This window comes from Panicum hallii, chromosome 6, assembly GCF_002211085.1.
Source record: "Panicum hallii strain FIL2 chromosome 6, PHallii_v3.1, whole genome shotgun sequence".
Lineage (NCBI taxonomy): Eukaryota > Viridiplantae > Streptophyta > Magnoliopsida > Poales > Poaceae > Panicum > Panicum hallii.
In genome coordinates, this window is record NC_038047.1 from 7122666 (window position 1) to 7194352 (window position 71687).

The window sequence follows — 71687 nt, forward strand, 5'->3', positions numbered from 1 at the left end:
AGCCTTTCTACAAGCCTAGAGGAAAACAAGTGGACCACCACCTCTAGCTACACCCTTGCTCATCACTATCTTACCATGGTTAGACAAGTGTCCTATATGTATGCATTTTTCTATCTGACATGGCAACTTACATGACGTTTGCCGCATCTAACACATTAAGCTCATTCCTTAGCCTAACAAAAGTACTCTTGTCTAAAGGTTTTGTGAAAATATCCGCCAATTGCTCCTCAGATCTCACACCCTGAAGGGAAATGTCCCCCTTGGCTTCGTGATCACGCAAGAAGTGATGGCGAATATCAATGTGCTTTGTGCGAGAGTGCTGAACCGGATTCTTGGCAATTTTTACGGCACTTTCATTGTCACAAAGGAGTGGTATCCTATCTAGTTTCACACCAAAGTCCAAAAGGGTTTGCTTTATATATAGAATTTGGGCACAACATGCACCGGCCGCTATATATTCTGCTTCCGCGGTGGACAAAGCCACGGAATTTTGCTTCTTACTTGACCAAGAAACTAGAGAACGCCCAAGCAAGTGGCAACCCCCAGAGGTACTCTTGCGATCCACACGGCTTCCGGCAAAATCCGAATCCGAGTATCCCAAGAGATCTAAGCTAGCTCCTTTGGGGTACCACAAGCCTATGCTAGGGGTGTGCTTGAGATATCGAAGGATCCTATTCACAGCCGAAAGGTGTGATTCCTTTGGGTTAGCTTGAAAGCGGGCACACAAGCACACACTAAACATTATATCGGGCCTAGATGCGGTAAGGTAAAGCAAAGACCCTATCATAGAACGATAGAGGGATTGATCAACCGGTTTACCGTCCACATCCAAGTCGAGATGCCCATTAGTTGCCATGGGTGTTTTGATTGGCTTGCACTCATCCATCTTGAACTTCTTCAAGATATCTTTAGTATACTTTTCTTGATAGATGAATGTCTCTTCCTTCATTTGTTTCACTTGAAAACCAAGGAAGAAGGTCAATTCGCCAATCATGGACATCTTGAATTCCTTAGACATCATGGTAGCAAACTCATGGCTTAGTAAATCATTAGTTGAGCCAAAGATAATATCGTCAACATAAATTTGACAAATGAAAAGATCCCCGTTGACGTCTTTTGTGAACAAAGTGGTGTCCACCCTCCCGATCTTGAAGCCTTGCATGATTAGGAAGTCACGAAGCCTCTCATACCAAGCCCTTGGAGCTTGTTTGAGCCCATAGAGTGCCTTATGCAACCTATAAACATGGTTAGGATTCCTCGGATCTTCAAACCCGGGAGGTTGCTCAACATAAACAAGTTCGTTAATAAAGCCATTTAAGAATGCACATTTCACATCCATTTGATATAATTTAATGTTATGATGTGAAGAGTAAGCAAGAAGGATGCGGATAGCTTCAAGTCTTGCGACCGGAGCAAAAGTTTCACCAAAATCCAAACCTTCGACTTGAGAAAACCCTTTTGCCACAAGTCTTGCTTTGTTACGTACCACCATCCCATGTTCATCTTGCTTGTTTCGAAAGACCCACTTTGTGCCGATGATGTTCTTGTCTTTCGGAGGAGCTTCGAGGACCCAAACTTCATTGCGGGTGAAATTGTTCAATTCTTCTTGCATGGCCATCACCCAATCCGAATCCTCAAGCGCTTCCTCTATGCTAGTGGGTTCAATACAAGAAACAAACGAGTGATGTTCGCAAAATGAAGCATGCTTAGAGCGAGTTCTTACTCCTTTGAAAGGACTACCAATGATTTGACCAATTGGATGATCCTTGGAGATGCGACCATGCTTCACTAGCGGTATTTGCGTGGATACTTGTTGGGGTGGATCATGGGTGACTTGTGCTTGTGGTGGAATATTTTGCTCTTCTTGTTCTTGGACTTGGGGTGTTGGCGTTGACACATTTTCTTGAGGTAGTGGATCAACTTTCTCTTGATCTTCATCCACTTGGGGTGCCGTAGAGGTGCTTGGTGTAGATGAGGAAGGTCCTCCCCCTTGATCATTGCCTTCATACACCTCTTCCGGCTTGATATCCCCAATGGACATATTCTTCAAAGCTTCATCAATCTCTTCATCACCTACATTTTCATAGCCAACAACTTCCTCTTGGGAGCCATTAGATTCATCAAACTCCACATCACATGTTTCTTCAACTAACCCGGAGGTTTGATTGAATACTCTATATGCTTTGGAGTTTGATGCATAACCAAGAAAGAAACCTTCATCACATCTACTCTCAAACTTACCGAGCCTTTTCTTCTTATAGATGAAGCATTTGCAACCAAAGACTTGAAAGTATGATATATTTGGTTTCCTTCCGGTGATGAGCTCATATGGAGTTTTCTCGAGGAATTGGTGAGGATACACTCGGTTTGATGCATGACACGCCGTGTTGATTGCTTCCGCCCAAAACTTCTCGGACGTGCCATAATCATCCAACATTGCTCTTGCAAGGGTGATGAGTGTCTTGTTCTTTCTTTCCACCACTCCATTTTGTTGAGGCGTGTAGGTGGCGGAAAACTCATGCTTAACTCCTTCTTCATCGCACCATTCTTCAATCTTTATATTCTTGAACTCGGTGCCGTTGTCACTCCGGATCTTCACAATTGGGGAGTTGTACTCCCTTTGAGCTTTTCTTGCAAATGTCTTGAAGATCTCCGGAGTTTCACTCTTATCGCCTAGAAACATGACCCAAGTGTAGCGTGAAAAATCATCAACGATTACTAGGCAATAGAGGTTACCACCAATGCTCTTGTATGAAGTTGGACCAAAGAGATCCATGTGTAGTAGCTTGAGCGGCTTGGAGGTAGACAACATCGTCTTGATGGGATGATGTGTTGCAACTTGCTTCCCGGCTTGACATGCTTTGCATAACTTGTTCTTGTCAAAAGTGACGTCCTTCACGCCGGTGATTATCCCTCTCTTATGGGCTTTCTTGAGGTTGCTCATGCCAATATGGGCAATTCTTCTATGCCAAAGCCACCCAAGAGACGACTTGGTGAAGAGGCATGTCATGGTGCTTGTTTGCTTTGAAGAGAAATCAACTAAATAGATGCTGCCATGCATAAACCCCGTGAATACCAATGACTTGTCTTTTTCATGAGTTACTACAACACCATTCTTGTCAAAGGCACACGTCAGTCCAAGATCACATAATTGAGCAATAGAAATAAGATTAAAACTAAGTGCTTCTACAAACAAAACATTTGAAATGGATAAATCTTTTGAAATTGCAATTCTACCCAAACCTAAGACTTTCCCCCTTGAGTTACCACCATAAGTGACATGTTCATGATCGCCGGGGTCTTCAAGAGAGGTGAACATGCTATCATTGCCGGTCATGTGTTGAGAGCAACTGCTATCAAGTACCCAATGTTTTCCACCGGCTTTGTAGTTCACCTACACACATGAGAATTCATTTTTGAGTTTTAGGAACCCAAACAAGCTTTGGGCCTTGCACATGTGTGACAAGTGCTTTTGGGACCGAAAGTTGCTTGGGGAGCTTCTTCTTCGACTCCTTAGCAATTTTGCCAATGAACTTGGCCTTCACCTTGCCCTTCACTTTACTCAAGAGAAAATGGTTATTTTGGAACATTGATGAGTAATTCTTGGGTAAGTTAGGAAGAGAACGTTATGGTAAAGTGCACTCCCTAGTGTGGTGCCCGATGACTTGGCAATGTTGGCAATATGAACCAACTTCCTTGATGAAACTTATCTTGATCTTCGGGGAAGGAGTTGTAGCCATGTTTGGCTCCGGAAATGAATCAAGACCTCTCTTGCTATAGTCACGGGCATTGTTGAAGAGAATCTCCTTGTGGATGTATTCTCCTCTTGAGAGTCTCTCCACACTACTCTTGAGGCTTGCCACTTGATCCATCAATTCCTTTTCCCTAGAAGGAGCAAGCTTGGGCACAATATTAGTGGCATTTGCATCAATGAGTAGGTCATCACACGAAGTAGAAGTATTGACCTTATCAAAGGTTTCATGAGCAAATATCTCAAGGCTTGGGTCAATAGCTTCATAGGCAAATTCAAGTTTTTGATACTTGTGAGCCAACTCCCTATGCTCTTGTTTGAGCCTTTTGTGGCTCTCTTCAACTTGCTTAGCAAGTACAAGTGACTCATTGTGCTTTTTGAGCAAGTCATTGTACTTACCAAGTAAGTCGGAGTGGGCAAGCTCTAGCTTGGCATGAGTGCTCTCAAGAATTTTAACTTTGCCCTTTTCCCTCTTGATGACGGATGTATACTCATTGATGAGGTTAGTGAATTCATTAGGATCAAACTCTTCATCACTATCATCTTCACTATCTACCTCACATACCTTGGTGTTACCTTTTGCCATGAGGCACATAGGAGGCGGAGGTAGAGGTGGTTCTTCATTGGTGAGGGCGATGGTGACAATGTCTCCTTCATCACTTGAATCTTCACTTGAATTATATCGGTCACCCACTCTTGTTTTTCCACCAAGAAACTTTTCTTGGTGTGCCCTTTCTTCTTTGGGAAGAGCTTGGTCTTCTTGTCATGGGTCTTCTTCTTCTCAAATCTCTTGTTTTTGTTCTTCCTTTCCTCTTCTTCATCATCGCTTGAATCATGACGATGCTTGCTCTTGTTATCCTTGTTTCTTTTATCCGGCTTGGGACAATTTGGACGGATGTGACCTTTTTTTCCACAATTGTAGCAAATATTATTCTTGACATCCATTGGGCGGAACATTCCCTTTTTGGAGTCAAAGTTGAAACCCTTCTTATTGATCTTTTCATTTAAGCGTGTGAACTTTCTCATCATGAGAGCAAGTTCTCCATCATCTTCAACGTCGGATGAGCTTTCATGATGATCATCTTCTTCATTGCTTGAGCTTGAATCTTGCTTGATCATCTTGAGTTTGCGGGATTTGTTTGTCTTGGTCTTTAGAGCAATTGATTTGCTTGAAGTTGACTCTTCGGACATACCAAGAATGCTCATTTCATGAGCGCTAATTTCCCCCACAAGTTCTCCCACTTCCATTGCATCAAGATCCTCCTTTTGAAGCATAGCATTGATGATGTTATACTTGGGCTTCGGGAGGAGCATGAGAATCTTGCGATTTATGGAGGCACTGTCAATTTTGGATATTTCAAGTGCATTAATGTCCTTGACAATGACATTCAAGCGAGAATACATATCATTGCAATTTTCATGAGCTAGCATTTTAAAGGAATCATACTTAGCTCTAAACAAGTGATATTTTTGCTCACGAACTTTAGTGGAACCTCTAAACAAGTGATATTTTTGCTCACGAACTTTAGTGGAACCTTCATGAATTTCAATGAGCTCCTTCCAAATATCACTTGCTAAGTCCATGCCATTAACTCTAGCAAAGACTTCCTCACTAATAGCTTCGAAAATTGCATTTCTAGCCTTGACATTCCATTTTAATTGTTCGGTGGTGGGAGCTCCGGTGAACCCGATCTTAGTTGCCGACCACACTTCGGGGGCAATCGCATCAAGGTATGCGGCCATGCGAACTTTCCAATAAGCAAAATTCTTGCCCTCGAAGTGAGGCGGCGAACCACCCATCTTGGCCATAGCTCTAGGCGGTGAAGCCTAATGATCCAAATGAGCAACGTGGCTCTGATACCAATTGAAAGGATCGATGGACCAAGAGGGGGGGTGAATTGGGCTTTTTTCAATTTCTAAAACAAGGTAAAGCAAGCTTAACCTATGCAAAGCTAGAAAGGCACCAATTCACCAACCGGGTAACAAATCTACCAACACAAGCTAGGAGAGATAAAAAGAGAGGTAAAGCCTAGCAAGGTAGAGCAAAGTAATGATTCCTAAGTCAAGCACATGAATCAATTGCATGAAAGAAAATGCTTGAATAAAGAAAGTGGACAAGAGACAACCGGATTTTTCTTCCGTGGTATCGATGTGTTGGCACACACCCCTAATCCACGTTGTGACACTCACAAAGAGTCTTGTCACCTCCCAAGTCACCAAGACGAGGGTGCTCACTAAGAGTCTCCGTTCACCATCCCGGTGTGGTGGAGATCCAGCCACGTACAAACTTCTTCTCCGGGCTCCCACAATCCTTGGCAAGCTCCGCGAGAAACACCTCGATCACCAAGATCGCCTAGGTGATGCCAATCACCAAGAGTAACAAGCTAAGGCCTTTACTTGAGCAAGAACCGATCACCTAGAACGGATGCACACAAGCTTCTCTCTCCTCAAGTCCTTAATCTTGTTTCTTGAATGATTGAATGAACAAGTATATGAAATGATGAAGCTCAAGGTGGCTCTTGACTATAGTATGAGTGTTTGAATGTTGCCTGGTGTCAAGAGTAGCAAAATGACCCATTGGAGGGGTATATATAGGCAGCTCACACGAATAGAGCCGTTGAAGAAAAAGCTGCCAGAAAACTGCGTAGCGCCGGTTAATCTGACGTACCTCCAATAGTCAGCGTCGGTTTAACCGGTGAATGTAAGCTGCCCCTTTTGAAAAGTAGCCGTTACAACTTGGGCAGATTAACCGACGTATCATCGGTTTAACCGGTGAGTGTAGTTGTCCACTGATCAACTAAAAAACCAAGTCTCTGGACAACTGCACCGACGTTAAATTCAAACAACGTCGGTTTAACCGGTGTATTGACTTGTCTAGACTCTGCTGACTCCGTTTAACCGACGTATAGAAAAGTGAGAGCATCGGTTGAACCGGTGTTAAGGATATTTTCTGATTTTGCCTTTTCTGATTTGAGTCTTGAATGAAATCCAAATATTCTTGAGATATAAGTTGAGAACCACTTATTTGAGCTTCTAGAAACCTGAGTGACCATTGTGTGCATCCATTTTCAAATGACCATGTCCATGCTCAAGTTACTTAGCCTTAACCCCTCTTAATAGTGTGATCACTACAAGACTATAAATCCTATACTAACCTAAGTGTCCTTCTCAACCTTATGACACTTAGGACTAGAAAGATCCTTAGTCTTGACATATAATTGAGTTGAATGCCGAGATCGCCTTTTTGAATAACGAAAATTAGGGGCCTCTTTTGACTTATGACCAAATGAGCGATAATGATCTATTAAGCTGCACAAACTCATTAGTCACAATAATGGTTGTCATTAATCACCGAAACATACCTTGAGGGCCTAGATGCTTACAGCGGGGAATGGACCCTCAGCGGAATCCAAGTGAAGTATCTGCTTCTCATAATGGGGCTCAGGTGGTGGTGGGCTTGTAGCGGCGGCTGGCTCTGGATCATCATCTGGGTCATCATCACCACCATCTGGTGCACCGGAGTCATCATCACCATCTTCATCCTCATCTCCATCTGCATCACCTGAATCAGCATCATCTCCTCCGGTAGGGCCTTCATTGCTGCCACTTGAGACCTCAGGATGGTCCTCTGGCAGCTCCATGTGCTCCTCCTCAGTGTCGGTGTCCACCCATCCCCCATTAGGATGGTTGTAGTAGTAGTTGTCCTCTGGGTCAGACACCGCCTGTGGGTGATGGATCGGATGCGGTGGTCCACGGGTGCTCTTACGGGCAGTCTGCTTGTTTCTGGCCATCTGTAACAAAAGTGAGGGCAGCGCAATATAGAGGACATTTAGAAATTGCTATGGGTGACCTTAAAGCAAGATTGCATTTTTGTAAAACATCAACACACTTGGGAGACAAGCATGAGTTCAAGGACAAAAAGGTAGTGATATAATCAAGAAATAATCAGTTTTCTAAAGCAAGCAGGCAGAAGCTTGGTTACTAAGCAAGATAAGACTTAAAATTCGACCATTACTAACTAGACTAACGTTCTACAGTCAACACAGCTCTGATACCACCTCTGTCAGATCCAGCTTAGAAAAGATAACCGAATGCATCCTATATGTGTGCCAGGATCAAGTTCCGCACATACAGTAGACGTCATAAGGAATATCCGAAGCAATGCATTAACGAAATAGAGTAAAATAGTGCTTTATTACATGACCGACAATCTTAATCTTAAATGAATAAATAACGTCGATAAATAGCATCGGACTTCAACTCACAGGCAGTTGACTGGGAGACATACGCCTAGTATTCTTCAATATCTTCGGGAAACATCGGGCAACTATCTTATTCTAAGCAGCATTGTTTTTAATAAAGCAAGTGTGAGTACACTTATGGTTGGTACTCAGCAAGTGGAGTAAATTATATGACATGTAAGGCTATGATCAAGGAAAAGCTGACATGGTTTGACTGCGATAAGTATTTTTAGTTAGTCAAGTTTTAATTAGGTAAGCATTAGCTAAGTGTAAGTATATGCCAGCACTTAAATAAACTATCTGGGATGAATCAATCCATAACACAGAGATAAATAAACAAGAACCAGCAATTTAGATCATCTTTAAGTTTAATTATCATGTGAGGGTCCAAGCCGCTCTTAACTGTGAGCACGGCTGATATATCAGTTTTCACTCTGCAGAGGTTGTACACTTTACCCACAACTCATGTTTCCCTTGATGCCCGGGTTTGCAAGGCCCTTAAACACTTCCAAGGTGAGTGGCAGGGATTCACTACGAGGCCTTTACAAAGATCCCCTAACTTATGACAATCCACTAAGGTTTCAAGCCAAAGCGGTCATAACTCTCCCTAATGAGGAAACGCCTTTGCCAACGACCACATATAGCCATATGCCTCAAGAGGACCGAGCTATACCCCGACAATGCAACCCCTCTTATCCTTTCGGTAAGATCATCACAAGCTAAAGTTTCTAATTAATTAGCCAAGACCAAAGCCATATAGTATTGTGGTAGTACTATTTTCCTGGGTGGTTCTCCATGTTCCAATTGATTCAATAATCTTATTTATCACCAAATAATATTCCAGAATAGGTAAAACATTATCATGATATCCAGGTTATCCAACCAAAATCTATGTAGAAGCAATTAGCGTAGCTACAACATAAATATAAATACCCAGGTTTAATCAAGAAAGTTCAATTGAAACTAGGCATGTCCTTAACTTGGGATCCATCATATTCTAGACACATGCATGCATATAAAGTAAAGGTGCAATTGTAATATTAATAGGACTGAAACATGATCAAGGACCACTTGCCTTCATTAGCAAACTGCTGCTGCTCAGGAAATTCTTCAAAGTTTGTCTCTTGCGGACCCTCAAACTGCGTATCGTCTATCGTCGTACACAAGCACATACAAGCAAACAAGTGCAAATAATAAGAAACAGTACACCAATAATTATAAACAGAACAAAATAATATAATAAAACTACTGCTCATGCTGTAAGGATCGCGTGAGCGCAAGAATCGATAAAAACGGAGTTAAAACGGAGAAATTAGGGCTAAAACAGGATTCCAGGGGCTTATTTATGAAGGGTTTGAAACTAGAAGGTTCTAACAGAAGAAACTGAGGGTTAGATCGTAATTAAACCTTAGACCTCGGGGCTAGATTGAAAAACAGAAGGGTTAAGGACGGCGGGTTCTATTTTAGGAAAAGACAGGGGCCTAAATAGAAGAAAAAGGACCTAATCACGATTACTTTTGAACTGCAGTGGACTGCGGGTTGATTTCCAGGAAACTTAAGGGCTAAACCGCAAAAAGGCCACGGGTTGACCGGTATCAGATCTATTTGACTCGGGTTGGATTGGATCTGGGCCGTTGGATCTTGATCCGACGGAGGGGACGTGGAGGACGGCTCAGGCGGCGGCGGGGAAACGCCGGCGGCGGCTTGGACGGCGGCACGCGGCGGCACTTCGCCGGAGAAATGCGATAACGCGTTCCCGGCCACGGTTTTGGCTTGGATCTGGATCGGAAGATAGCCCGCGCGTTGGGGAACCCAATTGAGGGAATAAGAAGGTGAGGCGGCGGCCGTGGACGACGGCCGGCGGTGAGGGGCGGCGGGAAACCTTCGGTGAGGCTGTGCGGCTCAGGGAAGGCGAGAGAGAGAGAGAGAGGCGGCGCGCCAGCACCCTTACCCTACTGCGGTGCTCCTGAGGGGGTTGTTCGACGGCGGAGAGCAGCGACGCGGTGGCGCGGCGAGCGCCGGAGCTCGGCAATGGCGGCGGCGGAGCGAGCGCTCGGATGCTAGGGTTTAGGGGGCGCGAGGCGGCTGCGGATTGAGGGGAAGACCCCTATGGTACGGCGGTACTTATAGGGGGGTCGCGGGGCGCATTGGCGTGCGGGCCCGAGACGGAGAGCGGCGAGGCGGCGCGGGGGCGAGCCGGACTCGGGTTCGAGTCCGGGTCTGGTGGGTGGGGGGGAGGACGAAAGACCCGACAGGCGGGGCCCACGCACCAGAGAGAGAACGGGGGAGGAGGCGGTGAAGCGGGCCGCGTGGAGGAAGTGGGCTGGTGCGACGGCTGACAGGCTACGCGCGGGAGGGAAGAGAGAGAGAAGAATGGGCCGCGCGAAGGACTGGGCTGCGCAGTGGAGGAGGAAATGAGAAGGGGAGAAAGGGGAAGGGAAGATGGGCCGGCCCAAGGGAGAAGGAGAGGGAGGAGAGAAGGGAAAAAAGATTGCAAATTCAAATGCTTTTGAACTTTGAATTTGAAATTTAAATCCAAATGAACCACAACCAATGAAACAATGCAAAGGGCATGAAATGCACATATCCTATATTCCCTTATATTTCTTTTTATATATAAATAAAAATACTTTTAATTCACGATAACCATTCTAAATGCAATAGAATTTGAATTAAATCTTGTGAATTCTAAATAACAACTAACCAAGTTTATTTTAAACTTCTAGTTGGAAATTTAGGGTGTTACAAAATGTCACTACGGCATGGGACTACGTCGGAGGACGGCGCTTGTAGCAACAGCACCATGGGATGACTAGGCTTGCAGCGGACTATGGTGGGTGGCTTAGCTTTGCTGGGCTACTCCGGTATGGTACAGCGTTGGAAGACGGCGCAAGCGACTTCTTCGGCTACTGCCTCGGCAACGAAGGCTATATGCGCGGGTGGAGCAACGAGGCGAAGTCGGCCACCTGCGGCGGTTTGCTTGTTCGATGGGGAACTTGGGATACAGAGCAGCTTTGCCCTTCATTCTGATGGCGACAATAGGAACGGATCCGTGACTTGGAGTACTGTGGTGGACGTGGTGAAGCCCCGGCGCGTTTGTGATGTCGTGGTGGCGACTGCGAGGCAGCCTGCTAGAGGTCCGGATCTGGTGGTTTCACTTCTTCAGGTGGAGTGTGGTGTTACAATGGCGCTACGACGAAGGATTCCGTATGGCAGTGGCCTTCTTGGTGCGGTGCGATCTGTTTCCCTCGGGTCAGTGTCGGCGCAAGGTCATGCCGGGAGGTTTTGGCGACTATATGAGAGTGAGTTTGTGGGTGGGCGCCGTGTTAGGGCTTTCGGTCCAGCTGCCGGGTCGAGTGGAGTTGTTTTACCTGCGTTGATATCTCAATCCAACCGGACGAGTTTAAGTTGTTTTTCTTTTCTTTTCTTTTTTCCTGCCTATGGTCTTCCAGGACCATATTCTTGTATTTTTCTACTTTATTAATAAAAATCCGCACCATCTTGTGCGGTTCCATAAAAAAAAATGTGCTGCTTATCTTTTGTTTGCTAATCTCATCCATAGCTGATGGTACCGTTACCGCAATCCCATACTGCCCACCTCCAACTGCCGATCCATCCCACCCTCAACTATCCTGGTCCCATTGCTGACCTTTCTTATTGGCGGTCCTTTATCATTCTTGCACCAGCGTTTTATGTTAGTTACCATACAAGAAGAAAATAATTCAGTTTTCTTTAATGTGACCTATTTTGGTACAACTAAGTATATATGATGGTTAGCTTATTTGAGTTATATGCTACCTCTAGAAAAAATTGTTCGACCTTAAGCTATGTGAGAGTTAGTTTTCAATTCATTTTTCTTCTGCTCTTGTGTCATTGCAAGATAGATAATTTCATATGCTCAAGTCATCATTTTTCTCTCCTATCTTATCTCCAAATCTTTTCTGATTCTCTCCAAATCCAACAATTAGATGGCATGTTTAATGCTAGGATATGGCTAATTTACGGCCGGCCATAAATTAGACCGACTATGGGCCCACAGCTCCATTTTACAAAGATATGTGCATGCAGTGGGTGTGTGCAAGCACGTGAGGGGCAAGGAGAGAAGAAAAAAAGATGAATGATGTAAGCGCATGCATGCATATAATTTTAAAATAAAAAGATCGTAGTTTCAAAATCGAACATCGAAATCAAAATCCGATTACACAGTTGTGTTTGTTTCAATAAAAGCTTTATAACAAGACTCACACCACTATATTTCAATGATTTATTTTTTAGAGAAAATACCTTTTAGTGTATTCTATTTGCTTATGATGTTTGCAAAAATTGCTTCTGCTTTATGGAATATTGCTTCACATGCCTAACTTCAGTTAAGTGGATATTGGTGTTAAAAATGTGAAGATAGATTATTTGATATCATTAGAGGATGAGGGTAAACAATTTTGTTGGGTAGATGATCGAATGTATATTGCATGATTAGTAATAGGCAATTTTAGCAGATCAGTTGCGCATTTTAACTAATTTATTTTGGTATGTTTCCATCATACATAAAGCAATTTGTGTATTTTTAAAAAATATTATCGAAACATATACAAACGGGGTCTTGTTTCAAAGATCTCTTCAAAAGAGATATAATTATGCAATCGAAATTTGAATTTGATGAATGGTTTAAGAATTATAACTTTTTAAATTTTGAAATTGCTTGCATGCATGTGCCAATGCGGAGGGAGAAGGGTGGATAATAAATTTAGGCTGCCCTGCAACAAGATCGACGCACGGCTTGCCGTAATAAAATCATTACCTTAATGTTATTAGACTTTCTCTTAGAAAAATATTAGCATCTTAACAAATTCGTGACTCTAACCCCTTTGTAGCACTGTCAAAAAACTCAAAAAGGAACTAATAAATTGAATTTGTCTTGCTCTCCCAACACACGGGCAACGCAAAGAAGATCTCTGCTTGAAACTGGACGACAACATCAGCAATCTTGAAAAAGAAGAAGAGGAAAATACGTACACGTACGTATGGCTGCCGCTGTCTACATCATGAAACCGCCATTGCTGAGCTGCTGACTTCGAGGTCGTCGGAGCATACGAAGCCGCTGTTGTCCAGCCACAGCACGCGTTGAAGTCGTTGCTGGCGAGCTGTACGTCCTACCAAGGTAGGGTATATGACATAACCGCGAACAGCATGCTATTTTGGACTCTGTCTGGATGTGTCTCTGCAATCGTCGGCGTGTATAGCCATCACCCTGCGCAGAGTTAGGGGGCCATGCCCGTACGTGTGCCGTGTGCGGGCAGCGTAGCAGTCCACGGCGCCATAGTTGTCACTCGTCAGTTGTGCCTTTTCTTTTGTTCGAGGAAAAGAAGAACATGGCAACTGTTCCAGCTGAGGCAAAGAGAATTCACTATCCAAAGAAACAAGTCCATTCAGGAACAAATGCAGCACCCGCTTGGCACAAGACAGCTCTCCTCTCGAGTACTATAAGCAAAGATCATATCTCTGCCTCTTCTCCCCTGTTAATTCAATTATAGGTTATCAATCACATTAGTACTCGAGGAAATCAATTTTCAATTGTTTGAACAAGAAGGATACATCGCTGCTAATTCCTCGGGTCTTCAAAATTCAAAGTACGATAAGGTATCTTGCCTAATGGTGGGCCTGTTCTTTCCAACCAAAAAAATCAAGCTCATGGGCTTTGTTCATCGCAATTGAGCTAACCGAAATTCTGATTGAGCTAAAGCAATTTGTCTTAATAGCAACTGTTTCGTCCGTCCCATCTTTTCTCAACATAATTGGCAACTTCCCCTGCATAATTTACCTGTGAATGATGGCTCCATCCGGTTAGAGGTATTTGCTTGTGCTTTGCTTAAGGGGGGTGTCTTGCCATGTTTTAAGGAAGCTCGGGAGTTCCTGTCACTGTCACCATCTGTTGTCCTGGGGCCTGTTATCCATAGAAAAGTTGGAAATCTTCTTAGTAAGATGAAGACTGGTAAAAAATTAATCGACAGCCGGGCAGCATTATGAGAAGCGTGGAATGGGTATCCATATTTTCTTTTTCCTGAGATCAAAGCGTGTTTTCAGGATAAGTTTCACAGCCAGTTTGGAGCATTATGGAATCAAATGCACCGGGAAATTCGTCTTGAGTGTCAGAATCTTTTTCCCAAAGCAGTGCAGGAAGGTTAAAATGGTTATTTGTTTCAAGCATATTGTAGTGCAATTGCTTGACATTCTTCTTATGGTGGAGATGGCTTGGATGAGGTACGTATGCAAATGTTATCAAATATTCAGCAAGACTAAATCTGAAAGTATAGTAAGGTAGGATAAATGCTGCCAGTAAACATATAGGTTCTAGCTGTAGCTTAGATGTTAATGTAAAATTAATCTCAATTTGTTTCACTGTCGTTTTAATGTTGTTTGTTGGGTCACTGCCCATATCTTTTCTTATTTGCCATGCAGAATTCCAGATTGTGCCAATATGATTTTTTTTCAATAAATTATTCTCTGATGCAGTATGCACCGGAGCTGAAAACAGTTGTGCCAAAATCCTGGAAGTCTGGGATAGTGGTTCATAGCATGCCTGTTCTGCATCCTTACATGCAGGCACGAGATTGATCACTGATATACAGTGCAGAACCATTGAGAGCATGCAATATTTATGGCGCGCGAATGACTTTGTAACATTTGTTGGCTGCTTAGTGTATCTCATATTTATTTTACGGCCTAAATGATTTTATTTGAGATGTACCACTTTTGATATTGCAATCATTAGGCGTAAGCGTTGCACATTTCTCTGTCTGTTGCAAATATGAATGTCATTATTAATTTACAATGTAACTTTTTTGCTGTCTACTGTTAGATGAAATAGAAATGGCTAATTTTTTTAAAAAATTGTAAGACTTTTGATATTGCAATTATAAGGCGTAAGCAGGCACCTTTCTCCATCTGTTGCAGATATGGATGTCATTATTAATTTACATGAAACCTTTTATCTACTGTTAGACAAAATAGAAATGGCCTAAATGTTTTCATTTGAAATGTATGACTTTTGATATTGTAATAATTAGGCGTAAGAATCGCACCTTTTTTGTCTGTTGTAGATATGAATGCCATTATTAATTTACATGCAACCTTTTGTTATCTACTGTTAGATGAAATAGAAATAAACTATGGCAGAACCGCTTGAATTATTCCGGCTCAAGTGCGCTAGTCATCGCTGTCCAGCTGATACTAACTCAACGCACTTTAAACGGAACAATCCATTGGTCTGTCGGGTCTCCGCCCGATACAACCACGATTCAACAGGACCAAAGTAGGTTTACCTCGCACGAAGGCGAGTTTACAATCATAGCACAGCTCATCAACTTTTAATTTACAGAAACACAATATTATTATTACAAGCCGTTCTCAAACTCAAGGTAAAATTATACAAACAGTGTTTAAAACGACAAGCTAAACAGTTTGTCCGTGTTCACAGCGGAAGAAAAAAAATACACGACTAAACACGTCGCGAAGGTTGACACCATGCTCAGCCCAATGCCTGGTGTCACTCAGGAGGGTCACTGCCAGCCGGGGATGGATCCCACTCCACGGACCAGCCATATGGAACAGAAGTTGGCCATGCAGAGCTATCCGTGGGGTTCTCGAAGGTTATACCTGAAAATGTTACTAGCAAGACTGAGTATTCTAATACTCAGCAAGGCTTACCCGCTTCGTGGTATACTTAGCCAGGTAACTAGACTCATTAAGGCATTGTAAAGGTTCTGGGTTTATTTTCAGCTGAAAAGCAACAAAGAGCATGATCTATTTTCAAATTTTAGCTTTTCAGATTCTAATTGATTATCCATTCTAGATAAGTACCTACACTAAGCAAGCAAGGTTGAGATTAACTTTTATCAAGATAATTTCATTAATAATTACACTTTTTCTCTATGTGGCAGAAGGAATAAGTAGTCTCAGATTCCGCGAGAGACGGACGATTCTGAATCGAATTTCAAACCTTGCAAGGTAAACCTAACTCACACGCTTGGAACATCCAAAGATCATCCCGAAGCAACCGTTTACCTTTCATTCCGGGTTGTGGAACAGGGCCACCACAAGCGACTGCAGGACCGTACGCACACCAATTGTGCAGGATATACGTCTGTAGCGTGACTATATGACTGTACTCCTGTCCGCAGTGCAGAACGCACTCCCGCACGTCGGTGCGTGAGAAAAACCAAATTACGAGTGGTGGGAGGTATGTCCACTTGTCGGGCCGATTGGTTACTAGGCTTGCCGCTTTACCATATTTCGCGGCATGTGGCTAGTACTTTCAAACGCTTAGCCACCACTACCACACACTACGACCTTAACGACTTTTATCAAAACAGATAGGGTAAACCTCCAGGTCATGATACTGCATATGACCCTGTCCATTATCCTTATAGCGATTGCAGATTAGTAAACATGCAACTCCGATATCGCGCGAGTGACAGGAAATAACTCAACTTTTACCGGTCCTATTTAGCAGAGCGTCTATGCGATAAGGACTCAGGTACAATACACTAGATTCCTAGGATTTTATGCAACTAGGGTTTCATTTCAACTCCTAGACGTAATACAACATATATAATATAATAATGAAATTGTAATAAATTGAAATATTGGTGTATGCATCGGGGCTTGTCTTTTTGAGTGGGGTTGGGGGCAGGAGTGTCAGAAACTTCCGAACTTTGGTTCGGGGCTTCAGTTAGATTCTCGGCGACGTTTGTCGGGTCTTCAGAAAACCCTTGGTCTTGTCCCAAGACTAGCTCGTAGTCTCCGTCGTCGAGCGTCGTTGATTCTACATGATATGCAGTAATTTAAGTGAGATGGTACTTGAGTTAAAGATTTTATTTCATGATAAAATTGCAATCCAACAATTAACACACATGAATTCATGAAACAAGGGGGTTTTACTTTTAAGTTACCATTTATATTTAAGTTATGGTTATAGTACTCGATTTGCTGAAAACAGAAACTTAAAATATTTGAATTTGAATTCAAGCTTCAAGTTTAAATTCAAATTAGACTATGTATCAATATATTAGACTATGGTAAAAAAATCTAAATAAATAAGCTTTAGAAATATGCTTAACTAAATTCAAATCATTTCAAATTGAATTGCCCAAATTCAAAAGAACTTAAACTACAAAATAATACTAAGCTTGAAACTTTTATACTAGCTTACACATGATCCAAAGATGCTACTTACCAAAAATCTTAACAGGCTAAGCTTGTATGTAAGAGTTATATATAAAATACCCCTTTTACTTAGATTTATAATAGATTCAAAAGTATTTAGTTTCAAACCAGACTTCATTAATAAAAGTTCTAGAGTTTGAAATCTAGTTTCCAACAAAACTAGTTTGGAAATTTTTGGTAACAAAACTAGTTCTACGAATTTTACAATCAGTTGCCTTGCTCACATAAAATAACATATGAGTTTACACTGGGGTCCTTGGTAACTTGCACAGAGACCCTTAGAATAGTAAAAGGTATCACAAATATGCCCTTGCCGGCTCTCGACGGCGCCCGGCGTCTCTGTCCACGGCGTTCTCGCTGGCGGCGAGGTCCTAGGTGGGGAGGGTTAGGTGCTACACGACCTATAGGAGCTACTAAACACGATGGGGGGTGATGTGCTCGAGGAACACTGGCAGAGCACGGCCGGCGATGAGAGGTGGCGGCGGCCGTGGTGGTGCGTCGTCATTCCCGGCGAGGGGCCGACGAATATGGAGGAACAAGGCGCGCATGAGCACCGGGGGAGTGCGGGGATGCTTTCCCCCAACTTAATTTGGTCGGAGACCGAGCAGGAGGTGGTGATCGACGGCGGGGTGGACCTCGGGCTCTTACCGGCGGCGATGGCGACCGGCGTTCCGCGGGCTAGGGTGACGGAGGGCAGTGAAGGAGGGGCGGGATCGCTTCAGGAGGATGATGTGGTGCTGATGATGCCTTTGGTCGGGGTGGAGAGGCTCTGTACCGGCGGGTCGGCGGGAGGCCGAGCGGCGGCGGAGGAAAGAGCTCATCGGCGTTGTGGTCCGGCAGTTCTGGTGGAGAAAACTAGGATTGGTTCACTCGGTGAGCTGCAGTGGGTCACGGCAATGCAGTTGGTGCGCTGGATTGGGGATTGGGGAACGGCGGTGGGGCTGCCGACGGTGACCAGGGACGGCGGCGGGGATCGGGTGACGGGAGGTGATCGGAGCAGGAGGGATCAAGTAAATTGTGCGTGTGCAAACGCGAGAGCAAGAGTGCTAAGAGCTTTAGGGGGTGCTCGGGATCTAGGAGAAGATAGCATCACGCGGAAGCAGGACCTGGCATTCCGGCGGCGCGCGTGGCGGCACGGCGAGGCTCGGATGGCGGCAATGCGACGTGGAGGACGCAAGGGCGAGCCAGCACAAAGTCAGGAGAGCGGCGGCGAGGCAGGGAAGTGACGCGTGGGATCTCCGGAAGCAGGAGGTGGCGCTGGAGTCGCTGCGATGGCGAGCGGTGGTGAAGCGCGGCTCGGGCAGACGGCGGGCGACGTGGCGAGGCAGGGAGAGACAGCGCGAGGCCGGGAAGCGGCGGGGTAGAGGCTGGGGCGACACGTGGATGGGCACAGAGCAGCGCTGGGGCGGCAGGGGTGGCGCAAATGGCCAGGGCAGCGGTGGTGGCGCGCGGCAGAGGAAAACAGAGGAGAGGGGGAGAGAGGTAGACGAAGGGGGACCCGGTTGTAATTTCGAGAAAAGACAGGGACTCCACTGTAATGCTTAATTAACTTTCAAACCAGAGCTCATATGGAGATGGGCCCAGAAGCAAAAGTGTGTGGTTTCTCAAAATTTACAACTTTGCTTTAAGACTTATTTGCAGAAGAGCTAAGGATATGTAATTAATTTAAAACTTAACAAGATTTCCAAACTTTACATAAATCCTATTTTAAAACTACACTACATAAATATCCTATGTGTAGTTTCACCTACATTTGCAATTTAAACACAAGTTTTTGACTTTTGCAAAACAACCCTCATACATTTAAATTCTACCCTCCATGCTTACCCATTTAGCACTAAAGGACCTTTATTAAAATATAATTATATAAACAACCCTTTTCCCTTAGCATTTAAATTTTTAAACATACTTTTTACCACATTTTGCACACAACTTCGTACTAAAATTTAGGGTGTGACAATGCTAAATACCTGAGTGTCACAGCCTTCCCCCCTAAAAAGAATCCCATCCCGAGATTCCGGAACAAGATGGAACTGATGGATCAAGTTCTGAGGTTGGCTTGAAAGAAGTTTGGAAAATTATGCTGAAGATAAGATTCGGTTTTCTATGTTGCTTCTTCTTCTGTATGATGGTTCCACTGAATCTTGAACATCCTAATGGTTTCTCTTCTAGTGCTCCTTTCTTTGGTGTCTAGCACTTTAAGTGGATGTTCTGTATAGGTTAGATCAGGTTCGATTTTGACGGCTTGGGAATCAATGATCTCGGTAGGAATTTTGACTCATTTCCTAAGTTGAGACACATGGAAGATGTTATGGATGGCCGCTAGTTGAGGAGGAAGCTGGAGACGGTAAGCTACGGGTCCACAGATTTCAAGGATTTCAAAGGGTCCGATGTATCGAGGAGCAAGTTTCCCTTTTACGCCGAACCTTTGAATACCTCGACTAGGAGATACTTTAAGATATACGAAGTCTCCGACTTGAAACTGTATGGTCTTCGTATATCAGCGTAGCTTTTCTGCCGAGATTGAGCTGCCTTTAGATTAGTTTGTATAACTTTCACTTTATCCTCTGCTTCCATGACCAGGTCAGGTCCAAAGATTTTACGCTCACCAGTTTGTGACCAACTCAAAAGAGTTTGGCATACTTCATGAAGACGAACAATTTGATCCAGGTAGATCTCAGCATACTTCTTGGCATTATATGTAGTATGCATGGGAAGGAAATGTGCAGTCTTGGTTAATCGATCAACGATTACCCCAATGGAGTCATGCCTCAGAGAAGTATTGGGCAAACCGACAATAAAGTCCATACTGATATCCTCCCACTTCCAAGAGGGAATAGATAGAGGTTAAAGAATACCAGCAGTTTTGAAATGACTGGCTTTGACTCTTTGACAGATATCACATTCTGAGACATACTTGGCAATTTCTCGTTTCATACGAGTCCACCAGAAGTTTTGTTTCAGATCCTGGTACATCTTCGTACTGCAAGGGTGCATAGAGAATTTGGACAGGTGGGCCTCATCCAATATCTGTTTACGGAGCTTATGGTCCTTGGGTACAATGATACGTTTGTTGAACCATAAAACTCCTTCTGGATCTACTCGAAAGCACTTATACTTTCCTTCTCCTTGTGTTATCTTCTGCTTAATGATTCTAAATCCTTTATTGCGCTGATGAGCTAGAACAATGCTATCCCTAAGCGTGGCTTCAACCGAGAGATGGTTTAAGTCACCTTGGGGAACGATTTCTAGATTAAACTTTCTCATTTTCCAGCAGAGAGTCTCATTGAAAGCTTCTATAGACAAGCAAGAGCAATGTGCCTTGCGACTGAGTGCATCCGCAATGATATTGGCCTTTCCTGGATGATAGTGTACTTCCAAATCATAGTCTTTGATAAGCTCTAACCAGCGTCTTTGCCTCATATTTAGGTCTGCCTGTGTGAAAATGTACTTGAGGCTTCTGTGGTCTGTATAAATATGGCACTTGGTACCCATCAGATGATGTCTCCAGATTTTAAGTGCATGGATGACAGCTGCAAGTTCAAGATCATGGGTAGGGTAGTTCTGTTCATGAACCCTGAGTGCTCATGATGCATACGCAATTACTCGGTTGTCTTGCATAAGCACACAACCAAGTCCGGTTCCTAAAGCATCACAATAGATATCAAAGGGTTTTGAAACATCTGGTTGAGCTAGGACTGGAGCAGTTGTAAGATGATCTCGGAGAGTGTGGAATGCATCTTCGTATTTTTGATCTCAAGAGAATTTAACACCTTTCTTTTGTAGTTCGGTCATAGGTTTTGCTATTCTAAAGAAATCAGGAATGAAGCGACGATAATAGCCAGCTAGACCAAGAAAACTATGGATTTGAAGGACTGATGTTGGAGGTTTCCAATTCATCACTTCCTGTACTTACTGGGATCAACAGATATACCGTTACCAGAGATGGTGTGGCCCAGAAATTTCACAGTATCTAACCAAAACTCGCACTTGGAGAATTTGGCGTATAAGTGGTGGTCTCTTAATTGCTGAAGAATGACATGAAGATGTTTGGCATGATCTTCTGGATTTTTGGAATAGATCAGGATGTCATCAATGAAGACCACAATAAACTTGTCAAGTTCTTGCATGAAAACAGAATTCATGAGATACATGAAATATGCTGGAGCATTGGTGAGACCAAACGACATGATGAGATATTCATATAAACCATATCGGGTAGAGAAGGCCGTTTTTGGAATGTCACTTGGCCAGATCTTAATTTGATGATAGCTGGAACGAAGAACAATCTTAGAGAATACTTTGGCTCCAGCTAGCTGATCGAAGAGAATGTCAATACGGGGTAAAGGATACTTGTTTTTGATAGTTACCGCATTGAGAGGACGATAGTCTACACATAGCCTTAAGCTATTATCTTTCTTTTTCATGAATAAAGCTGGACAACCCCACGGTGATGCACTCGGACAAATGAAACCCTTGTCAAGTAGGTCTTGGAGTTGGATTTTTAACTCGGCTAACTCGTTAGGAGGCATACGATAAGATCTCTTAGAGATAGGGGTTGTGCCAGGTTTGAGTTCTATGATAAACTCGATATCTCTATCTGGGGGCATTCCAGGCAAATCGTCTGGAAAGACGTCTGGGTATTCACAGACAATAGGGATATCCTTTAACTTGATCCCGGTGGTAGCATAGGTGCAAGAGTTAATGTACTTCTGTTGTGGAAGATAGAGAATGGTAGGTTCATACTCAGGTGAATCTATCTCCACAACTCGGGAAGAGATATCTAATGACACTTGATGCTAGGTCATCCAATTCATACCTAAAAGAACATCCATTCCTTCTAGGTCTAGTAGGAGCAAGTCCGTTTTTATCAATTGACTACCCAGCTGAAGTGGTACCTTTCTACAGATTTGATTTGATAAGATTTTTCCACCAGGAGTTGTTATCTTATAATCTCCATTAGTAGGATAGATATCCAAGCCTATTTTAGTCCCATACTTTGCACTGACAAAGCTATGGGTGGCACTAGAGTCAAAAAGAACAATTACAGGGTGATGGTTGATAGAAAAAGTACCCGTCATTATTGGTGTTCCCTCGGGAAGTTCCGAGAGAGTGGTGAGATTCACCCTTCCCTGGTGGACCTGGACCACTTGCTTCTTGCCCTTGCTCTTGCTGGTTGGATTGGATGTTTGCCCTTGGAAGGTGATGAGGACATCGCCACTAACGATACATCCACACCTACACCAGTATCTACTTCAACAACACCTCTTGGACCTATTACTCGCGCTCGTGCTCGTCGGCTTACCCATCAAGTAAGTTCACTCTTAAGCTCAGGTTCATCATATTTAGAGAATGGAGACACGTGCACTCTTGTTTTACTCAGGAACCATGGATTGGATCAAAAGGGAAGAGGCATCGCGCAGGCTGGATTCGGACTGCAGGACAGACACGACTTGTAACAGCCGCCACGACTTCATCCGGACTCCGTTTTGGTCGGTCAAGTACTTTCTGGAAAGCTTATCAAATCTACTTTCCAACGGATCCAGAATCACCTCAATATCTATTCGGAATCAACCGCAATCCTAGATTTACTACAGAGTCCTTTTCAGCCACGGTGCTGCGTCACCCTAATTTGGCCCAACGGGCCGTGTATCAAGTAGAGTCCAAGACGGATGAGTCCTAGGGTTGGAATACGACCCCAGCATCCTTGTGGTCGTTCTCCCACTTCTTTATAACCTTTAGCCGCCGTCAAGAACACTCGGGTTTTGTTAGATGCAAGTTTAGCTTTTGCTACTTCCTTGTAGACGCGCGTGCTGATCCAGCCGCCCGTCCTCTTGTTTTCGGAACCCCTCCATAATTGAGATTCGGTTTGAGACCTTCAATTACATCTCGTAATTTTCAGTACTTGTTCTACTTGTTCTTGCTAGTTCTTCGATTGCTTGCAGGACAAGTGCCCTAGTGGCCGGGTGTCGCGCTCCACAAGATCGCGGCAACCAAAGGAGGTGGTGTATCGGTTGCTAAGGCGCAGCATCCTTGGAAGGCTGTAGTCGGGCCGTGAACGTCGTCTCCTCTATCAATCGAGTTATTCTACGCCTCTCATCGAAAGATCAGGAACAAACCCTAACGGGTTCACATCAGTTGGTATCAGAGCAAGGTTGTTCGTTGAGAGACTTCCAATCCTTCGCTATTTTTATTTTCCTACAGTCCAGAAAAAGCCAAAAATAGTAGAATTGTTTTTCCCCCACCGCAATCCTATAGACCCTTTTGAGCCTTTACTGGTACTGCTTAGTTAGGGCTTGTTGAGTTTTCGGTTGCATCGGTTGTGTCGAGTTGTTGGTCTTAGTTGTAGTCCTTTAGAGTTTCGAGTTCTTGTCACGTTTGGTCACGTACGTTACCTTTTTCATCACTGTTTTGGCCGAATCAGAAACCACTTTGGTTGTCAAGTTCGACTTGGAATCGGTTAAGCGCGTGTTGGCCGAGACCGATTTGAATTCGGGTAGCCTATTCATCTTGTGGTTGCCGAATCTGAGTGCCTCTTTGTTATCAAGTCTGAGTTGAATTCGGTGCTGGTTGCATCTGAGTCCGAACTGTGCACCAGAAGCAATAACACTTCACACATATATTTAAGTCTCGGCCTACTCCAGAGAGAGAGAGAGCGAGAGAGTATCTTTTAATTACCTGTATACCCCTACTCTTTCTGGAAAAAGCGTGTGTGGTGACTTGCTCACTTGTACTCCTTTGTTCATAGCATCTGTTTTTGAGGTTCCCCTGAAAAAAAAGAAAAAAGAAGAAGAAAAAAAAGGATCATTGTTAAAAAAAAAAGAAGCAAGCGGCTAATTCATTGTGTTTGTTTTTCCCTTCTGTTCGGAGTGGTGCTTTGTGACTTCCTTTGTGTCCAGACTCGCGTCTCTAGCACGGTCTAGACTAGGACCAGCACAGTACCACTGTTGAACGATTATTCAGCTTGCCTTTGTGACTAACGTGGTGCTAGTACTTCCTTGTTCAAGCCCACCTACAGCTCCACATATCCGACTACAGCTCCACAGGTCTTGTTGCTGCCGCGCTGATACACTTCATTCCACGGTTGCGGACTTGTTGGTTGCCGTCCCCTCCTAGCAGCAAGGTAAGAATTGGTAAGAGCTTGTGCAACAGGTTGAGAGTGAGCGCCTTGCTGTAGCTACACCCTATTAGCTGTAGGGATTTTACTACTTCACTTGTTTTCTTGTTGTCCTTGTCTTTCTCACCATGGCAGGCTCTGAGGAGGAGGATCATAGCTTGCATCAGTCTCCACGTACCAGGGGCATCATACAACATTTTGAAAGGCAAGTGCAGCGGCACACAGAGGGACTTGATAATGATATGCAGGTGACGAATGACAAGATTGGACAATTGGAGGCTACGCAGATTGCCACCAACACCAAGCTTACGGGCCTGGAGACAGCATATTGACAAGAGTCTCGCTGCTCTTTTGCGGCGTTTTGATGAGCTCCATGCGAAGACCAACGAACAGCGTGATGATTGGGCGGATGAATATATTGCTGATACTGAACAGGATGAACAAGACGCTCGCCATCGCCGCCGGCTACGCACTAATCGTAGAGGTATGGGTGGTTTTCGCCACCGTGAGGTACGCAACAATGATGATGCTTTCAGCAAGATTAAATTTAAGATACCTCCTTTTGATGGTACATATGACCCTGATGCATACATTACTTGGGAAATTGCTGTTGATCAAAAGTTTGCATGCCATGATTTTCCTGAGAATGCACGTGTTAGGGCTGCTACTAGTGAGTTCACTGATTTTGCTTCTGTTTGGTGGATAGAACATGGCAAGAAAAATGCTGATGACATGCCACAAACTTGGGATGCTTTGAAACGGGTCATGCGGGCTAGATTCGTTCCTTCTTACTATGCACGTGATCTGTTACATAAGTTACAACAATTGAGGCAGGGCACTAGAACTGTAGAAGAATATTATCAGGAATTGCAAATGGGAATGCTACGTTGTAATTTAGTGGAGGGTGAGGAACCTGCTATGGCTAGATTTTTGGGCGGGTTAAATAGAGAAATTCAGGACATTCTTGCGTATAAAGATTATACTAACGTAACCCGTTTGTTCCATCTTGCTTGTAAAGCTGAAAGGGAGGTACAGGGACGACGTACTAGTGCTAGATCTAATGTTTCTGCAGGTAAATCTACATCATGGCAGCCACGCACGACTACTTCTATGAGCGGACGTGCACCTCTACCAGCTCCTTCACCGAGTCGTACAGCAGCGTCTTCTCCATCCAGCGACAAGCCACGCGCTCCTCCCATCACTTCAGCAACCAAGGCTGTCCAGAAACCAGCCGCTAGTGCTTCCTCGGTTGCATCCACGGGTAGAACAAGGGATGTCCAGTGTCATCGGTGCAAGGGCTTTGGGCACGTGCAGCGTGACTGTCCTACCAAGCGCGTTTTGGTGGTCAAAGATGATGGTGCGTATTCCTCTGCTAGTGATTTTGATGACGATACACTTGCGTTGTTTGCTGCTGACCATGCAGGTAATGAGGGACCACCAGACGAACATATTGATGCAGGGGCAGCCGAACACTATGAGAGTCTCATTGTGCAGCGTGTGCTTAGTGCACAAATGGAGAAGGCGGAGCAAAATCAGCGACACACGCTGTTTCAAACTAAGTGTGTCATTAAAGAGCGTTCTTGTCGTATGATTATTGATGGAGGTAGTTGCAACAATTTGGCTAGCAGCGAACTGGTGGAGAAGCTTGCACTCAGCACCAAACCACACCCACACCCGTATCACATTCAATGGCTAAACAACAGTGGTAAGGCTAAAGTAACGAGGCTGGTGCGCATTAATTTTACAATCGGAGCATATCATGATGTTGTTGAGTGCGATGTTGTGCCTATGCAAGCTTGCCATATTCTGCTCGGTAGGCCTTGGCAATTTGATACGGATTGTGTGCATTATGGTAGATCAAATCAGTTTTCGCTCTTGCACCATGATAAGAAAATTGTGTTGCTTCCTATGTCTTCTGAAGCTATTGTGCGTGATGATACTGCTAGAGCTGCCAAAGCTAAAAGTGAGACCAATAAAATTGTCAAGTCGGTTGCTAATAAGTAAGATGAGATACGCTTGAAAGGGACTTGCTTGCTTGCTACTAAATCTGATATTAATGACTTGATTGCTACCACTTCTGTTGCCTATGCTTTGGTGTGCAAAGATACTTTGATTTCCATTCATGATATGCAGCACTCTTTGCCCCCTGCTGTCGCTAACGTTTTGCAGGAGTATTCTGATGTGTTTCCAAGTGAAATACCAGCGGGGCTGCCACCAATACGAGGGATTGAGCACCAAATTGATCTGATTCCAGGTGCATCGCTGCCCAACCGTGCGCCGTACAGGACCAATCCGGAAGAAACGAAAGAGATTCAGCGACAAGTGCAAGAACTACTCGACAAAGGTTATGTACGTGAGTCCCTTAGTCCTTGTGCTGTTCCGGTTATTTTAGTCCCCAAGAAAGATGGAACTTGGCGTATGTGTGTCGATTGTAGAGCTATTAACAATATCACAATTCGATACCGACATCCTATTCCACGTTTGGATGATATGCTTGTTGAATTGAGTGGTGCTGTTGTGTTTACCAAAGTTGATTTGCGTAGTGGGTACCACCAGATTCGCATGAAATTGGGAGATGAATGGAAAACTGCTTTCAAAACTAAGTTCGGGTTATATGAGTGGTTAGTCATGCCTTTTGGGTTAACTAATGCACCTAGCACCTTCATGCGATTAATGAACGAGGTTCTGCGTGCTTTCATTGGCAAATTTGTTGTGGTCTACTTTGATGATATATTGATTTACAGCAAATCTATGGAGGCACATCTTGATCATCTACGTGCTGTTTTTACTGCTTTACGTGATGCACGTTTATTTGGTAACCTTGAGAAGTGCGTCTTTTGCACAGATCGAGTATCTTTTCTTGGCTATGTTGTCACTCCACAGGGAATTGAAGTTGATCAAGCTAAGGTGGAAGCTATTCAGGGATGGCCTGTACCAAAGACCATCACACAGGTGCGGAGTTTTCTAGGACTTGCTGGGTTCTATCGTCACTTCGTGAAGGATTTCAGCACCATTGCGGCACCGTTGAATGCGCTTACGAAGAAGGGGGTGCCCTTTTCTTGGAGCACCACACAAGAGAATGCGTTCACCATGTTGAAAGATAAGTTGACACATGCACCTCTCCTCCAACTTCCTGATTTTAATAAGACCTTTGAGCTTGAATGTGATGCTAGTGGAATTGGTTTGGGTGGTGTTTTGTTACAAGATGGTAAACCTGTTGCATATTTTAGTGAGAAATTGAGCGGACCTGTTCTGAATTATTCTACTTATGACAAGGAATTGTATGCTCTTGTGCGCACATTAGAAACATGGCAGCATTATTTGTGGCCCAAAGAGTTTGTTATCCATTCTGATCATGAATCTTTGAAACATATTCGTAGTCAAGGAAAACTGAACCGTAGACATGCTAAGTGGGTTGAATTTATTGAATCTTTTCCTTATGTCATCAAACACAAGAAAGGGAAAGAGAATATCATTGCTGATGCTTTGTCTAGGCGATATACTTTGTTGACACAACTTGATTGCAAGATTTTTGGTTTGGACACAATTAAAACACAATATGTGAATGATGCTGATTTTAAGGATGTTTTGCTGCATTGTAAGGATGGAAAAGTATGGAACAAATTCATCGTCAATGATGGGTTTGTGTTTCGAGCTAACAAGCTATGCATTCCAGCTAGCTCCGTTCGTTTGTTGTTGTTACAGGAAGCGCATGGTGGTGGCTTGATGGGGCATTTTGGAGCAAAGAAGACAGAGGATGTACTTGCTGGTCATTTCTTTTGGCCAAAAATGAGAAGAGATGTGGAGCGATTTGTTGCACGCTGCACTACATGTCAGAAAGCTAAGTCCCGTTTAAATCCGCATGGTTTGTATATGCCTTTACCAGTTCCTAGTGCTCCTTGGGAGGATATTTCTATGGATTTCGTGTTGGAATTGCCTAGAACTAGGAAGGGACGTGATAGCGTTTTTGTGGTTGTGGATAGATTTTCCCAGATGGCACACTTTATTCCATGTCATAAAACTGATGATGCTACACATGTTGCTGATTTATTCTTTCGAGAAATTGTTCGTTTGCATGGTGTGCCAAACACAATTGTTTCTGATCGTGATGCCAAATTTCTTAGCCACTTTTGGAGAACTTTATGGGCACAATTGGGAACTAAGCTTCTATTTTCTACCACTTGTCATCCCCAAACTGATGGTCAAACTGAAGTGGTTAATCGAACCTTGTCTACCATGTTAAGGGCTGTTTTAAAGAAGAATATTAAGTTGTGGGAAGAATGTTTGCCTCATGTTGAGTTTGCTTATAATCGTTCCATGCATTCTACTACAAAGATGTGCCCTTTTGAGATTGTTTATGGCTTGATTCCTCGTGCTCCTATTGATTTAATGCCTTTGCCCACTTCTGAAAAATTGAACTTTGATGCTAAGCAACGTGCTGAACTGATGTTAAAACTGCATGAAACAACTAAAGAAAACATTGAGCGCATGAATTCTAAGTATAAGCTTGCTGGTGATAAAGGTAGAAAGCAATTGATTTTTGAACCTGGTGACTTGGTTTGGTTGCACTTGAGAAAGGATAGGTTTCCTACTTTGCGAAAATCTAAGTTGATGCCTCGGGCTGATGGACCGTTTAAAGTGCTAGAACGAATTAATGATAATGCATATAAGCTAGACCTGCCTGTGGATTTTGGGGTTAGTCCCACATTTAACATTGCAGATTTGAAGCCATATTTGGGAGAGGATGATGAGCTTGAGTCGAGGACGACTCAAATGCAAGAAGGGGAGGATGATGAGGACATCGCCACTAACGATACATCCACACCTACACCAGTATCTACTTCAACAACACCTCTTGGACCTATTACTCGCGCTCGTGCTCGTCGGCTTACCCATCAAGTAAGTTCACTCTTAAGCTCAGGTTCATCATATTTAGAGAATGGAGACACGTGCACTCTTGTTTTACTCAGGAACCATGGATTGGATCAAAAGGGAAGAGGCATCGCGCAGGCTGGATTCGGACTGCAGGATAGACACGACTTGTAACAGCCGCCACGACTTCATCCGGACTCTGTTTTGGTCGGTCAAGTACTTTCTGGAAAGCTTATCAAATCTACTTTCCAACGGATCCGGAATCACCTCAATATCTATTCGGAATCAACCGCAATCCTAGATTTACTATAGAGTCCTTTTCAGCCACGGTGCTGCGTCACCCTAATTTGGCCCAACGGGCCGTGTATCAAGTAGAGTCCAAGACGGATGAGTCCTAGGGTTGGAATACGACCCCAGCACCCTTGTGGTCATTCTCCCACTTCTTTATAACCTTTAGCCGCCGTCAAGAACACTCGGGTTTTGTTAGATGCAAGTTTAGCTTTTGCTACTTCCTTGTAGACGCGCGTGCTGATCCAGCCGCCCGTCCACTTGTTTTCGGAACCCCTCCATAATTGAGATTCGGTTTGAGACCTTCAATTACATCTCATAATTTTCAGTACTTGTTCTACTTGTTCTTGCTAGTTCTTCGATTGCTTGCAGGACAAGTGCCCTAGTGGCCGGGTGTCGCGCTCCACAAGATCGCGGCAACCAAAGGAGGTGGTGTATCGGTTGCTAAGGCGCAGCATCCTTGGAAGGCTGTAGTCGGGCCGTGAACGTCGTCTCCTCTATCAATCGAGTTATTCCACGCCTCTCATCGAAAGATCAGGAACAAACCCTAATGGGTTCACATCAGAAGGATTTCCTAGGTTGAGGGCAATCTTTGATAAAGTGGGACGGGCTTCCGCAGTTGAAACAACGATAGTTGCTGTTTCCTTGATTGACTGGCGGAAAGCTCGGCCGCGGACCTTGTTGTTGCTGCTGAAATTATGGTGTCGGTGGTCGGTTAAATCATGCTTGCTGGGGTGGTCTAGCTACCCATCTGCCGGGCAAGTTGCTTCGAGGCGGGGCTCGAGGGGCGGTGCTCGGGACCAACCGATACCTTGATGGTTGAGTAGTTGTAGGCCCTGTGGGTGTCTTCCTTTTCTTTTCTGCTCTGTGGGCAGAGATGCAGTCTTCCTGAGTGATGGCCATGTTGACCAGCTCATTGAAATTATCGGCCCTTACCAAATTCAGTCGTTCTTTAAGTTTGGTGTTCAGGCCTCGGCGAAAACGATCTCTTTTGCGGGCATCACTGTCCGCATGGTATCCCGCGTATTGGCACAAGTGGTTGAAAACTTGTGCATATTGCATGACGGTGCGGGTTCCCTGAGTCAGGTTCAGAAATTCATTGAGCTTTCGCTCAATGAGTCCTTCGGGTATGTGGTGCGCTCGAAACGCAGTCCGAAACTCGTCCCAAGGGACGACACGATCGGCAGGCTGCATAGCGTGAAAATGATCCCACCATAGATGAGCTGTGCCATGGAGTTGTTGGGCTGCAAAAAGTGCCTTGTTCTCCTCCGAACATGGGGCAGTCAATAAGGCGAACTTGGACTCGATAGTTCGAAGCCAAGCGTCAGCATCTAGGGGCTCATCCGCCTTATGGAACAGTGGAGGCTGGGTACTGAGGAAATCTTGATAGCTGGCCAATAGGGATTCATCTCGGCCTCGGGACTGATGATGGAAGTGGCCCATCTGAGCCTGCACAAGCTGCGTGAGGAGTTCTGTTTGTTGGGCCATGACCTCGGCTAGACTTGGAGGTGGCGGTGGCGGTTGCTGGGATCCGCTGGCCTGATCTGCCCGGAATCCTTCCGGGGTTCCGCGAGTAGCTCCCACCATCTGAAACAAGGAGATATCCATTATCAATCATATCCTTACTCCAATTTCAGATGACATACAATTACCAAACAGGTATGTAATTCATATGCTCCATTCAATCCACTCATTTCAGATGCAAGGATATTGAGCAAGATGATAAAACACGAGGTTTAGATTACTACTCAAACACTGATGGTCCTTATATCTTACATCAGGGCACTTTAACTACTACAAGTCATTTCATATGTACACATGCCACATATAACACAACAAATGGCTCTAGATCTAGGTAAGCTACGCACCACCTATGTCACATTTTTCCACACTAATTATAGTTAAAACATCACCAACTCAAACCAAACTAAAAGTCATCAAAATTTCCCACTGATGACTGACTGCCTGAAGAAGAATGATTGGGACTGATAACACGATCTCCATGCTCAGAATCGAGGTCTGAAACTCCCTCGATTTCTTCAGGATCTTCTTCTTCCTCTTCTAGGGCTGGTACAGCAGGAGGTGCTGGCTGCTGTTGAAGTTCATTGATCTAGGCTTGGGCATCATCAACCTCGAGAATGAGGTCATGGATCTGTTCTTTGAGAAACTCAATGATCGTGTTGCGTTGGGTGATTATCGCATCACTCTCATTGATTTGATCTTCCCGGTGATGAATAGTCTCCTCCCGGGCAGCGATGATTTCATCCTTTTCTGCCACCGAAGCTTGAAGCTGCTTTATTTGGGTGACTTGTCGGTCAGCATTACTAAAATGACCTTGCGTGATACTGATCAATTGACCCATACCGCGACGTAGTAGAAGCTAATAGTGATGCTGAACATTCATGAATCGCATAGTACCCTGAAGCGCTTCTTCCGTTGAGCCTTCCAATCTGTGACTTTCAGGGACTATCCTGAGATTCCACTCAGGATTGTTGGGATCTGTTGTAGGGATGAAACCGATAGGCTGTCCTGCAACTTCCCTTGGATGCTGGTTGCAGAAAAGATAGATAGCTTCCAGAGCTGCTCCCTCAATCGTATCGACTATACGATGACCCACCACGTCAACTTCAATGGGCTACCATTGGGAGCGGAAGGGATGTTGGGGAATAGTCATCCTGACTCGACATCGGCGAACACCTTCTTCCTGATACTCCACTGCATCATACTGTGGAGGCTCGGTATAAAGGAGCGAGCTTAGTGACTCCCAGAGAAGATGAGGAAAACCCTCCCAGTGCAAGGCATTAGTACGGAGATGCCCTGCAGGATCCCAAAAGACGTTGGAAGGGGCTGCCATGTGCAATAAGAATGCAAATGGTGAGACTTATTCACCCTGCTGAGAACTCACAAGGTAAATGAAACGAGATAACCAATTCTGATAACAGCAAAGACTGGAAATCAAATGGATGCCTAAGGTACTTAACTTAAAACTACCATAAAAAAATCCTATTAATCCATTCTAGAGACAAGCAACACACTATTCGTCCTTAACAGAACCAAACATACATTGCATTCGTTTATTTGATGATGGATTATGCATGCACGTACTATTCGTCCTCACAACCAAAAACAACTGCCAAATATCCTCAAACTTACGTGGTTAATTTCGGTGACATTACCCATACGGCTCTCACTAATAACTAGTCGATAGGTCCTATCCATCTTAACCTATTAATCGTAGTTAGTGTACCTGCAGAAAACTATAGATATATATCATGAACCTTTCATGGCAGCACGACATGAAAGCATCCGCAAACAGCACTGTTCGCTATAGAAACAGCATCTGTACAATTACCGCCGTACAGACGATGTTAGCATACGTTATCGAAACAACGTATTCACGGGGTACCGCAATATGCGGGGGTATGAACAGCGATCGCCATACCCTGCGCCGAACCATATACTCCCAATATAACCAACCTAAGTTGATATATTGGCAGCATCTCAAGTAGGTCACCGCTTGAGAAACAGCAAACAGCATTCGGTTCGCATCACCGACGGGAAGGCTAACTCCCCAGTTAGCTGAGGATTCTTACCTTCTTACCTTACCACCGAAGGTGTCGTTACAGATAGTAAAGTTGGGTTGTGCATGAATTTAAGTTTTGACGGAAAGTAGTGCTGCAAGTTAGAACTATCTGTATATATATATATACTAACAGCCACCTGATCATTCCCATATAAGTCCCTAGGGCTTTACGATCTAAGCACAACCTTAACGGATCCGACGTACATTGTAAATTCATTTGTTAAGCATATTTTATCCTAAAAACATTTTTAAGAGCTATTCCAGATGTAAAAATAAACCTACGGCTCTGATACCAGCTGTGGCAGAACCGCCTGAATTATTCTGGATCAAGTGCGCTAGTCATCGCTGTCCAGCCGATACTAACTCAACGCACTTCAAACGGAACAATCCATTGGTCTGTCGGGTCTCCGCCCGATACAACCACGGTTCAACAGGACCGAAGTAGCTTTACCTCGCACGAAGGCGAGTTCACAATCATAGCACAGCTCATCAACTTTTAATTTACAGAAAAATAATATTATTATTACAAGCCGTTCTCAAACTTAAGGTAAAATTATACAAACAGTGTTTAAAACGACAAGCTAAACAGCTTGTCCGTGTTCACAGCGGAAGGAAAAAAAATACGTGACTAAACACGTCGCGAAGGTTGACACCATGCTCAGCCTAATGTCTGGTGTCACTCAGGAGGGTCACTGCCAACCGGGGACGGATCCCACTCGACGGACCAGCCATATGGAATAGAAGTTGGCCATGCAGAGCTATCCATGGGGTTCTCGAGGGTTATACCTGAAAATGTTACTAGCGAGACTGAGTATTCTAATACTCAGCAAGGCTTACCCGCTTCGTGGTATACTTAGCCAGGTAACTAGACTCATGAAGGCATTGTAAAGGTTCTGGGTTTATTTTCAGCTGAAAAGCAACAAAGAGTACGATCTATTTTCAAATTTTAGCTTTCCAGATTCTAGTTGATTATCCATTCTAGGTAAGCACCTACACTAAGCAAGCAAGGTTGAGCTTAAATTTCATCAAGATAATTTCATTAATAATTGCACTTCTTACTCTATGTGGCAGAAGGAATAAACAGTCTCAAATTCCGCGAGAGACAGACGATTCTTAATCGAATTTCAAACCTTGCAAGGTAAACCTAACTCACACGCTTGAAACATCCAAAGATCGTCCCGAAGCAACCGTTTACCTTTTATTTCGGGTTGTGGAATAGAGCCACCACAAGCGACTGCAGGACCGTACGCACACCAATTGTGCAGGACATACGTCTGTAGCGCGACTACATGACCGTACTCCTGTCTGCAGTGCGGAACGCACTCCCGCACGTCGGTGCATGAGAAAAACAAAATTACGAGTGGTGGGAGGTATGTCCACTTGCCGGGCCGATTGGTTACTAGGCTTGCCGCTTTACCATATTTCGCGGCATGTGGCTAGTACTTTCAAACGCTTAGCCACAACTACCACACACTGCGACCTTAACAACTTTTATCAAAACAGACAGGGTAAACCTCCAGGTCATGATACTGCACATGACCCTGTCCATTATCCTTATAGTGATTGCAGATTAGTAAACATGCAACTTCTATATCGCGCGAGTGATAGAAAATCACTCGACTTTTACCGGTCCTATTTAGCAGAGTGTCTATGCGATAAGGACTCGGGTACAATACATTGGATTCCTAGGATTTTATGCAACTAGGGTTTCATTTCAACTCCTAGACGTAATGCAAGATATATAATATAATAATAAAATTGTAATAAATTGAAATACTGGTGTATGCATCGGGGCTTGCCTTCTTGAGTGGGGTTGGGGGCAGGAGTGTCAGAAACTTCCGAACTTTGGTTCGGGGCTTCAGTTAGATTCTCGGCGACGTTTGTTGGGTCTCCAGAAAACCCTTGGTCTTGTCCCAAGACTAGCTCGTAGTCTCCGTCGTCGAGCGTATATGCAATAATTTAAGTGAGATGGTGCTTGAGTTAAAGATTTTATTTCACGATAAAGTTGCAATCCAACAATTAACACACATGAATTCATGAAACAAGGGGGTTTTACTTTTAAGTTACCATTTATATTTAAGTTATGGTTATAGTACTCGATTTGCTAAAAACAGAAACTTAAAATATTTGAATTTGAATTCAAGCTTCAAGTTTAAATTTAAATCTTAGGTAAATAGAATTATAAAGTCTTGAAATTCTAATTATGAACAATGTATCAATATATTAGACTATGGTAAATAAAGATGTAAATAAATAAGCTTTAGAAATATGCTTAACTAGATTCAAATCATTTCAAATTGAATTGCCCAAATTCAAAAGAACTTAAACTAAAAAATAATACTAAGTTTGAAACTTTTATATTAGCTTACACATGATCCAAAGATGCTACTTACCAAAAATCTTAAGAGGCTAAGCTTGTATGTAAGAGTTATATATAAAATACCCCTTTTACTTAGATTTAAAATAGATTCAAAAGTATTTAGTTTCAAACCAAACTTCATTAATAAAAGTTGCAGAGTTTGAAATCTAGTTTCCAACAAAACTAGTTTGGCAATTTTTGGATTTTTCTACAATTTGCTACGAATTTTACAAGTCAGCAGCCTTGCTCACATAAAATAACACATGAGTTTACACTGGGGTCCTTGGTAACTTGCACAGAGACCCTTAGAACAGAAAAAGGTATCACAAATATGCCCTTGCCGGCTCTCGACGGCGCCCGACGTCGTCCACGGCGTTCTCGCCGGCGGCGAGGTCCTGGGTGGGGAGGGATAGGTGCTACACGACCTACAGGAGCTACTAAACACGATGGGGGTGATGTGCTCGAGGAACAGTGGCGGAGCACGGCCGGCGATGAGAGGTGGCGGCGGCCGTGGCGGTGCGTCGTCGTTCCCGACGAGGGGCCGGCGAATATGGAGGAACAAGGCGCGCATGAGCACCGGGAGAGTGCGGGGATGCTTTCCCCCAACTTAATTTGGTCGGAGACCGAGCAGGAGGTGGTGATCGACGGCGGGGTGGACCTCGGGCTCTTACCCGCGGCGATGGCGACCAGCGTTCCGCGGGCTAGGGTGATGGAGGGCGGTGAAGGAGGGGCGGGATCGCTTCAGGAGGATGATGTGGTGCTGATGATGCCTTTGGTCGGGGTGGAGAGGCTCTGTACCGGCGGGTCGGCGGGAGGCCGAGCGGCAGCGGAGGAAAGAGCTCGTCGGCGTTGTGGTCCGGCAGTTTTGGTGTAGAAAACTGGGATTGGTTCGCTCGGTGAGCTGCGGTGGGTCACGGCAATGCTGTTGGTGCGCTGGATTGGGGATTGGGGAACAGCGGTGGGGCTGCCGACGGTGACCAGGGACGGTGGCGGGGATCGGGTGACGGGAGGTGATCGGAGCAGGAGGGATCAAGTGAATTGTGCGTGTGCAAACGCGAGAGCAAGAGTGCTAAGAGCTTTAGGGGGTGCTCGGGATCCAGGAGAAGATAGCATCGCGCGGAAGCAGGACCTGGCGTTCTGGCGGCGCGCGTGGTGGCACGGCGAGGCTCGGATGGCGGCAATGCGATGTGGAGGACGCAAGGGCGGGCCAGCACAAGGTCAGGAGAGCGGCGGCGAGGCAGGGAAGTAACGCGTGGGATCACCGGAAGCAGGAGGTGGCGCTGGAGTCGCTGCGACGGCGAGCGGTGGTGAAGCGCGGCTCGGGCAGACGACGGGCGACGTGGCGAGGCAGGGAGAGACAGCGCGAGGTCGGGAAGCGGCGGGGTAGAGGCTGGGGCGACACGTGGATGGGCACAGAGCAGCGCTGGGGCGGCAGGGGCGGCGCACATGGCCAGAGCGGCGGCGGGGAGAGAGGTAGACGAAGGGGGACCCGGTTGTAATTTCCAGAAAAGACAGAGACTCCATTGTAATACTTAATTAACTTTCAAACCAGGGCTCATATGGAGATGGGCCCAAAAACAAAAGTGTATGGTTTTTCAAAATGTACAACTTTGTTTTAAGACTTATTTGCAGAAGAGCTAAGGATATGTAATTAATTTGAAACTTAACAAGATTTCCAAACTTTACATAAATCCTATTTTAAAACTACACTACATATATATCCTATGTGTAGTTTCACCTACATTTGCGATTTAAACATAAGTTTTTGACTTTAGCAAAACAACCCTCATATATTTAAATTCTACCCTCCATGCTTACCCATTTAGCACTAAAGGATCTTTATTAAAATATAATTATATAAACAACCCTTTTCCCTTAACATTTAAATTTTTAAACATACTTTTTACCACATTTTGCACACAATTTCGTACTAAAATTTAGGGTGTGACAATGCTAAATACCTGAGTGTCACGTAAACGAACCATTTAATGCAATATACCTACAATGCAAGCACTATCTCATGAGATGCTTGTTGGCATGAGTTATTGATTGAGTAAAGCGCTAGGATCGGAGATAGCATAGGAAAACCCGCTGGAACGCATCGCATCAGGGCGGCGATTGTTTGAACTGTTTCAGAGGTGCAAAACGCAGAGTCAGCATTGCCAAGACACAGCTAATGCCCGAACTGTCCTTGTTGTGCAACTTATTGAGACTTGAGAGTAGGAGTGGAGCAACCTATTGAGAGCAAGAGTACTCGAATGTAAATAAGAGAACTAGATTGGCGACCGAAACTCGGTGAAAAATCAAACATCGTCTAAGAAAATAGGAGTACTTGTTACAATATATATTGGCAATTTGACAGTTGGGCCGAACTTTAAGCGACTACGGCGTTGCTGACCATACCTTGGATGTGCTAATAACATGGGCAATTTGAAACCAATGAACCAACTGAATTCCCTTTTTTCCCCCTTTAAATTCGCTGCTGAATTCTGATCAAAATCAAATGGGAGAATGCCGGCCATGATGGTTGCTCTGACCTGATCATATGGAGGAAGACTGACATAATTAGAAGATATTTGCATTTACAACATACAGATGCTTAGAAATCCAAGAAAAGAAGAGACGAAATGCGAGAGGTATGCGTGCCACTCGCACAGCACTACTAGCCTACTACCCCTCCTCCCCTGTTTCACATGACGTGGCCGCAACGCCGTTGGTGCCCTCGAACCACTTCGATGACGGGACTGTGGGCCCGGGAGGCCCCACCTGCCAGCGGGAGCCCCTCGGTGCTCAGTCAGCACCCAGCGCCTTCCCGGCCCCACCTGTCAGCGAGCGTCCCTCGGTGCTCAGTCAGCACCCCGCGCCGCCGCCGCCGCCGAGGACGTCTCCGCCCTCGCTTATTTGGCTTCCTCCTCCCCCCTCTGATGGCGGCCTACTACGACGAGAAGGCGCCTCCTCTCTCGCTCTTCTCGCTCTTCTAAATTGGGCTGGGTTGGCTCGTCTCTCTCTCCTCGCCGAGGACGGAGGAGGAGCGATAGAGAGAAGGAAGGCGGGCGGGAGGCCCCGGCGCGACGGAGAAGGTTCGGATATTTCTCTCCCTCCTTTCCCGCTCCCACTCCCTCGAGGGTTCCTCGGCGAGTGCCTGCTGCTGGAGGTTGACGACGGACTGGCGGACGGGCGTGCGCTGTTCACTTTAGCCGCCGATCATTCTCCCCCTCGCGTTGAATCGGCAAAGCATCTGTGCTGGTTTCGGGGGAGGGTGATTGATCAGATGGTGGGTTCCAAGGGGGGCGAATGCGGATGCCTCCGTCTGTCGTGTCCCAATTGGACTCGGCGAGGCGACGAAATCGGCTTCGGCCCCACGCGCCTGCTCTCGTCCTCCTTGATTGGACGACGACGGGTTTCCTTTGTTTCCTGCGATCGATCGGTTTGTCTCGATCGGCAGGATCGGGATTGTCTGGTTGCCTGTTTTCTCCTTGACTCCTTGTTCCTGTCGAGCGGGCGATTCCTGGAGGATTGGTTCACGCCGCAACAGCGGCGGACATTTCGATCCTCGATCGGTCTCTGTTTTTTCTTTCGCTCGCCGCTTTATTTATTTCTCTCTTTGGTTTCGTTTTCTCCCGTCCCGGCCACATAAATTGGTTCTTCCAATGCAATTGCAACCGGGAGAGGAGACGACGCCCGGTCCTCCGTGTTTCCTTGGATGCGGCAACAACAGGTGATCCATTTCGATTGATGCCTTGGAATTCCCTGGATATTGTGGGCTGAATAATCCCAGAATTACGGGTTTGTTCGTTTGATTCCCATTTATTTCCTGTTGCAAACATCCATCCTTTGACCCTCGTCGGAACCTAGGACTTCCCCTGCTTTCCTGCCATTCTTTAATTCAGCCTTTACAAATTCCTGCGTTTCCCTATTACTTTATTTATTACCATCGGTCTTTTTTCAGTGCCGAGATATAAAGTATCATTATGTTTCGGGATTCATCAGGTACTTTGGGTATCACGTCTCAATCGTTGATCCGCAGTGGCTTGGCGTGCTAGTGTGGGTATAAGTGGATTCACCTTTCAGCAAAGGCAATAATGTCAGCTAGAAAGGGAGGGAGGGGGAGCCAGGCTACCAGTAACTTTATTTCTGGTGGTTTTTCATCCTCCCATAAGCTTCACGGTTGTAGGAAGCACCTCGGTACCTAATTCACATGGGAGTAGAGTTGTTCCTAGGATTTACCTAACTGAAGTTAGTTTTTGACAAAGGAGTTGATTAGGCTAGACTGCCCAATTATGTGCACATAGACGTCAATGTCATTCTGGTTGTGCTGGTCAAGTTTGGTCAGTCTTTATGTTATTCTTGCAAGCAAAATTCAGCAAGTACTGGTCAATGGTTGCTACCTTTTATGTTCCAGCTCCTATATATGTGACCCCTGACCTCGGCTCTTTGATACCTTGGTTTCGGCTAGGGAAATACCTTGTTTCATCTAGTCATTTATTCTTCCTGCTAATGCCGGCAAGTTTTGGACACAAAAGCAGTATTGCTCAGATACTCAGTTTTGAACTGTGTAGGTTTAGGAACGTCCCTTTTCTATCTTGGTTGGTTATGCATCATTTGCACTCCTTATGTGTGCCTAGTATGTGTGCCTAGTAGGTTCATTATTATCTTCTGTCATATGAACAGGTAAGATGCCTGATTTTAGTATGCTGATAGTATGTGTGGTCTCGAACTCTCGATGTGTCATTCTCTTGCCCACTGTAATTAATCCGTTTAAAACAGTTTTGTGTCGTCAATTAAATTTAATTCTGACCTGGCTGACTTGAAATATTCAACTTTCAGTAATTGAATCTGCCTCTTATTTCAGTTGAATATCTGATATGGATGAAGCCATGGGAAGGCGAACAGCCAGTGGCCTTCTTGTCACCAAAGGAGGCTCAATTCTTCTCTTCAGGGAGGAAAGCCCGCGCCACAAGGCCAGTGTTTGTTGTACACGGCTTGGATGCAGCAGTAAGCTTTTCCCAAACAAAGACATGAAGATGCACAAGACATCGAAGGAAACATCAGGTCCTCAGAGATCACAAGTTTTGAGGAAATCTAACAGGATGTCCCCTCAAGGAAGTATTTCTTATGATGGAAGCACCGGCAGGGATGCAGCAAGTACTTTTGGTGAGGCTGACAATAAACCAAGAAGAAGAGAAAATGCCGGACGTGATCTACTGGCCCGGTTGAAAGAAAGGGTCAATGCATCAAGAAAGCGCTCATTGAGTGGAGGGAGTAGTCCCTGCCTATCACCATCAAACACATCCAACTCTGGTTCCTTAAGTAGCCGATCGATTTCAAGATCCATATGTCGGCCAGCTTCAAGAATGAGAAAGGATGGAGGAAGAGTTGCAGAAGCTGTCAGGATGCATAGAGCCAGAGACAGTAGTGGAAGTACTAGGGAAGATGTGCGAAGAAACTCCAACCAAGATCCGTCAGGCAGGTGTCTTTCTCGAAGCTTGTTCAGACACAGGACTGGAATTCAGAGAGGTCCAGTATCTTCATTGGAGGACAGTTTGGATGATTCCAATGAATACTGGCGCTTTGATATGGATGAAAGTGAAGAGGTACATCTTCTTATACATATCACCATAAACATCGTTAATTATCCACCCATTTTAGATATAACTGCATCAGAAATGCAGCTCTTCTGCATTCACTGAAACTTAGTTACTATGGGCACCATCTAGGGTGGTGTGGTGTCTAGTCAACCTACTGTATACTTTTTTTCAAATTCTGACCTTAATGGTATACAATTGCTGCACTGTCCGTCAGTAAATTTCATCATTACCGTTTCAAAATTCAAAGACACTTCCGTCTTTTCCTACACTTTACCTATCTGTATAGGAACTATTGGTGTTCTGACTATTCTGATTGAAGTGATTCCTTGAGTTAGTAGTTAGTACTTTGGTTGTCTTTTAATCTGTCATTGAGTGATGTTAATGCGGTGATGACAGAGGCAACTCATGTTGCCAGCAATGTTGAACTGTGTGTTCTTAGGAATGACATTATGCCTTGCAGGTTGAAGATTACTATGTCTTTAACGATCGGCATAGGGGAATGAGAATGGACATTGATGACATGTCTTATGAGGTACATATATTCTTCAGTCTGACAGTGTTTACTGAAGCCCATCCATATTTATGTTAAAAAAATTTATCAAACCTATTTCGTTTGGAATCTTAGCATTTTTTTTTGGTTTTGTGATCAACTAGAATATGTTATGCTATAGGAATTACTTGCTCTTGGGGAGAGAATCGGTACTGTAAGCACTGGCCTTTCAGATGGTGCACTTTCTGAGTGTTTGAAGAGAAGCATCTATGTGCCCACAACTTCGACAAGCCATGAAGATGGTGACCTCAAATGCATCATATGTCAGGTATGTTCATATATTGTTACGGCATGACTAGATTTCTTTCTACATTCCTTACAGTAACCATTTGTTCAAATATACAACTATTTTCATACTGCGGTTCTATACTCTTAGCAATGGTAGATATAAATTATCAAAGAACAATGTTAATGCACCATCCAAGTAGCATTAGGTGCCTCGGAAGCTATTCAGGTTTACCCATTTGGATTTCTGAGAGAATCACTCTAGTCTGGGCATTCATAACGATATTAATGTGAAACACACTTGAGCAAAGCTTTCAGTCAGAAATTATCTTTAGGTAACTACTGGCATACAGTGAATACTATAAAGGTTACCGATAGGAAGTTTTCTTTAGGTTGTACTGCTGGCTGGAGAAACAAAATGGATTAGTTTTTTGTTTTTTGGCATGAAATCAAGAAATTACCAAGGACTGAATTACAAAAATTAGGGGTGAAATACCTAAATCAGGCTCAAAACCAGCTACCACGAGGTGTGAGACTCCCCTGGGCACAACATACTTAGAGGCATACATATTCGGCATAAGTGGTGTCTTATTTTCGTTTCCTTTTGATGTAATATTTCCAGGAGGAGTATTTTTCTGGTGTGGAGGTGGCCAAGATGGCATGCGAGCACTACTACCATGTCACTTGCATCCAACAGTGGCTTGGGCAAAAGAACTGGTGCCCGATCTGTAAATCCGTCGCTTCTGCTGTCAGCTCGTAGAGTTCTTACAGAAACAAAGAAACCTATAGATTCATTATATTTACATAGGACTACGTTGTATCTTTCTGTTTCTAGAATGAATTATTCCTTTCAATCCCAAGCTGTCCATCTCGTTCAATTCATACTCAGCCAAAGCAAGCTAAATGTAGCAGGAAAATAAGTCCAAGCAGAAAGGGTTTTTCTCAGTTTTGATATTGAAGAACTGAAGTCTGTTAAAGCCTGTCTTTCTCTATCTTTTTATAGAAACACCAAGAATTCTTCACTGATGGTGCAATTTCTGGTTGCCATTTGCATATTTTCTTGTCGTTTCAATGCTGATTTTCTTGTTAGGGGGCGTTTGGATCCTCTCATTTCGGAGAAATTGAAATCTACTTAATAAACTAGGCTATTTGGCTTAGACTTTGACATCCCACCATTTTCCAACCACTTTTTAGATATAAGGCTATCCAAAATTCATAGGATGGGAGATGAAAATTGATTCTATACACCACCAAGCTATGTTTCTATTCCGTAACTTATAGCACGCTTCTCATCAAAAATAATTCTATAGTCCCGCACGCTATTTGACTCACTTATAGTAGAAATATAGCATATAAGTATCCCCCTCATATGGCTAACAGTAGTATACAAATATATTCCATATATATGTCTAAATTATGATTATTAGAATGGAATTCAATTCCAAGATTCCAAACAAGTGTTTTTTTTAAAGTGTGGAGTACATCTCCTTTTTCTAATAAAAAATAGCTAAATAGCTTAATACAATTTGTACCCTGAGAAGCATTTTTTTTAGTACACCAGGGGTCATTGTTAGAATTGGAGTATCTCCTTCAAGCACGCACATGCCAACTCCAGCTCAAACAACAGATCAGAACAAGACTACCGGCTCACAGACGTCAGATTTCCCACAAATATTTCTGAGGTTCAGAAGGAAGCGATCATGGATCTCAAGAGCTGTTGCAAACGAGCCCGTTACCCATTCTGAAAACACATATTACTCCTAAAGTTCCCGAAGGAGCAGCGGCGGTAAACATGTTAAACACGTTAAACACTACCATGTTTCTTTTCGCGTAGCCAGATTTAGTTAGGGCTTCAAGGTCTACGGTCGGTGTGCCTGTACATTCTGTTGTGATACGCAATACAGATCCAGACTTGTGTAGCCATCTGCCACCACATATTCAAAGAATAGGCGGAGTTTATGTTTAGTCAAGGACTAAAGGAAGATATTGTATTTTTATTAAAGTAAAATATACCGCCGGTTCTTGAACTTGACTCGTAGTGCTCAACTTTTATATTTTCTAAATTTTCTTCAAAATTTTGTTTCAAATTTTTTGCTCAAATATTTTTCTAATGTTTCCTCCAAAATTTATCCTTTTTTCTGATTATTTTTACAAATTTTGTCATATGAGTTTTGCTTTCTACAAATTTTCTGTACAGATCTTTTCTATTTGAACATATTTGTACAAGTAAATTTTTTTATAATTTTTTATGTACTTTTTTATATAACTTTGTATTTAAATGAATTATATAATTTTCTATTTAGTTTAAGCAACTGTGATTTGAATCTCACGTGATACAATTAGTAAGATTAAGGATCTGAATGTGCATTTTGAAAGTTTGAGAACCAGTGGTGTATTTTACTAATTGTATCAGGAGCCTAAAGCACGTAGAAATGAACCAAAAGGAAGGAAAAAGAAAATAGCTTTTTCTAATTATAAATGTGGAACAAGCATATTATTTTGAGCAACAAGAAATGGAACGCAGCCGCATGAATGAAATCACGTGTTTAACTGCTTATTCATTAATATTTTATTTATTTAGGAAATAGTTATTCCTCTAATTAACTAGCATTGCTTTAGAGTTTAAAAAAGAGTAAAATGCATCTAGGCCCATAAACTTGTCCCGCTAGTTTATTTAGGTTCCCGAACTTTAAAACATCAAACGTCTATTTAAATCCCCAAACCGCGTTCTCGGTGCCACGCTAAAAAATATTTATAGAAAACCCCCTCTAATTTGTATCATCATTCGTTTAACCTCCTCTCTCTTCTCTTCTCTCCCCTCCTCACCCTCCCCCTTCTTGTGCTTGCCTATCCCTGTCGCCACCTGCCCGAGCTTCTCGAGAGCAGGGCCGGCGCGGCTCCTCCTCGTCCTCCGTTCGCCCTAGTCTACCTCCGCCGTCGGCTCCTCGTCCTCTGTTCGCCCTGGTCTACCTCCGCCGCCGGCTCCTCGTCCTCCTTCACGACGCTGGAGCTCAACTTGCTCATCCTCGGCTCCTTGCCCTGTTCCCGCACAAGCTCCGCCCGTCGTGCACTGCCGCCTGCGTCTTCTCGTCCATGGCGGTAGCGGGGAGGTCCGGGCCGAGGTCGCCGGAGTGGATCCGCACGCCGCGGCCACCTCGAGCGAGAGGACCCCGACGAGGCGGAGGAGAGGAGGCAGCTCGCGTGCGGCCGAGACGTCCCCACCGCCGCCTCCACCTCGAGCCCCCTCGGCCGCCGCCAGAATCGCGGGGATCCTGCCATGGCCGGCCTGGGCAGCGGCCTGGGCGTCGGCTCCTGCCATGGCTGGCCGGGGCCATTGCGCCAGCCGCGCGGGCTCTCTTGGGGAGCATGGCTGGCCGAGGCAGCTGCATCGGCCTTGGCGCCAGCCGAGCGGGCTCCTTCAGGCAGCCTAGCGCTGCCTCCCCTTGTCCCGTGGACGTGCCGCCCGTCAACCGCAGGAGGTTCGGACCGAGGTCGCCGGAGTCGAAGCAGCAGAGGCCTCAAGTCATGCTCCGTGCCTCCAAATTGAGCTCCACCACCTCCAAATCGAGCTCTGCCGCCCCCCGGATCGAGCTCCGCTGCCTCCAAATCAAGCTCCGCCGCCTCCAAATCAAGCTCTACCGCCGCTGGATCGAGCTTCGCCGTCAGTGCCCTTCTTTGCTCCTTCCGTCATCGTGGTGGCTCGTCGTCGTCCGCCCCATTCTCCGGCTCATGCTCGGCCCCTTCGCCGCGCGCTCCTCCATGGCGGGGCCGCCGTGACCTTCGCGATGGAGCTCTGCTCGAGTCCGTCAACGGAAAAGAACGAATAGAGAAGCCTGCTGCTGTGGAGGAGAACGCAGGCGGACAATCGGGCTCCACATGTCACAAGAGAGAAGAGGGGATAGAGGACGCTGAGTGAAGGCTATAGCACGACGTGGCATGCCACATCAGCGCCAAGAGCTCGCGTGATATGTTTGGAATTTAGGATGAACTCTTTAATGCGGTCTAATGCAGTTTAAAGATCTAAATAGACGCTCTGAGAGTTCAGAGATCTAAGTGAACTAACAGGACAAGATTAATAAGCTAGGGTGCATTTTACTCTTAAAAAATTCTAAATAGGTCAGTCTCCATACACTGTATTGTTACCAAAACTGTGGTATCAGCATTGCAATAAATGAAACAGTCTAAGTGCACAATTTTATAATATTATTTCATAGATATGTTGTAGCATTTAATTTAGCATTGCAATAAATGAAACAGTCTAAGTGTATAGTTCTATAATATTATTTCATAGATATGTTGTAGCATTTAATTCTTATATGGTGTTGTGATCAAACGTGTGCCTTGCGATTTAACGATTTCACTAGGCTTAATAACTGATCCTCTCCTCTCCCCTCTCCTCATAAAATTTAATAACTTGAAATTCTCATAATATTCCCATTTAGATTGATCTAAGAATGGAGATGATATCACCATTTAGACTGATCTAAGAATGGAGAACTTATGTTACAGCTATATTGCTTCCACGAGAAAGTAGAAACACTGACGCGGAAGCACTACATGAGAAACACGAGGGCGTAACCGCTTGAGCACGCTAAAAATCTTCATCTGACAGCAATGCGAGTGCTGGATCCTTCCGAAAGCAACCTGCGATCCTCGACTTCAAGTACACTGGGAAATGTGTACAGGAATAGGCCGGTGATTCCCTCCACCAGCTGCCTCCATTGCAGCCGCACGCCCTCCAGAGTCCAGAAACTCCAAAACACTTTTTCGCCCTCAAAAAAAAAACGAAAATAGCCAATTGGCCCCTGGTGTCATGGTGTGGTACCACAAGACCAGCACCACCATCGGATGCATCCAATTATGCAGAACAAGGAAAGAAAATTCTCAGATGTACGGGTGCGGACGTGCGGTGTCAAGAACCAAACGGAACTTGTCTGTCCCTGCGCCCTCAACCACAACCAACCCAATCCACCATTAACCTCAAAAAAAAGAAAAAAAGAAAAACAAGGGTCCACCACTCAACCATCAACCGTGCACCCGTTATCATAATCTGTGACAAAGATGCGAACAGAAGGAAATGAAATTGTACTTCATGCCTTCCTCCACAGGCAGGTTGAAGATCCCAGAGATCCCAAGGATGATCAACTGTGAAGGTCGGCAAGCACCAAACACAATGCAAAGGAATTTACGCAGCACTGCAATGATTTATGAAACTACGACACTGATGCCAGTATTGTGTCCACCGGTATCACTCACCGTTGAGGTGAGATCTCATTCTAAGCTCAAAGCAGCTGGCAGTCTGTTATTCAGAAGTAACCTACCACTCAAATTCTAGATACAAAAAAGGACAGAAATATGGGGGATGAAAATGGCGAAAGGACGAAGCGGCGTTGACGCCAGCCCAGCATCAAATAAGAAGGGCAATGAAGTTCTCCTGCAGAATGCAAATCAACCACATGGTTAGAATGATGATGTTCAAATATCATACACTATGTAGCAGTACAAAGTATTTAACTCCTGAGTGATCAATATGCAATTGACAGTATTTGCAGTTCATTGGTGGTGCGTGCGCTTGCCATACAGGAGGAATTCAAACAATTCTTGCTGGTGTACTTGAACACTACAGTTTACCGAATTTATAAAACTAACTCTTAAGCCATAAATTTAGTTTCCTGGTTATTCCAAGGTGAAGGAGACAAACAACATAGGGATTTGTTGCCTTTCCCTGGGTAGGTAGGCAAGCAGCACCACAACAAAAAGGTACATGTCCCCCATATACTTACTAAACTAAAAAGAATCAGGCATCATTGAACTTATTGTTCCCAAACTAAAAAAACTTTCCATTCCTCACAAGAAACTCATGGTATCAGACTTTTCAAGAACATTTAAATAATCACGAGTGACAACTTATCTGCAACTTTGTTTTTGGGTAAACAATAGTTAATTTTACATCCGGCAGAACTAAGTGGCAATCTCCATGTGCAAGTGCAACTTAAAACATTATGCAACAGCTATGCGACATTTCAACTGAAATTTCACTTTACTGCTCTTTTGATAACTTCTAAGCCTAAACAGCAGAATACAAGTGCTCCTAACCTACTGGTTGTGTATTTAATAATGCATTTTGAGGACTGGATTTTGCAACTCCCAAACAGAATCAGTTGATTTTTCATTATTTTTAAACCATGGACCCACCTGTCATCCACATAAAATAGGAAAAGAAGGCCAAGGGAAAAACTCAAACGTCGGACTACGAGTACATGAACAGGTAGCTTTATACGATGGCAGCAACTTTTTATCTTTCTCCAAGCGGCTAGATTAGACAAATAAACCTGAAATACTTTAAATAAAACCAGTCTTTGGACCAAAACATGTTTCCCGTTCATAGTCAAAATGTTCGAATTTCATGGAGTGATGCTGGCATTTATAATGCAATGCATCCAAGTTATTACATAGCAGAAGCATAACATCACCTGTACAAGATGCAGAAAATGAGGTTTCTCAGCCCTGAAGCACCTTCAATGGATCCAATTGTCCGCTACAGTAACTGGAAGGGACAGCTGAGAGGGCAAGTCTTCCTTTCCACTCTTCACCAGGCTTCAGAGTAATAGGCTTCTCAACAGCTGCAGGTTCCACGCACAACATGTTCTTGTATTCTCCATCCCCAAAATCTTGCATAGCTTTAGCCTTCTTGTCCCAAGGGTTCCAAACAACTATAGAAGACAGCACAGTAAGAAAGAGAATGATGCACCTTGCAGCAACCATGCTCAAACAGTTTGATAGAAAGAAAAAAGATTTGCCAAAGCAAAGCTTACCAGCATCTGGAAGCCCTTCTTTTGTCACAACAAATGTTTTTTTCTTCTCATGATCTATTATTGCAATTTTTGAGGGTGCGGCAAGATAAACTTTATCAACCTTGACGACGAAAAAGTCAAATTAGTTGAATGTGAAGTGAAATTATAGGTGTTTAACATGAGCTAAATACATACCTCCGATTCAAAAACAATAGCATCTCCTTGCTCTGTGAAACGCTCCTTTGCCTTCAAGTTGTCAAGGTAGTCCATTGTTTCCAGCCCTTCAACACGCACCTCACTAATAAAATAGTAAGCTCAAGTAAGAAATAAAACAGCCACAGCACCAGTCTCAGATAGAAACATTAGAACAGATGCCAAATTACCATCGCGACCTGACATTGTTGCTACTGTATTGGGGGTAACATTCAATTATGAGAACCAACCATATCAAGTATGGAAAACACTTATATGTATCTGTTTTGTCTTAATTCAAAAGTTACATTGGCATCTAGCAGGCTTCCATGTAACACGGATAAAAAAAGGGTCACACAGACCAAGCAGATAATTTTTTTTCTCGAACACGCAAGAGAACTGCGTATCATTGCATTAATAGAAGAAGAAAGGAGTCATACATAGACCCGAACACACCCCACACACACTAGAGAAACTAGAGACTAATCAGCCGTCAAACCAAAAGATCAAGCAGATAATAACTGACAAGTGCACAAAACATTACATGACATACAAATCACCATCTTTAACTTAAGTGATGCTAAAGTATAGAATAAAACAGTTCATAAAGGAAACCAAATATTCAAAAGAAAATGAGAAGCAAAATGAGAAACATCAAGTAAATACCTTATGTCAGAGACAGAGAAGTATGTGTGATATGCAAATGTGTAAGAGAAAGGTCTTCCATCAGTGTTGGTATTCCTGATTCGAGATGTGAGACTCAAATCTCCAGAAGGTCCAAGAGCAACTCTCAAGCGAAACTCAAAACTGTAAACACGAAATACGCCATCAGATGTGAACTGTATACATTATGGGACAAAAATAAATGATCATCATCTGATGTAAAACAAACCTATGAGGCCAGATCTTTAAATCTTCTTCAGAAGGCCTCAGAATCAGATCAACATAAGCTTTAATAGCAGGGTTTGCTGGTAAAGGAGGTGGGTCGTTGTCAATGGTCCAAAACCGGTTCCTTGCGAACCCATGTTGCTCAAGATTTCCATGAGTTCCAAACTGCATTACAAGGTGCATTTCGGTGAGGGCCAGGCATTTTTCTGAACATCAATGAAGCCATTACAGATAAAGGTTACCATACTTGGGGAAAGCAGATGGGTATACCACCACGAATGGCTTTTGGAGGTTTGAAGATAGCCTGAAAAAGTTGAATTTCTTATGTCTTTCAAAGTTAGGAATTAAGGATGACATGTAGGCATGAAAGTATGTCCGATACTGCAGTAATACAGGAAAAATAATCAAATTGGCCTCAGCTTCCACCTTCCATAGGACAAAAAAGCTAAGCAGGTCAAAACAAGGCATAAACTCAACTTCCGGCATTAAAGAAAGGAGGAACAACATAATTTTTTCATGCAAGTACCAGCTGATAATGTCATCTGCAACGATGCAAAGGATCAGGTACCTTGGTGCTGAGAAAAAGCAACTCTTCCCCGTTGTCATTCTTCCATGATGTTACTTGACCTCCATAAAGATAGACCTAAGAATAGACAGTACTAGATTTAATCATCTAGAGTTACTATGATCAAATTGATAACAACTTAGTGCAATAAAGAAACAGGACACAGATGTTATTCGAATGGTAGTGTGAATCTAGTTACAAATTGTACACAGTGACTATATTCCTTGCTGCAACACTTTGTCTTTCTACAAATGGAAGTTATAAATGTAAAGACTGTCAACAAGTCATAACTGTCTATATTCCTTGCTGCAACACTTTGTCTTTCTACAAATGGAAGTTATAAATGTAAAGACTGTCAGCAAGTCATAACTGTCATATTCAAGTTACCTTAGCATATGAACGCCTGATCTACAATGCTGATTATAAGACGATTTTAGAATATGTACATCCCAAATTAAATGATTCAGATAGATAATTTCATTGGCAAACAACAATAACATGCATGAATACTTCAAAAACGTATGTGACTACTTTCTCGATGAACAATTTGGTAAAGCTACCATATTATGGAATATGTGTGGATAGTGTCATATAAGCATCAATGTGGAATAACCGCACGAGCAACAGTAAGGATTATGTGTAATAGCATATGCGACCCAATTAACAAAATTGTTTGTATCAAAACTCAAAACAGATCCTATCCAGGAAAAAAAACACTACTTGGCATTACTTTGTCCAGAGAATTAGTTATAGCAAACCAACAACATAAGGAATAAAACTGTTGTCCATTAATATACAAATAACTAGGATACATCCGAATTCATCTGATGTAAATGTCTTCGAACCTGAATAAGAAAGCATTATCTACTCTGATCACGAGTAGCGCCACTGTTCACTAACCATCACAACAACCCCTCCCAGCGCTACACTGTGCATCCTAGCCACAACATAAAACGGTTAAAACCTACGAGAAAACATGAACTCCCTCAATTCCAAGTCCGCAACACGGGGATCATGCAATGCGCCGATAATGATCCAACCAGAACAAGGGCACGGGGAGGCGAAATCGCACGCCGGAACACCAAAAACCTCATCAATTCCGCCCAAACCCCGAGCGGATCAGCAGAATTCCCACCGGATCTGCGCTGACGGCGCTCAAATCCAACCGAATCGCAACCCCGCGCGCACGGCGCCCCTACACACTCCACGCACACACACGACCAGACAAAACGGCGAGACGTCCCGGGTGACGGGGGTGGGGAAGGCCGAATCGGGTACCTCGACGCAGCAGTTGCGAGAGCCGCGGAGCACGACCTTCTCGAGGCCGGAGGGGCTCTTGACGAGCTCCGCGAACGGCGACGGCAGCTGTGGCGGCGGCGACGGTGAGCCGGCGGTGCCAGCGGGGGCAGGGGCGGCCATCTCGCCACTCGCCCAGGCGACGGTGAGTGGTGAACCTAACCCTAGCCTTCCTCCTCCGGGGCTCGCCTCTCCAGCTTTTCGGGGGGGGGGGGGGGGGGGTGGTTTATTTGGTGGAGAAAGGGAGCGGAAGCGGAGGAAATTAATGGGAAGGGAAATGAGAAGGGGACGAGGGTATTTATAAGCGACGCGGCGGGGAAGAAGAAGGTGCGGGTGTTAATTCTTGAATTCAACAGAGGCCAGGGTGGTATCTGTAAACACTAGTGTTTGTTTCTTTTTCTTCCCACTAAATTAGTTTTGTCGGGGGTATAAAAGAAGACTTTGGAAAACAAAAATCTTTAGGGAAGACGTCTGTTTGTGATCACGAAAAACGTGCAAGTTTTCCATAAGTCTTGAAATATCACATGAACACATTTGAATCATACCCTATTCCATTTCTGAGATAAACTTTCGCACAAGTCTTAAATACTAAGTATTTTAAGATTTTTTTAAGTTCCACAGAATTTTCAGCCCTTGAGTTATTTTGGGATAATAATGTAGCCTCACTGTAGGAAGGAAGGACAGCAACACCTGATTTCGCACTGCTCTCTTTTTTATCATGCAAGTTCTTTAGAAACTTTTTCGTCAATAGAGTCCATTTTAAAACTATATATTGATTCAAATTTATTGTTATGTGCTTTTATCATCATAGAAAAACAAGAATTTTTAAAATAAAGTAAAAACATTTTAAATTAAATTAAAGTATACTTATGATAAAACACAATTCTATAAATCAAGATCAACAAAAACTTGACACATACATAGTGTCATATAATACTATCAATTTTCTATAGCAGCACCTGCATATGGAGCTATAGTTGTTCCAGTTATGAAATTCTTGTTCCAAACGAACAACGCACCAAAACAGTTTATTTTCGTCGGCCACATTTATTTTCGTTGATCCATGGCAAACTGACGAAAATAAATATATAATTTCGTCGGTTTTGGAGTGCCGATAAAATTATACATTATTTTCGTCGGCCTGGCAACGGCCGACGAAACTAATGACCTATTTTCGTTGGCTTGACCTAAGCCGATGAAAGTAATTATATTTTTATCGGCCTGTTAAGCTGACGAAATTGTAGTTGGTCTTATCTCTTCAGTAGTTTCGTCGGCTTGACCTAAGCTGACGAAACTAAAGGTATTTTTATTGGCCTAGCTTGGCCGATGAAATTGATCTTATCCTAACTCTTTAGCAGGTCACCTTCCGCCCCGCCTCCGCCTGTTGCTTTCACTTCATTTCATTCCCGGCCGTTGCGTCGCCGCCGCCCCGCTGTCCGGATGTTATTTAGACTATGGATTTCATGATTGCACGTATTGGATGTATTTTATGATTGTGTGATGATGTATTTTATGATTGTGCTTATGGATGAGTATTTTTATATTAATTAACTGTTATTTATAATTCTGGAAAACTGTTATTTGTAATTCTGGAAAACTATGGAAAGTGCAGTAACTGTTTTGCCCAGTATTTTGGTCGGCCACAATGCCGACGAAAATACTGGAGCGTATCCAGTATTTTCATCGGCTAGCTAAGCCGACGAAACTAAATAACTTATTTTCGTCGGCCAGCTTAGCCGACGAAAATACGTGTTTATTTTCGTCGATTTTATTACGTCGGCCTATTTTTATCGGCCGACCGACGAATATATTTTCGAAGGTTTTTAGGCTATTTTGGATGGTTTCTGGCCGACGAAATTAAGTTGTTTTTCTTGTAGTGCAAACAGGTTGGGCAGCTAGTGTGAAAAGCTGTTGTGCTAATGTACATCCATTTTCTCGTAGCTAGTAATAAATCCATTATCCTCCACATCAAGAGATATATCCATAGGCCAGAATGACTTGCTAATTCAATGCTAAATTTATTATAGGTTTTGATAAGGACATACAAGATGGTTGATCTTCCTCTCTTTCAATACTCTGGCATTTGTATTTGATATTTTGGACTGACTATAGTGGTCACCTTAACAGTATGTAGCAGTGGTTCTTAAAGTACCTTTTTTTTTGTATGCACACGTATTTTTTTATGTTTTATATGGTTTAATATTTAAACGCAACCAAACATAGTTGCCGCTATAGAGAGATGGAGTTCGTGTGGCTTTTTCCCCATTTTGCCTCACTATTTAGAACCTTTGATAATATTGGAGCTTTTGGCATCCAGCCCTATTGTATTTTCTTATACAACAAACTAACTAAATCTGAGTTTTGTCTATGGACGTTAAATCATTATGGTAATTTGCTAGGAAACACAGTCTAAATTGAAATACTTGTCTCGCCATATAATATTTGAGGGGGGAAGAAAGGTCTGTAACTCCGTTTAATTAGCAATTGTAATAAATAAGGACTACAGGGATGTGGAAATAGGAATGGCGATTTATCGCGAGTGCTTGGAATATTTTTGTAGGATTATCCTTTTCAATCCAAAATGGCCATGATTCCGAAATTCACAGGACGGTGAACTCATCAATCATCCTTGCATGGAAACTAATCAGCGTGCTGCCAATTGGGAGGCTGCCTTCCTATTTGCAAATTAGTATATTCTGTGCGCCACTAACTATTTATCTTCTTCCTTTTTCATTTTCGTACGAGATGATATCTTTGGATTTTTTAGATAAGGTAAGATTTTCAGCATCTCCATTGTCACCATCACAATCTCATGTCGCTAATTGCCAAATATACCACCTATAGCTGCCTACTCGATCTACAGTTGCAGATTCGGTAGCTACGAGTCCAGAGTTATCTATCCGCAACTAAAGAAGAATATAATTAGGGAGAATCTGATTAGGATATATATTAAAATTCTAGGAGTATCACCTTATATAGCTTTAGGCTATGTTTCATAAGAATATTATTTCCTTTTCCAAAAAAGAACATAATACACACTCAGATACTCACGATACTCACATACAGTGCATCTACTCACCTCTATCATCGCACATCCTATTTCTATGAGCATTATGAAGAGACTTAACCAACATATCTTGAAATTGATGAAGTCACCACGAATGTTCTTTTTTGCAAAAACACCATGAGTGCTTCGTTGTTAATGAGTATGTCGCCTACCATTTGAAGAATGATATGCTGACACTACGAGCATCCATACTAAGTTTGGACTCAAACCTAGGTATTTAATTTTAATCGAAGTAATGGCCATTTTTAAAAATCACAAAATTTTCTTACGAATATAAGAAAAAAAGAAAGGATATGCCGATGAGAAAAAAAACACAAAAGGACTTATGCAAAAGAATGTGGAATCCAAACAGTTAATGCTTGATACAAATGGATTTTGATGAAAATAGCGTGGAAATGACAATCCTTCTGGTCTTTGTTTTGTACACGAAGAATTCAAGGAGACCCTTCTCAGCCGTAAAATAAAAAAAAAATTCAGCATGAACATTTCTCATCTTCTTTACAACACAGGGATGTCGACATTGTAGTAGTACTTTTCAATATGTGGGGGCATATCAGTGCAGGAACTCGCCTCTATATATGTCGGATAGGGGATTCGGTGAGCTTCCCTTTTGCATGAAACCCTGCATCTTTTTTGGTTCTTTCAGCTCAAATAAGCACCAATTATTGTGTTGCACGTCCAAGTTCAAGATAGAAAGCCAGGGAGGTGATGTGCAGGTGTGAAAATGAAAGGTCTTTTGGTTGGCCTTGGATTCCCCCAGGTGGATTCCATGCAATTTTGGAAGGGCAGGGAAAAAGGCAAACATGGCAGGAACCCACCGCAAACGTTTGTATGGTAGCCGGGCTAGGAAAAAGTGGACGGTGGATGGCGGCCCACCACTAAGCCAACAGCGCAAGGCTTGTTGACAGTGCTTTGCCTACCCAAGGCCCCATAATGTCACATATGGCCATACGGGTATTCAATCATACCTGTACTGATCTTGAGTCTGAGCAAAACCGGTTGATTTGCAACTTAGGTGCCACCTAGATTATATCAGTCATAAGAAATGGTTGAATGCCACCAATGCTTGATTAATATCACTAATTACTAATTAGCATTCATGAGTTGGCCTGCAAATAATTTAAATCCACTATGAGAAACTCATTATCTAGATCTTGTTCTTTGGCCCTCTCGATAGAATTTTATGGCTTCCATTCTGTATCAACGACACATTTATTCCAAATAGAGATCAAAAGTTCAATGGTTACTGTAAGGAATGATGAGAAAAGTTTACATATTCTTATTTTTTTGAAACACAATACCCTACTCATATGACCACCTCTGAGAGATTGAGTCGATAGATCTCGAAATTGACGAAGTCACCACAGACGTCTCGTTATTGACCGGTACGTCACCTACCATAAAAAATAGCTTCAATTAAATTCTAGAACAAATCTAAGAAAAAGCGATGACTCGTGCCGAGTTAAAAACTCGGACCTTGGTGGACAGATTCGATAAAAAAACCTTACCAGTTGAGCCATGCTGAGCTAAGGACTCGAACTCTGATGGATAGGTTCGACCACAAGAAACGTTATTACCAATTGAGCTACGCTTAGTTCTCAGAAAAGTTTACACATTGTTGCGACGTAAAATTAGCATCATCACTTCAACAGACACCTCATTATTCACCATCCTATCCGTACTCGATGGAACAAAGGCTCAATCTAACTTGGGTTATGGGTTTTAGCGAGGATCTTAACAGCCTCCACGAGAGACTCGCTCGCCCACGCCCTGTGGACGCTCCGCTGCATGCCGAGGAAGCGCTCGCCGCACCCGCCACCACGACGCGCCGTTTGCGCACTACGCGCGCTCTCTCTGCGACGTCCGCGGCCTGACTCTCGCTTTTCCGTTAGCGTTCGCCCAGCCTTGTACCTGTATAAATGTAACAGCTCATGATCAATACAGAGTGTGGTTGATCCTACAGAGTGCTCAACTTCTTCATGGTATCAGTGACCGAGCGATCCAAATTCACAAATCTGTCTGCGTCCTCCTCTACTTTCACTACCATGGCCTCTCCTTCGCGCTCCTCTGCTTCCTCTAACTCCACCGACGTCATCGCCCCGCCACCGGCCCTGGCATCCTTGATCCAACAGGTGAACATTCGTTCCCATGTGCCCATCGTCCTCGACATCCAGGAGTCCAACTACAACCAGTGGAGATGATTCGTCGACTCCATCCTCGGCAAGTTCAGCCTCGAGTCCCATGTCTTCTCCCCGCCACCGGTCGACCAGCGCGACGCCGATTGGGTGATGAACGACCATAGCATCGCCAATTGGCTCCACACGACGGTCTCCAAAAGTGTCTTCAACACCATCTATGAACCGCGCACCTCCGCCTTCACAATCTGGAACGACATCGAAGGCCTGTTCCGCGACAATGAACTCCAACGCATGGTGTACTTGGAGGCGAACTTCCACACGCTACAGCAAGGTGAGCTGAGCATCACCAACTACTGTGCCCGGCTCAAGACCCTCACGGACAGCCTCCGTGACCTTAGCCACCCCATCTTCGAGCCGAGCAAGTGCTCAACCTGCTGCGCAACCTGAACCCCAAGTACCGCCACCTCAAGCCGGTCATCACTTCAAAGTTCCCACCGCACACCTTCCAGAGCACCCGCTCCTACCTACTGCTGGAGGAGCTCTGCGACAAGCGTGACGCCAAGGCGAAGTCTGGGCAGGCGTACCACACCACCCACGGCGGCTCCTCCACCGCCACCTCTTGGAACTCCGACAACTGCTCGGGCTCCGGCGGGTCCGGCAACAAGCAGAGCGGCAAGCGGACCTACCGCGGCTCCAGCTCCGGCCCCAACTTTGGTGGTGGCGGCTTCGGATCTCGCGGCGGACAAGGCGGCAACAACAATAGCGGCGGCGGCAGAGGTCAACAACAGCAATCCTCCTCCGCAGGCATCCCCTGGGCTGCCAGCTATAACCCTTGGACAGGGCTGGTCCAAGCGTGGCCCATGCCATTCCGCCCCCGGCTTTGGCGTATTGGGCCCTTGCCCGCCGTTCCAACCACAATAGGCGATGACGGCCCAGCACCAGCTCGGCCTCCCCGGCCCGGGAACTCCATCCGCACTGGCCTAGAATGCCAACCATAGTTTTAAATCGCCGGCTAAGGCATTTAGCGGCAGGGTTGCCGTTACGACGTTTAGCGGGCTATACCTGGCATTTAGCGGGCTATAGCATGCTTTAGCGGGCTAAATGCCATAGCGGCTGCCCTTCCTAGCAGCTATAGCCGGCTGTAGTGGCATCTATAGCCAGCTATTTAAAACCTTGACGCCAACGCCTTCTTCACCGCGCTCAACTCCGGCGGCAACAACGGCACGCCCCAACCAAGCGCCGGCGACCGGTACCTAGACATCGGTGCCTCCACAATGTCCGACACCTCTGGTAACTTCACCTCCACCACTCCCGCTCATCCTTCAGCGCTCAACCACTCCCAATCATCCTTCAGCGCTCATCATGGTCGGAAATGGCGCGCAACGCCCTATTACAACCTCAGCTGCCACCACCATTCCAACATCCTCCACTCCTTTACATTTAAACAATGTTCTCATCTCTCCCTCCCTAGTCAAGAATCTGATTTCAGTCCGCAAGCTTACATGAGATAACAATGTTTCCATTGAATTTGACCCGCATGGCTTCTGTGTAAAGGATCTTCCAATGCGCACGGTGATGCTCCGATGTGAGAGCTCCGGTGATTTGTATCCCCTGCGCCTCCCTCCACAGCTCGCCCTCTGTGCATCATCATCGTCAAGCTTGTGGCACCAGAGGCTCGGTCATCCTGGCCACTCAGTTCTTTCCCAGCTCTTGAACAATTTCAATTTCAAATGTAATAAGTCCACCGCACACACTTGCCAATCTTGTCAATTGGGCAAGCATGTGCGCCTCCCTTCTGATTCATCAAGGACACATTCTTACTTTCCCTTTCAATTGATTCATGCGGATGTGTGGACTTCACCTGAGCTGAGTTTTTCTGGATACAAATATTACCTCGTGCTTCTTGATGAGTACATACATTACACATGGACCTTCCCCATGCGCCACAAGTCCGAGGTTCTTGACCTCATCTGATCCTTCCATGCCTACGTTCGCACATAATTCGGTTTGCAGATGCTGGCCCTCCAAACCGACAATGGAAATTTTTTTGACTCCACTAGGTTATGTCTCTTCTTCTCCACGAATGGCTTGGCACTCCGGCTCTCCTGCCCCTGCACCTCTCAACAAAACGGGGGGGGGGCACAGTGAATCCTCTGCACCATAAACGATTGCTTGCGTACTCTCTTGATTCACAGTGTAGCGTCACCGGCGTTCTGGGTTGAGGCGCTCCTCACGGCCACGAACCTCATCAACAGAAGACTGTGCCGTGCCACTAAAAGGATCTTAGTGATGCCTAGAGGGAGGGTGAATAGGCGTATCTGAAAATTCCTGAAAATTATTCCTAACGATTAAATCTGTCGGAACTTCTGACACTGTGTAGGGAGTTCCGATGGACCGAAACTTCCAGCACTGGATCGGAATTTCCGACGAAATGAAGTTCTATGAGAAATTCAAAATTAAACTCGAAATTGCAGAACCTAGTTGCACCACTGATGCTAGGAGACCTCTGCAAGTGTTCTATGCAACCACAACAACTCGAGAACGTAGATCGGGACAAAACAAATTCTAGGTCAACAAGAACTAGATAAAAGCAATAAGCACAATGAACAAGAGAATTGTTTCCCAAGTTCACTCCCACTAAGGAAGCTATGTATCCGTTGACTCCATTGAGGAGCTCACAAAGAGTTGAGTTTTCCACTAACCCTTTACCTCACTCAATCAACCACAAAGGAGGATTGAGTCACTTACCTCACCCAAGTTCACTTCCACTAGCCGGCCGAGGACCCCCCTGTCAAAACTATTAACTAACTTCCAACAAGGGTCGGAACTTCTAACCCACTTTCAGAACTTCCGACACCCATATAAACAGTGAGAAAAACTCAGTGCACTAGTGTGTGATTTGTGTCTCTCATGGGTAGTTAGCATCTCAATTAAGCACTTTGACATCTTTAAGTCATCTCTTCGCATCCCTCTTTAATAGTACCGGTGTTTCCTATACTCAAATTCAAACTAGAGAATAAATAAAGATCTTTTTTTGAGCTCCATCACCGTCTATCAAGTAAAATTGGCATCTTTTCACGCATATATTTTATTTCATTGAATTTTAACCTGTCCAACACTTGATAATCTCATTAGCTCCTTAATTATGCATGTCATCAACACCAAAACCACTTAGGGGGGCAAATGCACTTTCAATCTTCCCCTTTTTGCTGATTGATGACAACACAATTAAGACTCACAAAATAAAGTATCAAGTCACTTAGAAACAAATCATATAGTAGCACTCACCCTTAATATGTGCATTTTTCATGATGAAATAAAAAATGGCCTCAACTGCCAATTGCACATATTAAAAGAGTTTTCTCCTATATTATTGCAAATGCGAGGTGCAAAGTGTGATGAATATCAATGTGATGCATATGACAAGATATATCACAACAATAAAGTGGAAATAAACAATCATCAAGTCATGATCATCACAATATAAATAAGTTCTAAGATCACACTAGCATAGATAATCATAAATAAGTCTTACAAATTAAAAGTCTCACTTGGCACACCATTCATAACACAAATACAAGTAGTTTCTCACATGTCCACAAGCACAAGAGTTCAAGGTTCAAACCTAGATAGATAAAGCGAAGCGATGACCAACATGCCCTATGGTGAGCTCACCACCCCTTTGGCATCAAGCGCCAAAAAGGAGAGGCCCTTCCATAGCCATCACTTATCGTTGTCGTCGTCATCGTCTTCCTCTTCATCCGTAGGGGTGTCAGCTACGGGCATATCCTCTTCTTCCTCTTCATCTGTCTCCTCACAGCCGCCCAAATCTTCCTCAATATCATCATCACCCATTTGAGGAGCACCAAACATCATAGATGAGCTGCCAATCTCCTCCTAAGGATTGTAGAACGTTGGGGGAGGAGGGAAATCCATAGGAGCACGAATAGGAGAATGAGGCATGTTATTCTTTGCCATAAGAGCCTTTTGCCGTTCCTCCATCTTCAAAAGCTGCTCATCCACATACTTCCTATGGGCATGAATTTCTTGCACATTGTGGCGACCCACATTGAAGCATGCAAAGAGACCTTGAGAGATAAAACTCAGAATTCCCTTCTTCTTTGGAGCACGGGAACTTGAAGGACCTTGTGAACTAGATGGACCATGGGAGCTAGATAGAGTTTGAGATGGTCCTTGAGTGGTGCGACTAGGTGCATGAGCTCCAAGCTTGAGGAGACGCTGAAGTTGACCTTTCTTTTGCTTGTACACTTGATGGCCCTTGTCGGTCAAGATTTCCACCCCGATCACCTCTTTGATCATGGCAAAGATATATGGTGCATAGTGACAGCTCTTCTTGGGTGAAACTGAACAGATGATGATCTCCTCCCAAATGAAGTCAAACACACTAAAATCATTTTGATTGGGAGCCACCCTTGCAAGAAAATTCTTGGACATGTTGAAGATGTTGTCCGAATCACCACTTTTGGGACACAAAGTGTAGCGGAAGAGTTGGTTGAGCATCTTGTAGTAAGGTGTCAACCCATGAATTGTCCCAAACTTGATGTCACCATAAGTGCTGTCATACATGAAGTGAAGCTCTCCATCATCTAACACATTTTCCATTTCATGTATCTTCTCCCTTGTAAGATCATTGCTTGGGAATCCGAGAATGGTTGCAAAGTCAACATATCCAACTAAGAAAGGCTTGCCTTGAATTGTCCGATGGAGGGTCTTGGTCGAGCGGTTGACATAGAGAGTTGCATAGAACTGAGCCACGACCTCCTCATTCCAATTACAGTTGAAAGACATAATTGATGTGAGATTCATTCTTCTACAAGCATCTTCAGTGTCCCTCAACACCGGCAAATCAATGTTCAACAAATAGTCCCAATTGATGGACTTCATCTCAGTGGTAGGATGGGATTTGCTGAGAATCACTGAGTCATACCAATCTGCATGAAAGTTCATCCAAAAACGAACATCCCCTTGCTGCTCCTTTTTGTACCGAGAGGGATTGTCATACCTTAAAGCATAAATATCATGCTTGCCCTTATTGTAGTCAGTTGGATGAATCCCGTTGAAATGCATATCAGTCTCCCTAATAGGTGGCTACATCAGAATGATAATCCACTCAAGATACTCCAAAGACTCCCCTGCATCTGCCATATGAGAGTCCGGAGTGGAAGCGCTCTTAATGTGAGGGCGTGCGCTTTGTCCTGAAGTTCCTTGTGGGTTTGGCCTCCCACGTCCACGAGAGCGCAAAGGAACCTTAGGAATAGCCTTTCTTTTTGCCATCTGATGAGCAACCGGTGATGCTTACTGAGCTGCCTCGTAATTAGAAGATGGTGAAGAATAAATCTCCAGAGTTGCTTCCCTCTGTTTCCCTCTCTTTTCACAAGCCATCTTGAAGATTTCCCACGCGAATCGGAGGGAAGATGTTGGGGATCGGATCTTTCGAGGAGTGGAGAATCCAAAAAAAAAACACCAAGCAACGAAATCCCACGGTTGATTCTTGAAATCGCCTCAGGAGTTTTACAGAGGAAAGGAGAGGGCGTCGGTGTTATGGATGAAGTGTGTTTGGGTTTTAAGGGGCATTCAATGGGTATATATAGGTCAGATGATTTGTCGGAAGTTCCGATGTGGGGTCGGAGGTTCCGACGAATAAAAGAATTTGAACCCGAGGACCCTCGATCGGAAGAATGTTGATACTTCTGAGGGTGGTTAGAAGTTCCGACCTTGTGTCGAAAGTTCCAATGAATATTGAGTTTTCCTCCCGATGAACCTTGGTCAGAACAATGGTGATACATCCGATAGACGTCGGAAGTTCTAACTTGGTGTCGGAAATTCCGACGGTAGCTTATTTTCTCCAAAAAGACCGATTTTGAAATTGAACGAATTTGAGGATTTTTGAGAGATATGACTTGTAGACATATGAGACAACTTGACACTTAGTGATCAGCCACAAGCAACAATACATAACTATGATCACAAGAGTCAAGTTTTGATCCTAAGTTCAAAATCCAATTTTTTTAAAAAAAACAACTCAGCACAAGCAAATTCATTTTCCTATCTAAGGAACAATCAAGTATCTGCAACAAGTCAAGCCAAGTTTTGAGAATCCAAGATATTTAGTTCACTCCTCAAAGCACAAAATCTTTGCTCATCTAGAGGCTTAGTGAAGATATCGGCAAGTTATCGTTCGGTGCTCACATGATGTAAAGCAATATCTCCCTTAGCCTCATGATCCCGTAAGAAGTGATGTCGTATATCTATGTTCTTTGTTCAGGAGTGTTGCACTGGATTGTTAGCTAGCTTGATAGCACTCTCATTGTCACACAAGAGTGGAATCTTACTAAACTTACAACCAAAGTCACTCAAGGTTTGCTTCATCTATAAAAGTTGGGCACAACGAGCACCTGCTGCAATATATTCCGCTTCCGCGGTGGATAGAGCAACCGAATTCTGTTTCTTAGGGCTTCAAGGCACTAGGGACCTTCCAAGAAATTGGCAAGTCCCCATTGTACTCTTTCTATCTACCTTGCAACTGGCATAATCCGAATCAAAACAGCCAAGTAGATCGAAAGTGGAGCCCTTGGGATACCATAAGCTAAGTTTAGGAGTCTGTACTAAATATCTCAAAATTCTCTTAACAACCATTAAATGACATTCCTTAGGATTGGATTGAAATCTTGCACACATATACATACTAAGCATAATATCAGGCCTAGATGCACAAAGATAAAGAGAAGAGCCAATCATGGAGTGATCTACCTTTTGATCAACCGACTTCCCTTCTTCGTTAAGATCAAGATGACCATTTAATGCCATGGGTGTCTTGATGGGTTTGGCATCGGCCATGTCAAACTTTTTGAGCATATCCTTCACATATTTGGTTTGACATATGAAAGTCCCTTCCTTCATTTGCTTGACTTGAAATCCAAGGAACAACTTCAATTCACCCATCGTAGACATCTCAAATTTTTTGGTCATGATACTACTAAATTCCTCACAAACTTTTTATCAGTAGAACCAAATATCATCGACATATATTTGGCAAATAAAGATATCCTAATCAATTTTGTGAGTAAAGAGAGTAGAATCGGCTTTGCTCATGACAAAGTCATTCTTAGAAGAAAATCCTTAAGGCATTCATACCATGCTCTAGGAGCTTGCTTAAGCCCATAGAGAGCCTTATGGAGCTTATACACATGGTTTGAAAATTTTGGATCTTCAAAGCCCAGCGGTTGTTCTACATACACCAACTTGGATAGGGGGCCGTTCAAGAATGCACTCTTCACATGCATTTGATAAAGATTGAAATCATGGTGAGTAGCATAGGCTAATAAAATCCAAATTGACTCAAGCCTAGCTACGGGTGCATAGGTTCACAAAAATCCAAACCTTCAATTTGGGTGAAACCTTGTGCAACTAACCTTGCCTTATTTCTTGTGATGACACCATGTTCATCTTGCTTATTTTGAAAAACCCACTTGGTGCCAATCACATTTTGCCTTGGTCTTTCAACCAACTCCCATACCTTATTTCTTATGAAGTTGTTTAACGCTTCTTGCATGGCAATTACCCAATCCGGATCATCAAGTGCTTCATATACCTTGAGAGGTTCCAAAGAGGATACAAACGAGTAATGTCCACAAAAGGATGCTAAATGTGGATGAGTAGTAACCCCTACTTCCAAGGATGTTGTCAACGGGATGATCTCGTTGAACACTTTGATGAACTCTGTGATGAGGCACTTGTGATTGAGGTTGAATTGGTCCATCATCATCATCTTCAACTTGTGGTGCATCTACTTGAGCTTCTCCACCTTGCTCTCCCCCTTGATCAATGCCATGAACTTGATTGTCACCATGAATTTGACTTTGACCTTGAGGTTGTTGAGAGCTTGGTGGTTCAACTCTTGTGGATGATGACGAATCATTGTTTCTTTCTTCAACCGGAGTTTGAACTTGAACTTCATGAGGTATTACTTCACCCAAGCCCATCCTCATGATTGATTGGCTTGGTGGCTCCTCCTCATCTACAAGGTTTTTATCAACTTGCTCTGCTTGAGAGCCGTTGAATTCATCAAAAGTCACATCCACCGTGATCTCAACACAACTTGTGGTTTTGTTGAAAACATGATAGGCGTGTTCGTTAGTATCATAACCAAGTAGAAAGCCTTCATCAACCTTTGGTGCAAACTTTGAGCTTTTGGTTTTCTTGTTAAGTAGGGTGTCTTGCCCAAGTATTTGTGGAGGTAGAGGCGGTTGATGGTATGGCAAACCGTGTTGATTGCTTCAGCCCAAAAAAAAAATCCGGAGTCCTATACTCATCAAGCATGGTTCTTGCAGCTTCAATCAAAGTCCTATTCTTCCTTTCCACAGTGCCATTTTGTTGAGGAGTGTATGGTGCGGAGATTTCCTGCTTGATCCCTTCTTCATCAAGGAATTCTTCAGCATTGGTGTTCCTAAACTCCAAGCCATTGTCACTACTTATGTTCTTAATCTTCAATTCATATTCATTTTGATCTCTTCTAATGAACTTCTTGACTATTCCTTGAGCTTCACTCTTATCTTGCAAAAAGAATACTCAAGTGAATCGAGAAAAATCATCAACAATGACTAGACCATATTTGTTATCACCAATGCTAATGTAGGTAATGGATCCAAATAAATCCATGTGTAGAAGCTTCAATGGTCTTGTTGAAGTCATGATATTCTTGGCGGGGTGGGGAGCACCAACTTGCTTCCCGACTTGTCATGCATTACATAACCTATGTTTCTTAAAAAAATATTGGTTAGTCCAAGGATGTGCTCGCCTTTTTGAAGTTTGGCCAAGTTCCTCATTGCGACATGGGCTAGTTGGTGATGCCAAAGCCAACCCGAATCAGATTTTACCACTAAACAAGTCTTGGGCTCAACTTTCTCTCTTGAGAAATCAATAAAATAAAGTTTGCCCTTTAAGCGACCTGTAAAAGCAATAGAGAAATCCTCCCTTCTAAAGACGGTCACACCCACATTAGTAAAGAGATAATTGTAGCCCATTTCACAAAGTTGTGAGACGAACAACAAATTATACCTCAAAGATTCATCCAAATAAACATTTGAAATTGAGTTGTCATTTGAGAGAGCAATTTTACCCAATCCAATCACATCCCCTTTGCTATTGTCTCTGAAGACAATAGTTTCTTTTGGTACGTCATGAAGCTCTAGGGAAGTGAACAAGTCCTTCTACTCGGTCATATATTTTGAGCATCCACTATCAAACAACCATGCGGTGCCACTAGAGGAGTAGGCCTACAAAACAAATTAAGCATGTAATTTAGGTATCCAAAAAGATTTGGGTCCTTGTGGGTTAGATGGAGACACTTTTAGAACCCACACACTCCTAAGGATGGCCTTCTTAGTGTATGCTCCAACATACTTGACCACTATTTTACCATTGTGGTCCATTGTCACCATATAATCTGTAGAGTATCTTGGTGACGGCTCATGCTTAGTGACCTTAACCTCGATGGGAGCTTCAACTTTCTTCTTGACTTGGGAGAGAATGGTGGTCACACCATGTGAAATGTTCATCAAGTCTTCAAGGTTTGCTCCTTTTGTGAACATGACACATTTCTTACCTTTGACCACCTTCCGGTCATTTAACTTTTCTCCCTTGTAATGTCCAAGCCCATCCTTTTTGTTTGGATATCTTCCATCCTTGTAGCTAACCTTAGGCTTGGGCTTGACATTACCTTCATATCCATGCTTCACTAACATGTTCATTCTTTCAAGTTGAACGTTCTTTGCTTGGATCAACTTCTCTAGCTTTGTCATGTTAGTAACACAAGCTTGAACATTGATCTTATAGCATTTTGAGTAACCTTCACTTGTGGAGACATTGGAGTTAAGAGTTGCTTTACAATTGATTTTGGTGCTTTCCCAAATAGCATTATAGCTAACTTCAAGACCATTGTACTTGGTTGTTAAGCATGAGAAGCGTTCTTGAAGTTCACTATGAGTGGAAGGGAAGCTAGAGATTCATTTATCAGAGTGTTCTACTTTTACATGCTCTCATTTGAATCATTAACTAGAGATAAATCAATAGCTAATTTTTCAATCTTCACCTTTTCTTCGGTAAGAGATTTCTCTAAGGCAAGGTTTCTCTTCTTTTCAAGGATGAGCAAATCTTCTTACCTATCAAGACACTCTCTCTTTTTCTCTAATTTCTCCATAAGTTTTTGAATTTCTTTAAAACCTTTCTTTCCAAATTCTTTTATCATGTAAGCTCTATGTTGTTTTTCCTCATCTTCCAAATCATTTTATGCATTATTAAATATGGAAGAAGGTTGGGAAGAAGAGGTGGATGATTCTTCTACCTTGGTGTTTCTTGCCATGAGGCAAAAAAAGTGTCATCTTCATCATCAGAGATGTTGAAGAGCTTTCTTGTTGCTTTGGGAATAGCTAGAGTTGCCATGCCTTCTTGGTCGGAATCTTCATGACTAGACTCCCACTCTTGACCAATATGAGCATGACCCTGATATTTCTTCTTGTAATCCTTGCTCTTCTCCTTGTATCTCTTCTCCTCCTTTTCTTTGTTCTTCAATTGTGGGCAATCGGCAATGTAGTGGCCCACTTCTTTGCACTCATAACATCTTCTTTATGATGGCTTCTTCTTGTCATCACCACATTTATTGTAGTACTTGTTCCTCATGAAGTTCTTGAAGTTTCTCAACACCAAGACCATTTCCTCATCGGTGGAGCCCTCATCACTTGAATCTTCCATCTTTGATTTGAGGGTATTTGGGCTTGATTCAACCTTGTCACTTGAGCTACATTCTTGTTGATTTTGTGGCTAAGTGACTTGGCTACATTTCTTTCAACAAACTCTTGATGAAGGATTTCACCAAGAAGTTGATTTGGTGTCTTGATATTGAATTTTGCATCTCTTCTAATTATTGTTGCAAGGGTAGGGTTCCTTGGTGTGAAAGCCCTAAGCAACTTATTTGTCACTTTGTGATCGTCCCATTCCGTGCTTCCAAGCGATCTAATGTCCAAAACAATAATCACTAGTCTATCATATATTTGCCTCATGGTTTCTTCATCATGCATGATAAAGTGCTCTAGCTCTCCTTGCAACAAATCCATCTTGCCTTCTCTAACTTCATCGGTCCTCTCATGAGCTTCTCTCAATGTGTCCCAAATTTTCTTGGCTATTTCAACATTGTGGACCTTGTTGAATTCTTGGGCATAAAGAGAACTTGTGATGACCCTCACAGCTTGCGCATTGCTGAAGTAGTCTTGAACTTGTTCGACCATGGGTATACCATTTGTTGGAGGAGTCACATCTAAAACAACAATTTCCCAAATAGGGGGTGAAGCATGTAGAGATGCATTTTCATATCATATGACCACTTGGGATAATCCTCCCATCAAAGAAAGGAGGTTTTCCCAAGTGAACCGATTGAAATTGTGAAGTAGGATATTGAGATGATGCATAGTTATGAGAAACTTGATGTAACCCAAAGAAAGAATGCTTCTCGCTTTCTTTCTTGATTCTCTTCCTCATTAACTTCTCAGCCTTCTTCTCAATTTTGGCCTTCATCTTCTCTTTTTTCCTTCTTCTTGCTTCCGTGCCCCCACCCTCATCTTCATTGCTTGAACTTGAGTCATCACTTGAGATAGATCCATGAATAGAGGGTGAGCGGCTTATCTAGCCAAAGGGGTTCCCGGAACCTCCCCCAAGGCCTAGGCCAGCAGCGGCTTGAGCGGTGGTAGCTTCGGTGGAGTCGGCACCATCCCTAATTTAAGACATCTTGTTATCCCTTAGCGAATAAGACTTAATCAAGAGATTAGGCTCTGATATCAATTGAAAGGATCTTAGTGATGCCTAGAGGGGGGGTGAATAGGCTTATATGAAAAATCCTAAAAAATTTCTTCGCAAAGATTAAATATATCGGAACTTCCGACACTGTGTAGGAAGTTCTAATGGACCAGAATTTCCAACATTGGATCAGAACTTCCGACAAACTGAAGTTCTATTGCAAAATTCAAAATAAAACTCAAAATTGCAAAACCTGGCTGAATCAAAAGTTCACCATTGATGCTAGGAGACCTCTGCAAGTGTTCTTTGCAAGCATAACAACTCGAGAACTTAGATCGGAACAAAACAAATTCTATGTTAACAAGAACTAGATAAAAGCAACAAGCACAATGAGCAAGAGATTTGTTTCATGAAGTTCACTCCCACTAAGAAAGCTACATCTCCGTTGAGAAGCTCACAAAGATCCAGGTCTTCCACTGACCCTTTACCTCACTCAATCAACCACAAAGGAGGATTGAGTCAATTACTATGAAATCCACAAAGGATGAGTAATACAAACTTCCCGGGGCGCGCACACACGAGAGGACGCTCAACCGGGCGATGCCTAACTGTCTAGAAGCAATCTTCAAGAGTAACAAACGCGAATCGATGGATGAAGATGCTTCAAGTGCTCTTGAGATTAACTTGGCTGTCTTCTCACTCAAGTGCTCGAGGCTCACACCTCAATCTTTCTCTCACCAAAGCCCTAGCTCAAATCAACTCAAGGATTAGCTATTAGAGGGATTGGGGAAGTGTTTTGGAAGCTCAATGAGGTGTATTCTTCATGTTAGGTTAACAACAATGAATGAGGGGCTGAGAGGGTATATATACCCGAGCCCCAAAATCTACCCGTTAGAGTGCAGAATAAGTGATTGTTGGAATTTCTGACACTACTAAAACTAGCCGGCTGAGGACCCCCTGTTGGAACTATTAACCAACTTCTGATAGGCTTTGAAACTTCCGACACCCATAGAAACAGTGAGAAAAACTTAGTGCACAAGTGTGTGATTTGTGTCTCTCATGGGTAGTTAGCATCTCAATTAAGCATTTTGATATCTTCAAGTCATCTCTTTGCATCCATCTTAATAGTACGATGTTTCCTATACTCAAATTCAAACTAGAGAATAAATAAAGATCTTCTTTTGAGCTCCATCACGGTCTATCAAGTAAAATAGGCGTCTTTTCACGCATATATTTCATTTCATTGAATTTTTACCTGTCCAACACTTGATAATCTTATTAGCTCCTTAATTATGCATGTCATCAAGACCAAAACCCACTTAGGAGGCTAAATACACTTTCAGCCACCGGAACCACCACGCCGTACTGACTCCATCTCGGCGTCGACCTTGACTATAGTGAGTTCCGCATCTTTGGCTGCCTGTGCTTCCCCAACACGATGGTAACATCCGAAAACAAGCTCTACCCTCCTTCCACGCTGTGCGTCTTCATCAGCTACTCGGCTGATCATCGCGGCTACAGATGCTACAACATCACCACCGGGCGCGTCATCACCTCCCGCCACGTGACGTTTGACGAGCTTCAGTTCCCCTTCCGCACGACCTCCATGGTGATGCACTAGACGGCGCCCAATACAACTTCCGCGCTATCACCCAACAATGACCAGCCAATCGTCCACCTGATGCACCCACCGTGACGCCATGGGCCAGCACGGGCGTGCACACCACGTCGCCCCTCCGCATCGCCGACACCAACAGCTCCATCTATCGATGCCGAGATCGCCACACCTGCGACCCCTCTAGTGCCCTCACTGAGCCCAACGCCCACACCATCACCATCCACGCCGTGCCAACAGCACCGACCCACCAGATGGTGACCTGGGCCAAGGCCGGCATCCACAAGCCCAATTCCAAGTACACCATGGCGGCCACGATGACGACCATCTCGCCCGTGCCCATGTCTACCCGTGTGGCTTTGCGCGACCCCAACGGGCTCCAAGCCATGAAGGCCGAACACGAGGCGCTCATCCGCAATAGAACATGGACACTGGTGGACCGCCCCGCCCGCTGTCGAGTCATCACCAGGAAGTGGGTATTCAAACACAAGCTCTGGTCGGACGGCACCCTCTAACGCTATAAGGCACGATGGGTCATCCGTGGCTTCCACCAATGACCTGGCATCAACTTTGGGGAGACGTAACACCCATCGTCAAGCTAGCCATGATCCGCACCGTCCTCACCATCATCGCGTCCAAGCGGTGGCCTGCCCACCAACTGGATGTCTCGAACGCCTTCCTCCACGGGAACCCGTAGGAAAAAGTCTACTGCCATCAACCCACTAGATTGGCCGATCCCCACCACCCCGATGCCATCTGCCTCCTATCCAGGTCGCTCTACAGCCTCCGCCAGGCCCCGTGTGCATGGTTCACCAGGTTCATGGAGTACGTCACCTCCATCGGCTTCAAATAGATGCGCGCCAACTCCTTCCTCTTCGTGCTCCGCATGGGCATAGGGATGGCCTACCTCCTCTTGTACATCGACACCATGGTGCTGACCGCGTCCTCCACCGAGCTGCTGCACCACATCATTGCCAAGCTGAAGTCCGCCTTCACCATGGAAGACATGGGAGAACAGCACGGACATGCAACACAACAACACCAGCTTCTTCCTCTCCTAGGCAAACTATGTCGACGACCTCCTCAAGCGCGTGGGCATGAGCAACTGCAAGTGGGTTGCCACGCTCGCAAACACCAAACCCAAGCCATCTGCGAGCGATAGGAAACCTATCCCCGACGCAAGCTTCTACCGCAGCATGACCGGGGCATTCCAGTACCTCACTGTGATGAGACCGGGCATCGCCTACACCGTCAAGCAACTCTGCCTCCGCATGCACTCACCTACGGATGTTCATGCCGCCATGCTCAAATGAGCTCTCGGCTACATCAAGGGCCATCCATCCCACGGGATCCACCTCCGCGCCACGACATCGCCAAGCCTCACCGCATACTCGGACGCCAACTAGGATGGCTGCCCAGACACGAGGCACTCGATGTCGGGGTTTTGCATGTTCCTCTGTGACATGCTCGTGTCGTGGTCATCCAAGTGGCAAACTATGGTGTCCAAGTCAGCGCCGATGCGGAATAC

At 44.1% G+C, this 71687-nt stretch overlaps 4 protein-coding genes across 6 annotated transcripts; 3 read left to right on the plus strand and 1 right to left on the minus strand.

Moving 5' to 3' along the window:
• Window positions 1-38374: 38374 nt before the first annotated feature.
• Window positions 38375-42819, plus strand: LOC112896197 (E3 ubiquitin-protein ligase MBR2-like). 3 transcript variants are annotated; one of them, XM_025964117.1, is made up of 6 exons: window positions 38425-38512; window positions 39098-39151; window positions 40286-41027; window positions 41482-41553; window positions 41693-41839; window positions 42419-42819. In XM_025964117.1, exons 3-6 carry the CDS (start codon window positions 40299-40301, stop codon window positions 42554-42556), a joined length of 1086 nt encoding a protein of 361 aa, XP_025819902.1. In that variant the 5' UTR covers window positions 38425-38512; window positions 39098-39151; window positions 40286-40298; the 3' UTR covers window positions 42557-42819. The 3 variants fall into 3 exon arrangements, with proteins under 3 accessions (XP_025819901.1, XP_025819902.1, XP_025819903.1); XM_025964116.1 differs by lacking the exon at window positions 39098-39151 and having other exon boundaries at window positions 38375-38513; XM_025964118.1 differs by lacking the exon at window positions 38425-38512 and having other exon boundaries at window positions 39126-39219.
• Window positions 42820-46814: 3995 nt separating this feature from the next.
• Window positions 46815-51751, minus strand: LOC112896997 (putative glucose-6-phosphate 1-epimerase). Its single transcript, XM_025965155.1, has 9 exons — window positions 51514-51751; window positions 50239-50313; window positions 49918-49974; window positions 49675-49835; window positions 49449-49589; window positions 48786-48888; window positions 48612-48711; window positions 48270-48509; window positions 46815-47230 (listed from the first exon to the last, which is right to left on the minus strand). Exons 1-8 carry the CDS (start codon window positions 51652-51654, stop codon window positions 48298-48300), a joined length of 990 nt encoding a protein of 329 aa, XP_025820940.1. The 5' UTR covers window positions 51655-51751; the 3' UTR covers window positions 46815-47230; window positions 48270-48297.
• A 5135-nt stretch (window positions 51752-56886) lies between these two features.
• On the plus strand, window positions 56887-58325 carry LOC112898102 (keratin, type I cytoskeletal 10-like). The gene is made up of 3 exons (XM_025966498.1): window positions 56887-57067; window positions 57151-57513; window positions 58291-58325. Exons 1-3 carry the CDS (start codon window positions 56887-56889, stop codon window positions 58323-58325), a joined length of 579 nt encoding a protein of 192 aa, XP_025822283.1.
• A 12687-nt stretch (window positions 58326-71012) lies between these two features.
• On the plus strand, window positions 71013-71472 carry LOC112898103 (uncharacterized mitochondrial protein AtMg00810-like). The gene is made up of 2 exons (XM_025966500.1): window positions 71013-71186; window positions 71221-71472. The coding sequence occupies exons 1-2, from the start codon at window positions 71013-71015 to the stop codon at window positions 71470-71472; spliced, it is 426 nt and encodes a 141-aa protein (XP_025822285.1).
• The last annotated feature ends 215 nt before the right edge of the window (window positions 71473-71687 follow it).

Coding starts and splice junctions, on each gene's coding strand:
- LOC112896197 (XM_025964116.1), top strand. CDS start 40,299: ATGGATGAAGCCATGGGAAGGCGAACAGCCAGTGGCCTTCTTGTCACC. Junction 41,028..41,481: donor ATATGGATGAAAGTGAAGAG/GTACATCTTCTT, acceptor TATGCCTTGCAG/GTTGAAGATTACTATGTCTT. Junction 41,840..42,418: donor TCAAATGCATCATATGTCAG/GTATGTTCATAT, acceptor TAATATTTCCAG/GAGGAGTATTTTTCTGGTGT.
- LOC112896997 (XM_025965155.1), bottom strand. CDS start 51,654: ATGGCCGCCCCTGCCCCCGCTGGCACCGCCGGCTCACCGTCGCCGCCG. Junction 50,314..51,513: donor CTCGCAACTGCTGCGTCGAG/GTACCCGATTCG, acceptor GTCTATTCTTAG/GTCTATCTTTATGGAGGTCA. Junction 49,836..49,917: donor TACCCATCTGCTTTCCCCAA/GTATGGTAACCT, acceptor CTTGTAATGCAG/TTTGGAACTCATGGAAATCT.
- LOC112898102 (XM_025966498.1), top strand. CDS start 56,887: ATGAACGACCATAGCATCGCCAATTGGCTCCACACGACGGTCTCCAAA. Junction 57,068..57,150: donor CTTCCACACGCTACAGCAAG/GTGAGCTGAGCA, acceptor CCCATCTTCGAG/CCGAGCAAGTGCTCAACCTG. Junction 57,514..58,290: donor CAATAGCGGCGGCGGCAGAG/GTCAACAACAGC, acceptor TTCTGTGTAAAG/GATCTTCCAATGCGCACGGT.
- LOC112898103 (XM_025966500.1), top strand. CDS start 71,013: ATGCGCGCCAACTCCTTCCTCTTCGTGCTCCGCATGGGCATAGGGATG. Junction 71,187..71,220: donor TGGGAGAACAGCACGGACAT/GCAACACAACAA, acceptor TTCCTCTCCTAG/GCAAACTATGTCGACGACCT.